The 72,089-nt window shown below is 42.2% G+C and overlaps 1 protein-coding gene across 1 annotated transcript; it reads left to right on the plus strand.

Moving 5' to 3' along the window:
* Positions 1-22,365: 22,365 nt before the first annotated feature.
* On the plus strand, positions 22,366-58,303 carry Xpnpep2 (X-prolyl aminopeptidase 2). The gene is made up of 21 exons (XM_055612148.1): positions 22,366-22,654; positions 25,592-25,665; positions 27,283-27,393; positions 28,953-29,016; positions 29,942-30,046; positions 30,295-30,381; positions 31,400-31,546; positions 34,668-34,769; positions 35,422-35,503; positions 35,818-36,013; positions 36,991-37,080; positions 37,733-37,842; positions 38,430-38,507; positions 49,237-49,308; positions 50,843-50,903; positions 52,143-52,212; positions 52,773-52,877; positions 53,239-53,298; positions 53,958-54,034; positions 56,276-56,365; positions 56,947-58,303. Exons 1-21 carry the CDS (start codon positions 22,606-22,608, stop codon positions 57,139-57,141), a joined length of 2,025 nt encoding a protein of 674 aa, XP_055468123.1. The 5' UTR covers positions 22,366-22,605; the 3' UTR covers positions 57,142-58,303.
* The last annotated feature ends 13,786 nt before the right edge of the window (positions 58,304-72,089 follow it).

Below are 72,089 nucleotides of genomic sequence, written 5' to 3' on the forward strand. Positions count from 1 at the left end.
TTTGATCATTCTTTGCTTTACCAATGGCTACAGAAATGAATCTTTTCCTCTTCCAGTTGCTGGAAGTTGCTCTTCCTCCCCTAGTTGCTGCAGATATCTTGGATTTTAAACTCAGATAAACTATACAGTTACCTGTAAGCAGGCAGCCAAAATTAGAAAAGGAAGGCCCCCTCCCCCTTAGTTCTTCATCCACAAGGTCTCACCCTAGCTTCTAACTGAGCCCTACCATTATTAAACCAAAATGTTTTTTTCTATCTCCTCCTCCACTTCTTTATTACCGAAAAGTTTTAATTTTATTACAATATATTCATTGTGCAAAACAATGATTTCTTTATGAAATTTTCATACAGGTATATTCTGTATTTCGAGGATATGTACTCCATTATCACTCTCTAAAAACTTTTGGATTTGGTTTTTCTTCCTTCCTTCATTTCTTTCTTTCTTTCTTTCTTTTTTTTTTTTTTTTTTTTTTTTTTGGTAAAGTAAATTCAAAAAATTTATTGCACCAAGTGTCACAGAAAAATTGATCAAAATAATACATGAATGTTGTTTTAAGAAAAAATTTCCACATGCTGACACCAGTATTTATTCAATTGATTTAAGAGAACAGTCCTATCAATTTCTCTTAATGAGAGATCAATAACACATCCCAGAATTTTTGTTTTGTTTTGTTTTTGAGACATGGTTTCTCTGTATAGCCCTAGCTGTCCTGAAACTCTCTGTAAACCAGACTTCCCTTCAACTCATAAAGATTCACCTGCCTCTGCCTCCCAAGTGCTGGGATTAAAGGCATGCACCACCATCATCAGGCTCTTAAAGAAAACATTTTAAATGTTTTTGGTTTTTTGTTGTTGTTTTTTACATCGAGGATGATAACAATGGGTTCTTTTATTTAGTTAGTTAGTTAATTTATTTATTTAAACGTTGTGTGTATGGAAGTATTTCACCTGCATCTATGCCTGTGTATGCAGTGCCTCTAGAAGCCAGAAGAGAGCACCATATCCCCCCCAGGACTGGCTCTATAGCTGCTTGTAAATCATGTCAGTGCTGGGGATTGAACCTGGTTTCTCTGGGAGAGTAGTCAGTTAAGAGGCTCTTAACGTTCTATAGGAGTACAGATTTATTCTATATTATATGGCTAATATCCACTTATGAATGAGTATATACCATGTGTGTCTTTCTGCTTCTGGGTTACCTCACTCAAGATCATCTTTTCTAGTTCCCACCATTTGCCTGCAAATTTCACAATTTCATTGTTTTTAATTGCTGAGTAGTATTCCATTGTGTAAATGTACCACAATTTCTGTATCCATTACTCTGTTGATGGACATCTACATTGTTTCCAGCTTCTGGCTATTACAAATAAAGTCCTACGAACATGGTTGAGCAAATGTCTTTGTTGTTTGGTTGAGCATACTTTGGATATATGCCTGGGAGTGGTATAGCTGCATCTTGAAGAAGCAGTATTCCTAATTGTCTGAGAAAGTGCCTTATTAATTTCCAAAGTGGTTGTACAAGTTTACATTCAAGGAAGACCCTAAGGAATATGCTCAATCCTCATTCAGAAGGACAAAAAACAATAGAAATTGGAAGCAGGAGAAGACAGGGAACAGGACAGGAGCCTACCACAGAGGGCCTCTGAAAGACTCTACTGATCGAGGTATTGAAGCAGAGGCTGAGACTCATAGCCAAACTTTGTCCAGAGGGCATGGAATTTTTTGAAAGAAGGGGGAGGTAAAAAGACCTGGAAGGGACAGAAATTCCACACGGAGACCAACAGAGCCAAAACAAACAAACAAACAAACAAATAAACTGAGCCCTGGAAGCCTTGCAGAGACTGATACCCCAACCAAAGACAATCCCAACTTAGATGTAGCCCATAGAATCAGTTTTTAAGTGGGGTCCCTAGTAAGGAGAGCAGGGGCTTTCTCTGGCATGAACTCAGTATCTAGCTCTCTGATAACCTCCCTCTTGGGGGAGCAGCCTTGCCAAGCAACAGAGGTATGCAGTGCAACCAGTCCTGATGAGACCTGATAAGCTATGGTCAAATAGAAGGGAGGACCTCTCCTACCAGTGGACTAGGGGAGGGGCATAGGTGGAGAAGAGGGAGGGAGGGAGGGAGGGTGGGATTGAGAGGAGATGAAGGGAGGGGCTACAGCCGGGATATAATTTGAGTAAACTGTAATAAATGTTAATAATTAAAAATGTTTAATAAAGAGGCTCTTAACCTCTGAACCATTGCTCCAACCCTAGTATACTCTTTTAATTTTTTTCTTAATTTTCATATGTGTACATATGTGAGTCTACATATGTAGGTATGTACACATGGGTGCAGGTACCCTTAGAGGCCAGAAGGGTTGGATTCCCCTGAAGCTGAAGTTACAGGCAATTGTGAATGCTTAACATGGGTGCTTAGAACCCAGGTCTAGTTCTCTGCAAAAGCAATATGCACTCTTAGCCACTGAGCCACCATTCCATCCTCTTAGTAGATTCTTTGTAAAAAGAGTCCTTGAGCAGCTAGAAAGATGACTTTGTAGTAAAGAGGACTTGTTGCTCCTCTAGAGGACCCATGTTCAGCTCAGAACACCCATTTTGTAAAATTAACTTTTATTCACCTCATGTAAGTGTCATCTTTGAAGCTTACTTCCTCTGTCCTCGAACCTAGGCAGGGCCCTGGAAATTTTTTGCTAACCTAGGCCTAACCCTGGAAGCTTCTAGCTTCTGTACAGTCTAATCTAGGCCTAGACTTTTTTCAGCCTCTGAGACTTACTGCTGAATAAGCTCATCCCTTCTAGCTCTTTTTGAACTCTGAATAGAAGGTTCACCTCAGCTATTTTGGCTCAAACTCCTCTCCAAGATGACTGATTCATACTTGCTTCTGACTGAATTGCTCTCCTTGGCCTCAAACTAATTCTAGAAATCTGTTCTAATCTTCTGGTTCCTTCTCATTCTCTGGCTCATCTGTTTTCACCTGTGTCTAACTTGCTCTCTCTTCAACCTGTCCTTGTAAAACTCTCCCAGTAAAACTGCCTCCTTTCTCATCTCTGCACTGCTCTCTCTTAAGTCACCTCTTTATTCTCTCTGTTTTCATAAAGTTGGGCATATCTCATTCTATCAAATCTTTCTCTTATTCATCACTTTGCTGCTCTATTAGACATCACTTTCAAACACGGGTGCTTCCTTCTACAAACTAGCTTTACCTGCATTGTTTGGGATTAAAAGTGTATACTAAGAGAGTTTCTGCATTTCAGCCAGATCACACAGACATGGAAGTCTGTGTAGCCTGTAGTCAGAATAGCCATGTTGCTGGATTAAATTTCCTCTACACATATGGTAGTTCACAGCCATCTAAAACTTCAATTCCAGGGGACTTAATACATTCTTTTGACCTATATAGGCATAAGCCACACACAGGGTGTACAGACATATGTGCAGGTGAAATACCCAAACACATAAAAGAAATGAATAATAAAGTAAAAAATTTTAAAGACAATCTCTGAAAAATCAAACTAAAAATATTTATTCATTTTAGGGGTATGTTTGAACGTATGTACACATGGATATTCTAATACATGTGCCCTATGTATGTATGGAGGCCAGAAGAGAAGTTGGACCTCTCAGGGCTGTAACTATAGGGGTTTGCAGGACACCTAGCTTGTTGCATGATACTGGGATACAAACTTGGGTCCTCATTATTGTGCAGCAAATGCTCTTAACCTCTGAGTCATCTCTCCATCCTCCTACTTTTCAATCATTCTCCTCTATACTGCTTCAACTGCTCTTCTGCCTCTTTCCAAATCCCAGAAATATATATTACATTTCACATATGAGAACTGTGATATTTGTCTTTTATATTCTAGATTAATTTTACTTAGCATGATGATCTCCAGTTCCATCATTTTTCTTATAAATGGCATGATTTATTAATTTGTTCTTTGTGGCTGAATAAAGGAAAATGTTTAGATATCACATTGTCACTAGCCCTTCATCTGTTGATAAGAACCTAGGTTGGTCCAAATTTTGGCTGTTGTGAATAGTTGAGCACTGCATTTGTGTCTCTGAGGACAGCCCACTAATCTGTTCTTTCTGTGGTACAGGAGCAATTCAAAAGAATTTTTTTGCCGACAAAGAGTGATGTGTCTGATGAAAGAAATCAATGAACTGTTACTAAATGCAGTCCAACATCATTTACTCAAACAAATTAGAGGTAGCCTTTCAAATTAGTGAAGCATCTGTATTGTAGGTTATTTATAAAGAAATGAAGCCAGGGGCCAGCAAGATGGCTCAGCAGGTAAAGGTGCTTGCTGCCAAGCCTGATGACCTGAGTTCAATACCCAGGACCCACAAGGTGAAAGAAAAGAAAGGACTCCTGTAAATTGACCTCTGAGCTCAACATGTGAGCAGTGGCACATGCATATCACTCCCCTCGAATAAATGAGTGTAATAGAAAAAGGAAATGAAGTTTTGCTGCTTCGAACAATTCACAGTAACTCTAAGAAGGCTAACAAATTGTGTCTTTTAGAAGTCCTAAGAGATTGCCTTAATGAAATGAAAAGAATCTCCAGTATCAATCACCTGAATGAAAATGGTCATGCCCAAGCAGTGACTTTTGTTTCCTAAAATTTTTGGGGCTCAAAGCTCAAGTTCATTTCTTCAATCCATTTATTTGCTGATAGTAGATAAAGTAAGGCCTGGTAGAACCCATGCTATCCCCAATCGGTTCGCACAGATTTTCTTTTAATGAGGTTTTACTGTAAAAGGCAATGAGTAGAGGGTGGCCTTAGAAGTAACAGGTGCAATCCAGCCAGTAATAGAATAAAAGATGGTTTTGGAATACTGTCATTTCCTTTTTTCCTGAGGAGATATGGGAGGAAAAAATATATACTAATACAAGTCATGTACCTCAGCGCTTTGTCAAAACCCGGAACAAACATTAAGCAGGAAAAAAAAAAAAAACAACTGAAGGTCGAGGAAAGGAAATAAACAAGAAACATAAGTAGAGCATGAATCATCCCCTACCACTCAATGGCTCCCCCCCCCGAAAAAAAATACAAATTAAAGCCATGGAAGAAAATAGAGTCCATGCCACAGTTTGGCATTTTGATAGAGGACCCAACATAGACTCTGTACCCTTTTATTTGACAGGAAGAACTGTCCCTTAGCTTCTGGTTTGTATTGCCTTTTCTTCAAGGCTTTATGCAGCCTTAGGTTGATGCCTGGGCATCCACCTCCTTTGCTGAGCACTAGAAATGGACACAAGAGAAGCATATTTAATTTGCCTAGTCTTAATAACCCTTATCTCATCTCTCTAAGATTTTTGAGGTGGTTTATAACAACTACAAAGTAGAAACAGATTCAGAACAAGAATAAATAGCAATACATTTAAAAAAAATCAGCTGTTAAATAGCTTAACGAGCATATAGAGTGTATCTTAGGTTAACAGAAAGAGGTAAAGCTAGTGTAATGGTCTACCCTGGGATAATGGCCTACCTCTTGAGAGAACATGTTTCCTAGGCCGGCCACTCTGGAAGTGTGACCTTATTCCAAATATCCAACTTTGCCAAGCCTATCTTGTTAAAATGTTAAAATGGTGGACTTAATAAAGATAGATACACTTCAGAAAGCATTATAGTGATTTGGGGATATGATGTCTTGGAATATGCTTGGTCACACTCTCTGGTAGAGAATACATGCCTCTGAAAATAGCAGCAGTAAAGATCAATGTGCAATAAAAAGTGTTTGCCTGGGAAAGCATTTCATCTGACCCTCACATCAGCAAGTGACTGGATGGAATGTCACAGAGAAGGGAGAGCCAAAGAGAGGAAAGTCCTGTAGGGGGTACTTCCCATGTCCAGGGAAGATTTGAGGGGCTGGAACTAAAGGTGAGAAGAAGCTGGCATGGTGACACATGCTGTCATCCCAGGATGCAAGAAGATGGCAAGCTCAAGGCCAGCCCAGGTTATATAGGAAGGAAGACCCTGTCAGATAGAAGATAGATAGATAGATAGATAGATAGATAGATAGATAGATAGATAGATAGACAGATAGAAGGAATGTCCTGGCAGCATATGGTGACAGTAAGTAGACCTCCTGTGCTGGAGCAGAGGGACACATAGGAAATAGGTATACAGTAAGGAGGACAGAATTAATTCATACAGTTGCTTGAATCTGGCCAGGTCAGGTGAAGGCATGTGGAACTCAGTTGATCGGAAGTGGGGAGTCAATGAAGGATCTTGAACAGGTTGATCAGGGAAAGATGTGACATGTTGAAAGGGATGTTTTCAAAGGCAGAGTCTGTGTGCTGCCATCTAAGTGCAGGCTGGAGTGTGGGTGGGGGATAGGAGGAGGAACTGGCAGACCAGCTGCAGCTACCAAAAGCAGAGGCCAATGATGAGAGCTCAAGCTAAGGCAATAGGCATGGAGATAATTAGAGATTCCAAGGTCTACCTGAGGAGTAGTCACTTAAGTGGAAAAATTTTCTCAGGGAATAGATCATCCATGCCTGGTTTAATTCTGTATCCCTAGAACCTAGAATCAAGTTTGGCACACAGCAGGCACTCGGTATTTTACGAATGACTGAATGAGTGAATGAATGCCTCTGTGAAGATTGACGACAAATCAGAACAACTGTTTAATCAACAAAAAGCAACAAAATAGTACAAAATAATTGGACAGACGATTATTCAATGACTCAGATTACATTAACCTTCTTTCACTGTCCCTGAACCTATGCTGACAGTGTGGTATAGGAAGGTAGCCCAGGAGAAGCAGGACTGGCTGGGAAAGAAGCCACCTAAAGCAAAACACATGTCAGCAGTAATTCTCTGCAGGAAGCATAGCAGTTGTACATCTAGTGGACAGTTCACACATGTAGGAACGTCACACAGCAGTGACGTTTTAGATAGGAGAAGAAAAACTATAGCATTTACCTCACAGAAGGACTAACTGAAAATATGCTTAATGTACCAAACCATCTTGTCTTCCTTTTTTACCTAGTTAGATACCAGAATTTGTTTTTGTTTTTTCTTTTTAAAATGTTTTAATTTATTACAATTTATTCACTTTGTATCCCAGCTGTAACCCCCTCCCTCATCTCCTCCCAATCCCACTTTTCTTCTCTCCTCTCCTCCCATGCCCCTCCCCCAGTCCACTGATAGGGGAGGTCCTCCTCCCCTTCAATCTGACCCTAGTCTATCAGGAGAGACCAGAATTTGAGTTCCTAAAATTGAATTCCCATCCAAGACAATGGAGAAGAATGGGAAAAAAATTTTTTTGAGTCTAGATTCCTAACCCTTGACTTAAACCTCAACATTGTTTTGTTCTTTTCAATTTTTAAAACATTTATTTATTTATGTGCGTGTGAGAGAGTGTGTGCCACAGGATGTATGTGGACATCAAAGGACAACATATCCTTCCACTATGTAGGTCCTAAGGCTCAAACTCACATTATCAGGTTTGCGCAGCAAGTGTCTTTAGCCATTGAGTCATTTCATTGGCCCACTTTCATCTTTAACAAATGGTAAAAATAAAAGTACACTGAATAATGTTTTAAAATAAATTTATATATGATTTTATCAGTAAATATTTGATTTGTAAAATCATTTTTAAGACACCGTCCCACTATGTTGAATTCTCTATGTCAATCAAGCCAGTCTTGAACTCACAGAAATCTACTTGCCCAAGCCTCTTTTTATATACCTATGTACTCAGCCACAGTATATCATACAATTTTCTGAGGTGGAAAAGGCTCATGACTGGAAAATCTGGTCTAGACAAGAAACAGAATGGGTGGTTAAGAGTTCAGCTCTAAGAGTCAGGCTGTTGATTTCCTGGCTACAACACTAACTGTGTGGCTTTGGTAAATGGCTTAGCATTTGGACTTTGTTTTCTTTATCTGTAAGATGTGCAAATCTACCATCTGATTGTGTCTCGAGTGGTTACTGTGAGGGTATGTCTTTAGTGACACCCGTTTCTCAGTTTGTTAATGTTTACTTAATCCTAAATATATGTTCTTAGGAGAGCCATTCCCACTCCCTCAGCTCCGGCTTCCTCCTTATTCTTCTGTAACCTACACCTTATAAATACAGTTCTCCCCTGTACTATACGGTCATCATCTACCTCACATGAAAGTATGTCTGCCTGTAGAGCCTCTCCTTTGGTAACTTTGCCCATTAAGACTTCTGGAAAATGAAAACACAAATGGACATGGGAGCAAGTTTCATGCATTTTAATTGTTATAGTTTATAAACACCTCAGTTCACTCTACATCCACTGTGAAATTCCCCTCCTTGATTCTAAGACACCCTGCTTCCTTTACTCATCATCATCCCAGATACTAAAGGAAAGTGAGCACAAGAGCACTGTTATACCTGGACAATTCTTGCCAAACTCCAATTTGGGATTAAGACTCTCCAAATTCTTCCTTTAGGTTTCTCATCCCAAGCTCTACTCCAAGTCAGTCATCTGCAGTCACAGCAAACTCTGCTGCCCTCTGCTGTGTGGCTCTAGATGTGCTGACTCCAGTTGGGCCAGTGAAAGCAGCTTCTGGGGAACAACTGTCAGATTCTTCCAGCTCTTGCTGCACTCATATCACTCAAACATTGTGAATGTCTTCTGCAATATACAGGATTAACACACATGCAATCTTTCCTATTTAGACCCGGCATAGCCCTGCCACAGCTGATGAGGTCCAGGAGACCATAGTTATCTTCAGCAAAGAAGACATTCATATTCTCATGTAAATCCCATGTTTAAACATTTTGCTATCATTTATTGAGCTTTTGCTGTGTGCCTAGTGCTGTACTACACACACACACACACACACACACACACACACACACACTTATATGTTACAAATATATTATCTTAATAAATGCTGGCACCAACTTTGCAAATAGGTAAGATTGTTGTCCCTATTTTACAGTTGAAGAAACTAAGACTTGGAAAATTAAATGTTATGCCTAAAGTCACAGTGAAGTGCAGATAGGAGACATAAATGCAGATCTATTTAGTTCCAAAGCTCTATACTCTTAGCTACTGACCATGAAGTAGAGGGTAGTTTGAAGAGAGTTAAAACCATTATGCGTGTTAAAGTCTATGTCAACAGTTAATGAAAACACAGAGAACGTGATGATCTTTAGATGCATTTAGGAAATGGACTTAAGACATGGTGTTTGGCTGAATGTGGAGACGGCAGAGAGAAAGAGATCTGAAATAGCCCTCAGGATTATGCTTGGCATCTGAGCAAACAGGGATATGTTGGTAGTGTGGAGGCAATGAAGGAATGCATTTTGGCTCTGCTGACTATGAGATATCTAGGTAATTTGTTTCCCCGGGCCCCTGTGTGTGTGTGTGCCTCTAGCTCAGCCTCACTTAGAGACTGGTTGCTGGCTCATTCCCGGATCATCGCCGCTGTCTCATTCCTTCCCGACTTTGTTTTTCCTCTTGCTCTTCCAAGTCCAGAGCTCATGAGAGAGGTCTGAGTTGGTGTTGATGTATGGATGAGTTAGATTATCTAGAAGCAGTGTGAGTTATAAGGAAAAAAGAACACTGAGTCTGGAACACTATCAGAAATAGAGAAAACAATGTAGAAAGAGGACGGAGAGGAAGCAACCATGAATGGAGTCTTTTTTGTTTTGTTTTGAGACAAGGTGTTACAATACAGCCCAAAAGCCTTGAACTTACATTCCTCCTGACTCCCTCTCCAGATTTCTGGGATTATGGGCTTTTTTCACCATGCTTGGCAAGAAGCACAAGGAGAAAACTAGGCATGACTGTCAAGGAAGTCAAACCAAAGGGGACTTTTTTTAGGAGGGAATAGTTCTCCTAAGTCAGCTGCCACAGAGAAATCAACACTCTAAAAGTGGTTCTTTAGCTATTGCTATGTAAGGAAAACATAATAGCATTACCCTGATATCTCTCAGAGTGTCCATATCTTAGGAGTCATCTAACTTGGTGTCTCTCATGTGATCCAGAAAGTGGCCAGAGTCAGAGCAGTAGGGGTGGAGGATAGCTAACACAGCTGGGTTCTGGCTGAGCATCTCTGTCTCTCCTCCTGTGGTCTCACCTTCTCTCCAAGCCACCTTTCTCACAGGTTCCTTTGAGCTCCCTAGCAGCTTAGAAGTCCCAGGGTAGTTGGAGTGCTTGTATGGACTCTGAGAATTCATTCAGTGTGCTAAGGACACACTGTTGTGTCCCTCAACAAAAGGCATATGTGGAGATGCTAGCCTCCAATGGGGTGGGATTTAGAGAAGGAACCTTTATGAAGGAATTAGTTAAATGGCATTATGAAGAAATGCCCATAAGATCCGTGCTTATATTAGTTACTTTCCTCAGTTCTGTGACAAAATATCGAACAAAAGAAACGTAAGGAAGGAAAAGTTTATTTTGACCCTCAGTTTCTCCAAACTGTCCATGATGGGGAGAGGTCTGGTGACAGGAATGGGGAGGCAGCTGTCACATCGAATATGCAGCTGGGAAGCAGAGCAGAATGTTGCAGCTCAGCTCAGTCTGCCTTCTCCTTTGTATGTAGCCAGTCAAGGACTGAATGGAATGGTGCTGTCCACATTTAGAGTGTGCTTTCCCACATCAATTAACACCCTCTAAAAGTCCCTCACAGGGCTGAGAAAAATGGAGGATCACTACACCATCTGCTCATTTTCAAAGTAGTCAGAAAAACCTATCTCATTTCACGCAGAGTCCCATTACCAATTAGAGAGCACCATGAAAGCCATTGGTACCTCTACTGGCCAGGACTAAAACCAAACAAGAGAGGGTGAGGATAGGAAACTTCACACAGAAAGTCATAAGCTAGAACAATAACAACAACAAAAACTAGAGATATTCCAAGATTTTTTAAAGCTCTTTTATAAGCATAGATATTCTTCTGAGATTAATCCAAACATCTAAAGCCATCTTTATTCCAATAATATTAGGGGATTTTATGGGACTTGATAAGCTGATTATGTACAGAATAAAATATGCAACTTGACAAAGAAATATTTGAAAAACAGAGAACAAGGTCTGTACTACCAGCTATCAAAATACAACAAAAATTGTAGTCAACAAATCTGCAGGATAGTGGCACAGGACACAAATCAATGGAACAAGCCAGAGTTTAGTGTAGTCCCATGGGGATGTTAAGTTATGTTATGTTAAATTATAATACATGCTGAGTAAGGCATTGCAAATCACAGAGCAAAAGACATACTAGTCAATAAATGGTTTGGGAACAATTTTCAAAATTGAGGAAATGCCCAAAATATTGTTGGATCTGTCCTTTTTATCAAATCTAAAGATAAACTCCACATGGATTAATTATCTGAGCACACACACACAAATCTAAAACTCTGTAAGAAAATTTAAGTTAGTATTTCCTTTTGAAGTAAGTCACAAACCATAGAAATTATAAATGAATAATTTTAGATGCCTATGTATATACACATAAGCACAAACACACACAAATTGATAAAATTTTAAAATACAGGTAAAATCTGGCACTGATGACTTTGTGGAAACAGCTATTTTCATACTCTGTTGGTCAGATGTGAACTGGCCCAGCTTTTCTTGGAGGCAATTTGGCAGAATCCATTAAAACGAAAAGGTTTTTTTTCTATTTCTAGATATGGATCCTAGATAAATATTTTTATATGTCCACAGATTTTCACTGTACCTGTTTATAACAATGCAAAGTCACGAGCAATCCAAATGGTCATTAGTCATGAAAGGAAAATGGACTAGAGCTGAGAAGATGGGGGTAAGTGTCAGGAATTGCTAATGAAGACCACAGGAAATGGAGCTGACCCAGTATTAAGTAAAAAGGTTGCCAAGCAGCATCAAGAGGCCCGCCAAGGTTGGGCACTGTGAATCTGAAGTGACCTCAATCTCAGAACTTCTCCCATGGAGAAGACAGATGGTTCAAATGCCTTGGGACTCACACACTCATTCAATTAATATTTATTATTTCTCTGCCTCCTAAGTGACAACACTATTCTAGGCCTTAGGATATAGGAGTGAACAAAGCCCAACAAATAATACATAATATAATGTCAAGTAAATGCTCTCTGCAGAGGTGATATGTGAACAGACATATTATGAAATGAAGGAGGAATTTTAAAAAAAGAGCATTTCTGGACAGGATATGGCTCATTTGGTAAGAGATCTGACATACAAACATGCGTTCCTGAGTTCAGATCACCAGCAGCCATATAAAAATCAGGCACAACAACACAGATCTATACCCTCATGATAGGGAGGGAGGTGGAGACAGACAATCCTGGACCTCATTGGCCAACCATTGTAGCCAAATGGATGAGCCTAAGCAGTCAATGGGAAACTTGATATCAAAAATTAAACTTGGGATTGGCAAGACGGCTCAGAGGTTTAAACACTTGGTGCATAAGCCTGCTGGCCTGAGTTTGGTCCCAAGACATATATGGTGGAAGGACAACACCAATTCCTGAAAGTTGTCTTCTGACCTCTGCATGTGAACCATGGAACACACATGGCTATACTCTCACACACATATCATACAATATAATAATAATAAAGAATGATCACAGAGGATACCTGATGTCTACCTCTATCCTCCATATACATGTACACACAGGCTTGCACCTGTGTGTACATGTGTATACATACACAAAGCATCTAACTTGTAGCAATGGCATGTGTAAAGTTCTTGGGGCAGGAACATTGACATGGACAAAGGAGCAGAAGACTTCTCTGTTGTGGGATTATATGAGTTGGAATGAGGGAAAATATAGTTTGGATCAATTAAGAAAGAAATTGAGACCAGGAAATGCTGATAAGTGGACAGGAAAAAACAAAACAAAACAGGGGAAGATTCGGCATGGTAGAATGAAAGTCAGGTCTGGGAGGAATAAGAGATAAAACTCTATTACCAAGGATGGGAAGATGTGCTCAGAGAAGAAGAGGCTGTAGTTCAGAAATTCAGAAGACAAAATTTCTAGGTAATTCCAAGGCCTCCAAATGCTGCTCTGGGTTAGGAACTAAGGATGTGTGACAAAGAAAAGGCTGCGAACTGGAAGAACTCAGAAGGACTATTGATAGAAGACTTATAATCATCCAGGTGGACACGTTCTAGTGCCATGCTCTTCCCTATGACTTGGGGAATATTGAGAGGCAGATGACAGGACTGTGGCAAAGACAGTTAGAGGAATAACAGGAAGAGCTGACCTAGCCTCCAGACCAAGCAACATTGAAAGAAAGACTAAGAGGACTTGACAAGACCAAGCCTGCATTAAAAAAAAAAAAAAAAAAAAAAAAAAAAAACCTGAGAAAAGCACAAAGGTGGGTATCTGGAGTGGATATGGTAGAAAGATGGCACAACATGGCTGAGAAGTAAAAGGATCTGTCTACCAAAGAGGACAGATGGTGTGGAATGTTCTAAAAGGCCACCAAATGGAGATTTGAGGGAAACCGACTATACCTTGCCAAGTCCCGGTGGTACAGCTGAGTATCCTTATGCAATGCAAGGTCCTTGAAATGGCAACACAGGTTTGTAACAGGTCTGGCTAAACACAGAACTCAGCTGGGCCTCAAGCTCTGAATATTTTGTGTGTATAGAATGAAATCAAATTTATAACTGGTGGACAGAGAACTGTTTCCTAACCCATAACCACTAATTTGGTGCAGGAGGAAGTAGAGAAGGAGAGAGAGAGAACAGATGGAGGAAGAAGAGGAGGAAAGAAGAGGAAGAAGGAAAAGCAGGGGAAGGGAAGGAGAAAGAACAGTAGAAGAGGAGGAGGAAGAGACAACAGCTTTGGCAGGCAGCTTAGAAGAGACATGAGCAGTTAGGAGCTACTAGAGAGAAGTTGTTCACCAAATCTACCAGTCACAGCAAAAGGACAGCCAGCACACTATCTGAAAGGATAAATGACTATCTCTACTGCCCTGGTGTCTAGGAGAGGAGATCATGGGTTACATAACTCTGAAGATAAAGTTCCATGAAGTGAACTCTGCCTCTCCACTTTGACCACACCCTACAAGTGCTCACCAGCACCAACATACACATTTATGAACAAGGAAGCATTTTCTGAGCTTGCTCTAAGGATGACTACTAAGGATGAAACTGGAAAGTTTCACTTGCTAGGCAAATGTCCTCCCACTGAGCTGTACCTTCACATACACAAACATACTCAAACACACACACACACACACACACACACACACACACACACACACATACACACACACAAACACATGATATGTATTATCTGCCAACAAAATGAACTAGTTCAAGCCAAATTAAAGTATAAAGGTGGGTTTATTGGGGGCAGCTCTCCAGTGGTTCACTAACCTCACAGGGGGGCAGAGAGAGAAAGCATGTGCATAGGAAGGAGAGAAAGGATCAAGGAAATACAGAGAGAGAAGAAGAAAGGGAGGGAGGGAGGGAAAGAGGGAGAAAGGGGGGGAGCCAAAATGTCTCGATTATATAGTGAAGAGCCTCTGGAGAGAGGAAGCCCAACCCCTGGGCTGGAAAGTTAAGGGTAAAGGGCCTGATATGCCAACCTTTCTCTATAAAAGGTAGGGACTGAGGGATGCTGGGAGAACTTTGAGGCCAGGTCTGCTTTGGTTAAATAGTCACCTCAGCTGCTTGTCCTGGGTCTGAATTCCAACATCCCAGACTTTTGTTGATAATAAATGAATAGGGGACGACATAATTTTTTATGACTACTTCCTGCTAACTTTGGGGCATTGCTATTAGGGGGTCCAAACCTAGAATGTTAGCCAGGTGCAATAAGAACAGGCAGCTGTCCAAGCTCTAGAGGGCCATTTGAGACTAGGGACATGCAGGCCCAGTTGAAGCAGTTTGTAAGGATAGCCATTCTAGAGATGTCCTGAATGCAGGTTTTGAGGAAACACCTGGACTTGGCAGGATGCTATAACATATATATGTTAGAGGCAGAAGGTAAACTTAAGGAGTTCAGGGAGAAATGTTTTTTCATGGGTGTACATTTGAACCATGGTCTTGGTAGTTGGAAGAAGGGTCTGTGTATCCCAGGACCAGGGAAAGGGAGTAGATCCCACACTCAGGAGATGACAGGTAAGGAGGAAAACAAGCTGTTGATTGACAGTACTCATCTGGGAGTCCATTTGACCTGAGAGAGGTAGATCAGGTAGATTCCCTGAAGCTTACAAGAAACATTTTAAGTTTACAAAAAGATAAATTTTAGACATGTTAGTATTACAACTGTTTGTAATCTGTACCAAAACCTACATAGTAGAGAAGGCAGTAGACTCACACCTGTCACAGTATAAGCTTGGGAAACATTCAAAATCTTGAATTTGTGACTATAATAGTGGATCTATATTGGAATGTTTTGCCTGGATTATAGTAATAATTTATCAGCACTCCATTAGTTAATATTAAAGCTCTGAACTTTAAAGTCTTGAACTTTACATGCAGCACTCTGCTGGTTATGGTGAAAATCTGAGGTTGCTAGATAACCTCCGAGCTTGATCTACAATGGCAGACTCCCTTTTTCAGCAGGGTGCCTTTCCTAGCTGAACCCTAAAACCTCTAAGGAGCATCATAAAGCCCTCAGGGAATATTACAAGCCTGACTCTTACCTGATAAGAAACATGTTCAGCAAGCATCTGAGGATTCCTGGAAAGAACTTACCCTATGCTTAGGAGATCTTACCTTTAAGCAATGACCTTCAATTGTACCGGGAGATTTTCCCCCACTCACAGTATAATTAAGTACTGTGTTCTCCTTCTTATGATAGAACCTACTGCATGTAAATGAGACACTGTACCACTTCATGTAAATCAAGTAGACCTAGCACCTCTAGCCCAGGCGAATCAAACACATTCACCCGCGAAACCCCTCCCACTGCCCAAGGTTTATAAATCTCTGATTTCACACACATGTAGCAACATGCTACATGATACCATCAGCTTTCTACCATGGCTGCCTGAGATTTGTCATTTATTCTGGGGAAAGGAGGGCTTCACTCCATCCAGGAAATTCACCACTGAACTACCAGGGCTTGGCTGCTGGCAATGTAGGCTAGAGCCTGCCTGACCACCATGAGGTGGCTGGCTGCCAGGGAAGCTCCCACTGGGCCTGGACCCAACTTAAAGCCTGCCAGGCCTGCGCCTTACAGGACCTCCCTTCTGGCCCACTGGGCCTGAGTCTCACCAAGCCTGTATTTTATCTGCAAGCTGACCATGCATGGGCTTTTGCCTACACCCCTGCTATTAATACACTAGCTTAACCAAATGGCTGTAACACTTTGGTATCATCTGATACTTGACAATCTAAAAGAGCTAGCTGTAACACCCTGTGGAAAACTCACTTCCACCTCCCTCAGTGAGCCTTGCCTAATGCATAGGCCTCTCCCTAAAGCGCTCTGGCCAATCCTGGGAGAAACAGGACCTCTGATCTTGGGGCTCCTCTGTTCTTTGTCTGGAAGCCTCGTCCTAGACTACTGCCAGACAAAGAATGACATTTATACTCTTTTCTCTCCCCAATTATTTACCACCGTGATACACAGGCGATTGGTTACTGGGAGCAGTCACAGTAAAGTGAGTTCCTTTAGATAAAGGAAATAGTAAAAAGTTACTTAGTTCATTAGTCTAGTCTTCAAACCTATAAGAGACCTGAGAAGAATAAATTACAACAGAAAGTATAATCCAAATGGCCTATGTAGCAGATAAAATGACAGAGACTTAACCATTACCTAGACAGCCACCCCACTAGGCTCCTGCAGTATCAATGGCTTCATTGGGGGCAGAGGTCCCATGTCAGCATCAGTCTTTGGCTGCCAGGCCCAGCAAATCTGAGAGGCCTTTCTGTGGAGGAGGAACATGGGGCACTGACCTTGTTTTGTCTAGGCAAAGTGGGCCACTCAACTCTCCAGTGTCCTGCTTGTACACAGTTTGGGTAAGGGCCTAGCAGCGGGCAAGGCACTGGACAGTCTTACCCAATGGTTAGTGTTTGGTTTCAGACATCCTTTGGTCCCTACCTGCTGCAAGGCATGGCTGGCATACCCTGCCCTCTACCCTGAATTCCCCAGCCCAGGGGCAGGGCTTTCCCTCTCCCAGAGACCCTTCACTATATAATCCGAACATTTTTGTTCTTCTGCCCTTTTCTTTTCTTCCCTTGTTCCTCTTATCTCCTCTCTCTTTCTGTAGCTCTCCTCCTCTCCTCCTCTCCCTCCTCTCTCTGCATGCACATTTCTCTCTCTCTCTCTCCCTTTCCCTCTCCCTGCATGGCAACCAAGAGCTGTTTGCAATAAACCTGCATTTATTTATGTAACATTGCCTTGTCATTAGCTCATTCCTTTGTTTTTTGTTTGTTTGTTTGTTTGTTTTAATCAGTTAATATTACCACAATACATGCAGAGGCATCAGTGCACCATCTATCTTCTTTGGAGACCTTTAGGTCACTGCTAGGAGCTGGAGTTTCTGCCATAGTAAGCATTTTTAATTAAACATTTAAATGCCATATTCAACAGATCTCTGAAGTACCTGAGGGCCATCTATATATCTAAGGTATATTTCACTAGACAAACATTGCTGATCCTACTATATTGCATCATTATAGGCCATTGTAGTTTTCTGTATGGCTTACTTTATCCAAACAGCTAAAGCTTAAAAGACAGAGAAGTTAGATAAACATTATAAAAAATATATAGTTTGATATCAATTGACATATTGGCAGTGTTAGTATCTAGGCAGCCTGCTTCTGGGTTGCCTAGCAATCTATGATGTCATCATCATGTGTTGCCTGACAGGTAGCCACACCTGGCAGGCATGGTTCAGTTGCTCCATAAAAGAATCACCCTGCCATTTTTTTGCTCTCTTGCCTTCTTGCTCTCCCCCTCTCTCTGTTGGGGTGCCTCTCCCCCCACCATGTCTTTCTCTCCCTCTCCTCTCTCTCTCCTACCCTGACCCAAGATGGTCTCTGTTACCCCCTCCACCTTCCTTTAATAAAAACCTCCCACATGGAACCAGTCAGGTGGCATGATTTATGAACCTACTGTATAATTCTGCTACACAGTCCTATCAGGCAGCCCTTAGTTAAGATGGTGGTGAAGCTGTATCTCTTTCCCATAATAGAGGTGGCTGCCAGCTCTGTGCCTGTCCTTAATCAAGACAGCAGTGAAGCTATGACTCTACCTTTGTTTTCCCATAGTTAACAATCAGCTACTTGTTTTTTATATCCTATAACAGAATCATGCCACAAGGTTTAAGATTATCCAAGCACAGACTTTCAATTAGTAACCCTAAATAATGAGGTCTAAGGTAATCTTTTGTTATAAGTTTAATCAGAAATTTGGTCTGAGCAGCCAGTGCAGTGGGAACAGATATGTTGTGGCAAAGGAAGAAAATTGGCAAGAGCGCGTGGTTCCCAAAGAACCTGGACTCAGGGAGTTCAGACAGCAATTGTCCGTGCAAGGTCTGAGACAAATCCAATTTGGATAAATGTCGAAACACACACCCTATGGTGTCTAGCAATTGAGGATTCGACCCGGAGGTGACCATTTTCCCAGCCTTCACCTGTAACTACAAAGACTCGGCAGGTAGCATTCTGCCAGTAAGCCTGGGGTTCATACATGGGGGGGGGGGAGAAGTAGCTCCAGGTCAGTCATCTCTGAATCCTAAGGCTACCCAAGAACAAATTCCTTCTTTGTTCTGGAAGGGACAGGCTTGTCACAACTACTGGCTTGGCAGGGAATCCAAGGAGTCTTGAGACCCAGAGGAAGCACCCAGTGCTCCAAGGGTCCTGGGAGATGGCTATTCACTGAGTCTAAAACTGTTCATGTGAGGCAAAGAGAAAGACAGGGAAATCGAGTGGCCTCATGTGGCTGAGGGCTCAACTCCTATGAGTCTTGACACCAGATGATAGGTATTCTCCACCAGTGAAATGAGACAGTTCTAGCTAAAGTAAAATATAAAGGCAGGTTTATTGGGGGCAGCTCTTTGGTGGTTCACCGATGAGAGAGAAGCAAAATATCTGGATTATATAGTGAAGAGACTCTGGTTGGGCGTGTGGTGTGTGTGTGGGGGTACTGGAAAGTTCAGGCTAGAGGGCTGGATATGTCAGCCATGCTCTGTAACAGGTAGGGATTGAAGGATGCTGGGAGAACCTGGAGGCCAGATCTACTCTGGTTAGATAGGCACCTCAGCTGCTTGCCCCAGGTTTGAATCCCAAAAACAACACACACACACACACACACACACACACACCTTTTTCTTTTTTCTTTTTACAATTTTTACACAGTCTCACATATGGCCTGAACTTCACAATTCCTGTGCCTCAGCTCCCAGACCCCCTAAATTTAGGTCTTTAATTTTAAAGACTTGAACCAGCAAGTTCAATGCAAGGTAACTTTTTGTTCATGTGGGACAAGTATGATGAAAGGAACATACAATAGCATCCCCAAAACCTTCTGGAGCTAGAAAAACCTGCCTCATTCAGGACATTCATTTGGGGAGAGGAATAGGGAGGCTGGTCCCTGCATTGTGGTGGTTTAGTGTCAACAAACTCATATTAATTCTATTCTGCTAGACTCTATCCTGAATGCCTTGAAGCCAAAATTCTGTAACAGCAAGCTTCTGCCATCAGGGATAGGTGATATGGAAAGGAAAAACTAAGAAGGTAAAAGGTTAAGGCAAAAATTTTTTAACACCAAATAAACTGCTTTGTTTATTTGTTTGTTTGTTTGTTTGAGTACTTTTTTATCATTTGTTTGTTCTGAGACAGAAAGGATGGATCCAGATCAGAAGTTGAGATGGTAAGGAAGAAAGCAAAGGAGGCATGTTAAACAGAGACTTTGAAAAGCAACTTCTCCAATTTCAAGACGTGGCCTTTATCGAGCTCTTAGGTCCAAAGATGCAACAGCAGAAGCGATCTGTCTGTGTAGGCCACAAGAGGATTGTGACTCACGGGTTTCCAAACAACTTTCAAAGGACCCTTGGCCATTCACCCTGCCTATCTTGAATCATTGCTTTCCACTTTAGGACTGTTGCCAACATTTGAGGTCAAGTCCCTAAATGAAGAGAGCAAAGACAGTAGTTTCTTGATAAGGAGATAAGGAAGGAGGAGAGGGTACAGGCAGGTGAGGTCGTTGTCACCACCAAAGCCAAGGCAACGTCCCAAGGGTTGGAAGTGGAGGGCTAAGTACTGAGTGGAGACATCCCAGGACAGAGTTCAGAAGATGAAGGAGAGATGCCTGCCTGGATTGCTGGATTGCTTTTGAAACCTAGGTCTCACTGAGTTTTGCTGTTGTAACAATAACTGACATTTCAGCAATGCTGGTGCCAAGGACAGAGAGGGAAAGCATAATTGAGATCTGTTTTGCTAGGGCTGGAGAGATAGCTCAGAGGTTAAGAGATCCATTTTGCTGCTCGTCATGCATGTCCATGAACAAGCAAAAAGCATTTAGACTTTGCTCTGCCAGGCAGCAGCTTCATAAGAACTAACAGCCCCACTCTCATGCTCTGCTTCTCATTGCACCAGAAGACTCTCAAATTTTGGTAACAGCATGTCACAGGTAAAGAAACCGAGGGCTCAGAGATATAAAGCCACTTCTGGAGGCCACAAAGATGACCAGTGACAGTGTCCTTGATGTCTATCTCCTTGCATGAAGCCGTGTTTGCCCTATGTTGTGGCTACTACAACACAAACAGGAGGTATGTGCCTTTAAAAAGGCATTTCTTCCATCCTCTGGTTTCTGGGAATTACTTCTTCACCAGTCAAGGAAAGGGCCAAAAAGAGGGGACAGGGCAGTGGTAGAGGAGGAGACAAGAGCTTTGGCAATCAGAATGACAGAGTTTTCCCAGTTCTTGAGGCTGGAGATCTCTGCCCTTCGCTTGTTTTCCTGAAGATAGAGGTCACAGAGTGTTCTCACTTATTTTAACTATGCCTTGTCAGGGAGTCCCAGGAAGAACCCCCTTCCCTCAACACAAGGGTCTACTTCATCATTATTTTTTTTTATTGATGATTTCATACATGCATATAATGTGTTTTGATCAAATCCACTCCCAGTATCTCCCCTCCCAACTGACCGCAAATTGTTTACATCCTGAGTCCAGATAGTGGGTGTGGGACCATCTACTGGAGCGTGGATAGCCTCTCAGGGGCTACATGTCTGAAAGAAAAAGAAAAAAAAAAACACAGACTCTTCCTCTCTTAACAGCAAGCAGTTACCAATGACTCCTCAGATAAGGGTGGGACTTCATGCGCTCCCCACCTCATCCATGCTAGGAACACTTCCTCATTCTTAAACGGATTGTTGAAAGCCATCTCAAATTTATTGTGGTTACAAACAAGAGGCCGATGCATTAAAAATAAAGTCAAAGCTGGACATGATGGTCAATGCCTTTAATACTAGTATTCAAGAGGTTGAGGCAGGAGGATCATAAATTCAAGGCTACACTGGACTGGCCTTTTGATACAAAACCCCATATCAACTCTAATAATCAATTGTCACTTGAAATAATTTTTTCTAGGCTCTCAGGACCCCAAAGTGCCTAGAGAGCTTTCCCTTGGAGCTGTGTTAGCATTGGTGTGGCGTGAAGCTCCCTGATAGGGCAGAGGACAAGGAAGTGAGTATGTGCTTGTCTGCCAGCACACATGCAGAAGATTTCTGCTTCTGGCTTTCTTTTTCCCTCCCAGTGAGTTCTGTTGTGTAGGAATGAGCCCCGCTGCAGGGTGACCAAATCTCTTTTCTAGAAGCTGTGTCAAAGGCATTTCCAGTTTGCTGTCTTCTCAGAGCTCTCAGACTTTTCCTTCTGGGTCTTTTTCTCACTTTAGACATCACTTGGCCCCTCCAGATCCTTTGGCCTTCAAAGGTATTCTAGATATCAAGGTCCCTAAGCAGCTTAGACTTTGCAAACCACAGAACATGCAGCTGAACGGAACTGTGAGATCCTAAGGGAAGGTCGGCCTGCATATTTTAGGATGGACTATTGGGAAAATTCATGCCAGTTGTAAGAAAGTAACCCCTCCCCCAGTTGCGATCAACCTCCCTGGGGTGGCAGCACCTAGGAGGGGGAAGAGAACAATCATTCACTGGCCTTTCTTTCTTTCTTTCTTTCTTTCTTTCTTTCTTTCTTTCTTTCTTTCTTTCTTATTTTTTGACACAGGAGGGCTTAGAGGAGGAGCAGAAGTAAGAGCAAATATCCATTGCAAAGCAAAAGCAGGGCTGTACCCAGCGCCTGACGTGAAGGAGATAATGAGAAACAGCTTGGTGGAGGGTGGAGAACAGAATTCAGGAACTGCTGGGATAGGGCTGCTGAAGAGGGGGCTGGAAGAGGCTGGCTGATTGATACCAGCTGTTGTTGCTCAATCCCAGAGATCTTTGGACTCTGCCCTGGGGCAGGCTCACACCCTATTCCAAACCACAAGAAACCAGCACAGGCAGGTTGCTTTGGCAGCCTGAAACTCCTTTGTCCACTCACTGTGGCTTCTCAGACTCTGAAATAAAAGATTAGAGAAGGCTCGTCATCTAGCAGCAAGACACAACCGTCAAACTTATCTGTTCCTGCCCAGGAAAGGCCTGGAGGAAGAGGCCACCAAACAACTCAGTCTTCTCCCCAGTGCATTGACTGCCAGCATCTGGAGACCCAATGGCCCAAACCTACTGGCACCGCTGCCCCTGGCTTGTTCTCCTCTGCGGTATGTGCACCCCAGCCTCTCCTGGCAGACAGCTTTGATCTTTCTCTCCAGGCTCAGAAAAGTTTAGAGTAAGGGCTAGGACCCAGGTTCTCTCTTTTGTCTTTGTCACCCTGTCTTTTAGAAAGGGCCCCTGCAGGGGCCTTCGTGACTTGGATCAAATCTAGTTTGGCCCCTTTCCATCCCATGACAAAACTGTTGCATCACTTGTCAGTTTGCAGGCTCTCTTTAAGATGACTGCAGGAAGGGCTTTGCAGAAGGGAGCCAGGTGGGGCACATGCACAACACAGCCTGCTAGAGATGTACAGTCAGTGAGGACTGGAGGACTTGCTCCCCAGAAATTTACTAAGAGGACTCCTTGAGGGTTCAAAGGTGGAGAATTATGGCTAAACTAATTTAACAGGATTCTTGCTGAAGGCAAGCCAGGGTAATAAGGTATCAGGGGAGGGGGATAAGAAATCTGATCTACTCTTGGAGGTGATCAGATACTGAAGGCTGGAGGTTTTCTCTAAAAAACTTAGGAACTTCGCAGAGACTCATACTCCAACCAAGGACTATTCATAGAGATAACCTAGAACCCCTGCACAGATGTAGTTCATGGCAGTTCAGTGTCCAAGTGGGTTCCATAGTAATGGGAAGAGGGACTGCCTCTGACACAATCTGATTGGCCTGTTCTTTGATCACCTCCCCTGAGGGGGGAGCAGCCTTACCAGGCCACAGAAGATGACAATGTAGCCACTTTTGATGAGAGCTGATAGACTAAGATCAGAAAGAAGGAGAGGAAGACCTCCCCTATTAGTGGACTTGGGGAGGGGCATGCATGCAGAAAGGGGAGGAAAGGTGGGATCGAGAGGGGCTTATGGGGGGATACAAAATGAATAAAGTGTAATTAATAATAATAATAATAATAAATTAAAAAAAACTTAGGAAAATTTTTGCTAGGACAATAAAGACCTGGCAGACAGGGCAGGTATAAAAGGTCAATGTTGATGTCTTGTCAAGAAAAGAGATAAAGGGAAAAAATGTTATATCACCTCTATGGTGCCCTGTTTGCTTTCTACGAGGTACCCAGTTCAGCCTCCCACCCCCTATCCCTGGTCCTTGTTCTCTGACAGCAGGACCTGCTCATTAATTCAGCATCCAGTTACCTCCTTGGAACCACCTCTGTGCCAGAGAACACTCAGAGAGTGATAGATGCTGGTGTACAAAGGGACATGGATTAGCTAGGTCACACTTCCTATGTTGGCATCTTAGTACTGCCATTTTGCTAGACAGCTGCTCCTATAGAACTGGAGGTTTATTTTCTTGCATTAACAGTATGGATATCATCGCTCCTTTGAATTTATGAGGCCAAATCATTTAAGGGAGGCATTCCTGATCTTACAGCCCAGCTATTTTTCTTCTGTTTCTCAAGCCACTTATAAGGTAGAAGTATGGCAACTCCCTGTACTCAGTCCTCCACAACCCCTAGGGAAATATGCACCCTAAGTTTAAAGAGGTGGAGAGAGGGACTAACTGTAAGAGATTACTGGACTTTCAGGTCAGGAAGGATTTCTAATCTGAGTATCTTTTTACACAGGCCCAGAGTTAAGGGGACATAGCCTAGTGCCTGGCACACAGTAGGAACTTAAAAAACTGTTCAGTGAATATTGGGTTGCTTTCTTAGGATCATACAAAATTAAGTACAAAGCCCAAACTGGAAACTAGACCTCTGTATACTGTGTAACTTTTGTAACCCCTTCCTATTTTCTGGACTACTTCCTATGCTTAGCCTAGTGAAAAGATGGAAAGAAAATCCTTGTTCCTTTGGTGGGGATTTTTACATCTTTTAAAAGCATACAAATGCTTTACCACTGAGCCATGCCACCGACGCCACCCTCCTTAGATGGCCTGGGTTCAGGCCTCGATCTCCATCGAACCACTGACTCCTTGTGGCAAAACCTGGGCAAATTATCAAACCTACATGGACCTTGGCTTCTTCCATTATAGGAAGTGAATAATCATACATTTCTCACAGGGTTGTCACAAATATCAGAGGAGATACAGTTGTAGCCAATTGACAGTGGGCTGCATTCTGGGAAATAATGGTAATTAGGCAAGTTTTTCGTTGCACAACAACATAGAATGTACTTACAAAAACCTAATGTGGCTATAATATTATTAGACTATATAATAATATGGGGTCATTGTTATATATCAGCTCTTAGTTGACCTCAATAGTGTCATGCGGCACATGACTATACAGCAGTTATATTACTGAGCTCATTTTTATTTTGTTCTGTATTATCTTTTTGAGATGAGGTAATATGTAGATCGGGCTGGCTCCAAACTTGCAACACAGCCAAAGAAAATCTTACATTACTGCCTCTTCCCACCACTGATAATATAGGTGTACAGTACTATGATCAGCTGTAAATTACTGACTTCCATATCTGAAACCTTTCCCCACCAGGTAATGATGTTGAACTACAATTGCTGTTTTATGTTTAATTAAAGCCTAGAATAGTAAGCAGAGACTTGGACTGTAAGAAAAGGTAGGAGGGACCTTTGAATTTAAATACATCTCTCTCTCTCTCTCTCTCTCTCTCTCTCTCTCACACACACACACACACACACACCTTTGATTTGAAATTTTAATTTATACCGTTTTTTTTCCACTAGTCCCTAAAAAGACAGGATTAGATTATAAGGGGAAAAATAATGTGATGAACACTAAAACCCAACCAGAAGTAGAAATCACTTGTCAATGACTGTGACCCAAGGTGTCATCCAGTTCATCCTGATTTCCCATGAAATGTGATCGATTTCAGTCTTAAATAGAGTTGGCCAGCATGGTATGTTTAAAGGATACAGGTCCTACAGGCTGAGGGAAGATGTCCATTCACTCCGTGAGGGCTCTTTGGTCCCCAAATAACCCTAAGTTTGTCTCCCATTTCCTAGCATGTGCCTGGAGTTACCCAAAGCCTATGTACCTTGGAAGAGAAGATGTGAGAAACTGTTCAACCAACCCCCCGGTGAGGCTTTGACCCCACCCCACATGACTCTCTTACCCATCAGTCTCTCCATTCCCTACTAGCCCAGCTACTAGCCTTTTCTCCTACTGGCTTTCTTCTGATTTCTCCCCTCTGTCGCCCTTGTTTCTTTTTAAAGTGCAACAGTAGCAGCTCAGGTAACTAACATACCCACTATGGGTGCTCCATTCCTCAGCCCCACTCATTTCCACAACTTGCTGGGGCTGGGAAGCTTCCAGGGGTAGAAAGACAGAGAAGGTGTGTGATGAAAGAGACTGCTAATTGAGGCTAATTGAGGCTAATTGAGGCTAGGCAGGGGTAAAGAATGAAATGGAAGAAATGAAAACAGAAATTCTAAACTCTAGGGCGGTACTTCTCAACCTGTTGGCTGCAAACATTGGAAAACACGTGTTTCTGATGGTCTTAGGAACTGAGACACTGCTCAGTAGCAAAATCACAGTTATGAAATAGCAACAAAACAAATTAGGGGGTTCCTGTGACCATTGGAAATACATTTTTTTCTGATGATCACACCCAACAGATTGAGAAGCACTGTTCTAGAGGAAAACTGCAAAGAGGAAAGTGCAAAGGGATAAAGGGAGTCAGCCAGTGAGTGAGCTGGAAGGTCTAGGTGAAAGGTAAAAGGAGGTCAGAGGTTGGCAAATGGGAGACAAAGGAAAGAAGGTGGCTAGCTTCACAGCTAGAATCTAGAATGATTGTTCCCACAACTACAAAGAGTAAATATCTCTGAGTAGGGGTGGGTCCCAACATGTGAAGAGGTAGACAAGCTCAAGTCATAGTCTGAGCCACAGGATAAACAGAATATCTATATGCAATGCCAACTTTATAGGACCACTAAGGCCAGCAAATGGATGAGCAAGCCCACAACATCTCCATATTCAAACAAATCTGGATTTCTTACCGAAGAGAATGCAATGCAACCAAACTAACAAACAGGGAAAAAAAAAAAACAAAACACGTTTTTCAGTTGAAAGATAAAAGATCCTCTAAAGAGATATTTGGCTTGAAGAGGATCTTTCTGGGAGATGTTGTAAATGCAGGGGTACACTCTCCAGCACCATTTGGGGTTAGTGGGTGACTTCTGGAAAAGTAGCATGGCTGGACATGAAAAACAGTATACTTGATTACATTTAAATTTCAGGTGATAATATTTTGGTATTAAAGTATGCCCCCCAAATAGTACATGGGACATATTTATATTAAAGTATGACCCCATGCTTAATGGAAAGTAAAATCTAACTAGACAGGTGGCCCATATTTGTTTATTAAATCAGGCAACTATATTCTCAAGATATCCCCCAGAGGGTCTGCCCATAGCCTGGCCTGAGAACAGGGATGAAACCCCTGTAGTTTTCATCTACACATCCACTGGACATTCAGGTCCAAAGTCTTTCTTCAAATTCTGTAATACCTCCAACTCTAGTTATCTTAGGCTTTTAAATTTAGACTAACAAATACTATTAGCAGCTACCACATTACTCTTAAATACAGCCTAAATTCACCCTCAGGGAAATCTGGGGGCTTCTGTGGAAGCAAAGTCCCTTATATCGTTTTCTTTCAGCAATGCTTATGTTTGGGTGTCTTCCTGTTATTTGTCAGCACCTGCCAGTTACTGCAGTCAATACAACAATACGGCTAGCAGCCCTCCGCCAGCAAATGAAGGCCTGGAATCTCTCTGCCTACATCATCCCAGACACAGATGCACACATGGTAAGGACCAGCTCTGTTTTCTCTCATCCTCTCCCTTATTTACGGTTGTTGGTCTCTAAACACAAGCCACAAATAAGAGCCTGGTAACACTTGGAAACTGAAGACAGAGAAAGCATTTCATAGTGAAAAGGATGAAAATGGAAAGCTCACATACACTATCCTAAGGTCAACTGAATGAACATACCTCTTTACATTAGAGGAAAAACATGGCCAAGTTTTCTTGACCTCTAGAAAAAACATTATAACAACTTTACTACTAGGGAGATGGCCCAGTGGGTAATGGCATTTGCCACCAAGCCTGATAACCTGAGTTCAATCCTTAGAAAACCATGAAGAAGAAGGAGAGAGCCAACTACAACATGTTTTTCTCTAACCTACACACACACACACACACAAAAAAAAAATGTAAAATATTAAAACAACTTCAGAAGACATTTTGACCAATCCCTTGATGACAACTCCAGAAAGAATGTTTAGGGTATCACTGGAAATGACCCTGGAAAAATTCTAAGCTCCTTCCTTATCCAGTTCATCTCAGACCCTGATTGGTTAGAGCAGTGAGATGATCCAAAGTGCTAGACTATAAAAGCATGGGAAGCAGACTTAGGGGAGAGAACAGATAGAAAACAAGGTGACCATCTTATGTAAGAACTGCTTTCCCCCAAATAGTAGTCTGGCCTACCCAGCCTATCTTTTTCCAAAAACTTTACCTCATCCAGCAACTCACAGCAACCCAGCTAGAAGAAAAGGCATTTTCAAAATTAGTGTATCTGATTCAATTAATCACTAACCTGCTGGAGATGCTTAAGAACTTTGACTAAGTATCAAGCTCCTTTCAGCAAAGATAACAATTATAAGTATTCAAGAGTTATGAGAACCAACAAAGTCATCTTTTGGTATTTACAATTCAAAAGAATGATGTTTCAACTGCCTTATATAAAATGACATAATGTTTACACATAATCAATACATATTTTTCTATGTGCTTTAAATCATCTCTAGAAAGTTTATAATACCTAGCATAATATAAGTGCTTTGTAAATGTTACCACACTCTTCTGCTTAGGGAATAATGACAATAAAATATCTGTATATACTAAATACAATACCATTTTCTAATATTTTTGACCAAGGCCAAGGTTAATAGAAGTTACAGATACATGGATATGAATGTCTAACTGGGCAGTAGTGTATAAAGCCTTGTGCAGAAGTTATTTATGAAGTATCCAATACAGTGTGATAGATTGGTAAAGAAGACATAATATTTAAGGGGAATACCAAAAGGCATGGCCTAAGACCATACTGAATTTGCATTATGACCATGGTAGTAAATTTTGCAGAACAATCTGGTGTAACCAAGTCCAGTGCCAGACTGGCTTTATACACCAAGAAACACAGTTTTTCAAAGGTAAAAAGATAGCATGCTAAAGGAGTTACAGAGACTTCTAGGAAGAAATAGCTGATGCGGCAAGACAAGAAAAATCCAAGATGTACCTGGGGTCTTCCACTTGGCCTCTGATTCAATGAAGAAGATTAATGATGATATTATTGATTTCCTAGAGTGAGTATATTGGCAAACATGATGAGAGGCGTGCATGGATTTCAGGCTTCACGGGAACTGCAGGTAAGAACTGCAGGTAGACCTGAACTGGTTATAGAGGACATGAGTTGGCCAGTTTCTCAGCAGACAAGATCACAGGCTGATATTCATTCTCCTTCTCCCCACACCAATAAACCCAGCATGTTTCCCAGGTCAAATATCTCATACCCCACTGGCCACTCTTCTGCACAGCTTCCTTCCATGCTTTGCTGCTTCTGCCACAGCCAGCCCCAGCAGAGCACTCCTTGTACCTGGTTTCTAAGCAATTGCTACTTCCACCTCTATTGACAAAACAGATCTTTTTGCTCTTCATTTTACGTAATAGCTCATTTAGGGATAAAGTTTTACTTTGTAGGATCTTTTTATAGACAACATCACTCTACATGGCCAAGTAAGACATAAACATGGCTATTAATGATGTCTTGTGTTGTTTCTAAATGGCCCTTACCTTGATCTTGTTCCCTTAAATGAAAGACAGCTTCCTTTGTTGATTCTCACACAATTCTTCCTGAGTCTCCAGGAGATCTGCCTCCCCCATTGTGACTCTCTCTTCCACAGTTGATGTATCTGTCTATCCTATCAACCCTCAGGTAGGTACCTAGTTGGATATTTTATCAGCCCTCATCTTTCCTGACAACAATCACATGCAGCATTACCTCCTTTGGACTGGCAGGAGCCAACCACATTCTTTTCCTATTAAATGTTCTAAAGGCCCTTCTTTAATAGGTACCTACAGTTCAAAGCAGAGATGGTTTGCCCAATGAGCGCTCTTTGTAGTTTCCCCTAAGAATGACTTTAACATCTCCTACCTCTCTTCCTTCCAATGGAGTAGAGAAACTCATTCTAGAGGCCCTTGTGACAGAACCAATATGTCATGGCACATCCAACAAAGTCGTATTCCTCACTTTCATCTTTATCTGCATCTCTAGACTTCTCTGTTCTGCTATAGGTACTGCTGTGGTGACCATGGGGAAAGCAGCTGTCTGGACTGATAGTCGTTACTGGACTCAGGCTGAGAGGCAGATGGACTGCAACTGGGAACTCCATAAGGAAGGTAGAAGGCCCACATGGATCCCCCCCCAAAGCCCTAAATCCTAGACTAGGTTTGGGGAAATACAGGTGAGTGTGTGTCTATAAGGCCAAGCTTGGCCTCTATGGGATGTTCAGGAAATCTGAGGGCATCTCTGTTCTTTGAGGCAGATAGAAAGAACACATGTGGCAGGATTATCACAGACAAAAGTCTGGCTGTGGGGTCTGACGCTGGTCTGGGAAGTGACTTTTGTGTTCCCTCCCATCTTTCAGTTGGTGTTAGTTTGATTGTCAGCTGGATCCTTGCTGAAGTGCCTGATGGAGGGCATGTGGGCTTCGACCCCTTCCTCTTCTCTGTTGGTATGTTCTTCTCTCAGTCCCTGGATTTATGTGAACTGCCAAGGAGGGTGGCTCAGCCTCTTGGGAAGCACATAAATGTATTTATTTAGGAAGAGGGGCAGTGTGATCACAGGGTATCTTGAAGCTATGGCTGTAAAAATAGTTTATAACAAAGAGATCTTCACAAGTTATGCAAATAAAATTCTTTTAAACTAATACAACCTTTAAGAAAAAAAAAAACAATGAATGTAAAAAAAACCAACCTAGATGACTTGGAATAATTAAGACCTAGCGGATAAATAGGTCTGGGATGTCCTTGACCTCAGAACCATCCTCTGGGTCCTGGGAGTCTACCAATTATGGTACTTGGGATCTCTTAAAAAACATTTCTTTTTTCTGAAAGGTAGTGTAAAAGGATCAAAACTGTAAAGAGGACCTTTGAGCAAAACATGGTCCTGGAGCATAGAGCTCCCCAAGTTCTGACAGCTGGATAACCCATGCCATCAAAGATAGACTTCATGAATATGCATTGAAAGACTCCTTCCAAACTAACCTTTTTGTTGGCCCATCCAATGCCAAGAACATCACCATTCCTCTGAATGGTGATATTATATCCTAAGAAAAAATGATTTCTACCTCAGAAGGACCTTCCCCAATCACTGAACTTTAAAAAGAGCAGATCATAGTCAGCGGTATAATACAGTGGCAGAGTGCTTGCCTGACATCCACAAAGTCCTAAGTTCAATTGCTAGTACTGAGGCAGAGAGTGTGGCCTAGAGGAACAAGATTAGCTAGTTGACAGCGGACAGCATTGGGGTGGGATAGGATGATGAAGTTTGGAAAGCAGAGAAAGACAGATAGAAGATGTGCTGTGAAGGAGAGTTGTACATTTCAGAGGGCCGGAGCCTCGGGCAGGCTTTGGGCAGCTGAAGCCACAGGAACCAACAAAGGCAAGACTACAAGGACTAACTTTGCCTAGATTAGTTTTCCCTAATTTGTAAATGGACAAAGGGCAAGCGACTCCTTCCTTTCTCTGCAGATTCCTGGGAAGAGTATTCTCTGAAATTCCAAGGCTCCAACAGGCACCTGAAATCTATTACAACCAATCTTGTCGACCTGGTATGGGGATCAGAGAGGCCTCCAGTGCCAAACTCACCCATTTATGTCCTGCCAAAAGAATTTACAGGTGATTCCATTAACCTATTTTCATTTTCACTTTGTACAAACAATGGTCCTTACCAGTTGATGCTGTTCTTGACCTGAAAATGTCATTAACCAAGGCAACAAAGTAATGTTTGACAAACCACCTGAGGGTGGTTAAAATGTAGATCTCTCTCTCTCTCCCTCTCTCCCTCCTCACAGAGAAGTCCAAAGTTGCTCAGACTATATTTAGAAATTGCAGAAATAAGCAGTATTAAGATTTGAAGAGTTAGCAGAAAGGGAGGGAACAAGAGAGAAAGTTGGAACAACAACAACAACAAAACCCTTTCTTTAAAAAAATGTTTTCCATTGTACTTTTTTATATGTATGGATGTTTGTCCTACATGATGTCTTCGCATCAGGTGCATACAGTGCTTGAGGAGTCCAGAAAAGAGAATCTTATTTTCCTCGGACTGGAGTAATAGACAGTTGTGAGTTGCCATGTGGGTGCTGGGAATCAAACCTGCATTCTTTGGAAGAGAAACCCCATGCTCTTAACTGCTGAGACATCGCTTTAGCCATTATCCCACTCTGTCCCCTCCCCCCAAAAAAACTTTCTTAAGAGAGAAAGCTTAGTTGTTTATCTAGTATTGAAAACTGAGTCATTAGGCCCTTTTCTTCTGGTTCTACTCTAATGAGGAATTTAGATTTAGGACAGAGCTGACTTGGGCAGAAGTAAATGACTAAGTTTGGTTCAGTCTGTGGCACAGAAGAGGGTTTGGCTAGACCACAGAAGAAGGTTAACTGGACCCCAAAAATTCTAACATCTGTAACCAAGACCTCACTGGCATCATCTTAGTCTGATAAAATATGTTTGCATTATGGTTCTTGTAAGCAAGAACTGAATCAGGGTCTTAGTTACTAACCTCTCTTACCTCCCTGGGAATTCTGAATGGGCCAATGGAGTTGCAGTTCTTTGAGAAACTGTCACATTGAGCAATCTGAGCACCCCTTTCCACATACAAATCCACATATTATTTCTGATTTAGAAAGGGGTCAAGAAAGCAGGAGGGAAATTTCAAAATTTTGGCTATGATGAAACAAGTAGAAGTAGTATACAATTTCTTTATCTGTTCCAATGAAACTTGAAGAGTCATTCTTTGTGTACCTTGACTTAGTTTTTAAGGAAACTGGCTATCTACAAGGATTTGATCATGAATACCACTCATGTTACTCAGATATCAAAGGTCACCACTGTGCTGAGGAAAAATGAGGTTAAAAATGGGAAAAGTGATTACCAAGGTTTGGGACAGGATTCACATGGATTTTGTTACTTTTCATAAGCTAAGAGATGCTAAGGTATCATTAGTCTTCAAAGAAAATCCATCTGGAATTGAAGCTCAGCCCAGAAGCCAAAGAACAGAAGTTCAGCTTTAAGATGCCTAGACAAGTAGAGGTTTTGAAGGTGGAGTGGAGGGGCAAAGGCAAAGGGTGGTATATGAGAGAAGCCAGCCACTCACACGTCAGACTATGTGTGATTTTGTTTTCTCAAAATGGATCACATTCACACATCTTTCTTTTATGAGTTATAAGTTGTTGGGGATTTTTGTTTTGTTTTTGAGATAAGAGCTTATTCTGTAAGCTCAGGCTGACATAAACTTATTATATTGCCCAAACTGGCTTCAAACCCCCACTAATCCTCTTGTTTCAGCCTCCCAAATCTTAGGATTAGAGGCATGAGCCATCATACAAAGTAATATTCATGAATCTTAATCATAAATTTGAGTGAAAGGACCCACAATTTATATGATTCCATTTATATGAAACACCCAGCATTGGCAAATCCATCGAGAAAATATATTAGTGATTTCCTGGAGCTGGAAGGAGGGGAAATGGGGAGTGACTCCTTAATGGGTCCAAGGTTTCCTTTGGGAATGTTGAAAATGCTTTAGAATTAGATACTGGCAGTGGTTGCACAACACTATGAATGTACTGAAAGCCAGCTGAGTTGTGTACTTTATGAAGACTTAATAAAATTTATCTTATGTCTGTTTCATCAGAATAAAATAAACTTAAAAAGTATATCATACCCAAAGCTTTTGGTTCTAGTTGAATAGTTTTACCAATTTGCATAAAGTTTTAAAAAGCGTTATCATTTCTGTATCTGGGCCCAAGTAGTAGTCTTAATGCTTATGACAGTCTGCCATTTATTTTCCTAGTGCTGTCTAGAGAAAGACTTTATATGCCTTGCAGGAGGCAGGAATAAGAGATGAAATTTTAACTCCTGGAACCCAGGTACATGCATGCTAGGTAGGAAAGTACTGGACAAGGTTTGAATAACACTTACATGCTTGAAAATGTTAACAAGAAATCTCAGTATTAGTACAGATTAGGACTGTGGGCCAGTCCGATCATATAGATATGGGTTCAAATCCCAGCTCCACCCCTTCAGTTATGAAACTCTGAGAAACTCAATTTACCTTTCTGAAGCCTAACTTTCCTTATCTGTAAAATGGCTCACGCAAGAATCAAAATAAAGCACAAGAAGTGCTTAGTCCAATATCTATGGCTTACTGAGTGCTAGAGTTACTGCAGAGGAGAGTAAACACAGTCCTGGTCCTCTCTCTCTCTCTTGCCCATCTAGAGTAGCTCTTCTGTTCTTTTTGCATGTTTATTATCAGGTCAGAAAAAGCAATGTGAGACTTAGCAAGTGCCTTTTTCTATGGCTTTACAAATGTCAGTCCATTTGATCTTTGTAATAAACCTATTGAGGTAGATGCTACTGTTACAATCCACCCTCATCTAACAGATGTACAAAATAGGACATAGAGATGTCAAGTAATTTGACCAATATCACACACAGTTACTAATGGGAGGACTATGGTTGGAGCCCCATCTGGGTCCATGGCCAAAGACATTAATAATACAAGTCATATATTGTTTGAAGATAGAGATAGAATTCTACTGCATTTGGAAACATAGAGGACTGGAGTAGTTCACACGTAGAGCACTTGCCCAATGGTCAAGGCCATTGGTTTCATCTACTTAACTAAAAATGAAGGAAAACTACTACCTGTGGAGAGTTTTCAAGGAGCCCTGGTCCAAAGACAAGGTGTGCCACTCGTGTTTTTGTTTGTTTGTTTATTTTTGGTTCCTTTGCTTCTTAGGGAGCACTTGGGAGGAAAAAGTATCCACCATCCGAAACCATATGCAGAAACACACCATGGCTCCAACTGGTCTCCTTCTATCAGCACTTGATGAGACAGCCTGTGAGTAGGGATTTGTGAACAGACATGGGTCTAGTAGTCCCAGGCCTCCTGCTCCTTGCAGCATACAGCTCTTCTGAAAATAACAACATGTTCACCAGCTCCTATAAGCTCCACAGCCACGGCCTGTGGGAACCCAGAGGGGGAAGAGAGCAGCTGCTCAAGGCTACAGAATAAGGAAGCCAGGGAGCTCCAAGCAAATGGGCAAGCCCACAGACCACCTGAGAAATGTGCTGGCCAGAGCACAGAGAAATTATGTCTTATTAGGGGAAAGAAGGGCGACAAAGCCACCAGCAGCCTTGGCTGTCATCCAAGCCACTCAAAGTCCCAGCTTTAACATCCAGAGTAACTGTATTCTGTCCTCACATGGCTGAGGACTTTCTGCCCACTTCCCATGGCTGGACTTCAGACATTTGGAGGATCTACCAATACTGTGTGCTGAATGTCACCTATCTACATTTTATGGGGGAGAAATCCATAGCTTTCTTCAGCAGCTCAATGATCTCTGTGAAGATTGAGAACCACTCAGGGACAGATACCAGAAGCTGCTGTCAGTAATAACCTTGAAGCCCAAACTAATAGTGAAGCATAGGTGTCAAAAATGCCTTCCCCTATGCAAGATGGCCTCAAAAAGTCCCATCAATTCTTTTTCCAGGGCTCTTCAACCTTCGCAGCAGCGATATCCCTTATAACCCCTTCTTCTACTCCTACACACTGCTCACGAACTCTTCTATCAGGTAAAGCTTCTCCTTGGCTCACTGTTGTGAATTTCTTCTAACCTCCACTCTATCCTGTACCATTAACATCACAATCTTTAGGGTGCTCATGAGTTTGGGTGCCTACCACAGCAGACTTCTCTAGGAGACCCCCCACTCTCTGTGCCTAATCCATTGACTTCTGGTCCCAGTGAACCCCTGTGTAATACCCTGGCTTTCTATGCTGACTTCTTATGAGACTTTGGAATCAAAAGACTGGTATATGCCTCAGGTTCCATGTGTTATCCTTAGTAGGTAGGCACATGAGACACCCCCAGTCTTCCTTCTCCACTTAGGTTGTTTGTCAACAAGAGTCGCTTTAGCCTTGAAACCCTGCAGTACCTGAATACAAACTGTACATCACCCATGTGTGTGCAACTTGAGGACTACAGTCAAATTCGTGACAGTGTGGAGGCCTATGCCTCAAACAACGTGACAATCTTGATTGGGGTCAGCTATACCACCTATGGTCTCTATGAAGTGATACCCAAGGTAGGTTTGCCAGTCACTGGCCTTCCTCTGCTCCAGCATGACAACTGTCAACTTAAAATGTAGCCACTCAGTCATTGGGCCAGCTAGTCAGACAGCAAATGAGCACTGTATACCTTTGTAGGCCTCACTAATGGAATACAGAGGAGGATAAGGAGGTAGAGGAGGTGGTGGTGGCTGTGGTAGGTGCATCTGTCCACAAAGCCTCTAAAGCTTTTTAAGGCGACTAGAAAGAATACAGCCTGGTCTAGAAGAAGATTTAGTCATCTGAACATGATACTGACCTGAGCTCTTTTCATAAATGGCCACGCAGTGAGCTTGAACAAGTAGTTCAGTCATTCTAGATCTCTGTTTCTTTAAAATGGTAACAAAGTTGAACACTTACAGGAGTTGTGTGAGTTCAAGGAGATAGTACTTGTGAAGTCCATTGTCTGATATAGTACATGCTTGGGGCTGGTAACGACTCTGATCCATACAAGAAACATACAGTGTTAGAACGGCCTGTGGACTCCAGCATGTTGCTGGTATCAGGCCTGACTGCTACTACCAGGACAATGTTCATCAAAGAAATATACGGCGGGGGGGGGGGGGGGAGGCTGGAGAGATGGCTCATAGGTTAAGAGCACTGGCTGCTCTTACAGAGGCCCTAAATTCAATTACAGGCAACAACATGGTGGCTCACCACCATCAATAATGAGATCTGGTGCCCTCTTCTGGTTTGCAGGTGTACATGCAGGCAGAACATTGTAAACATACTAGTACATAAATAAATACGTACATACATAAGTCTTAAAAAAAAAGAAAAAAAGAAACCTACACACAGAAGACTAGGAAAGAACTGCCTATCCAGAAAGGAGCCAAAGGAGAGGGCATGGCCATGAAGGAGAAAGAGATCAGCAAGTCTCACAATCTGTCATTTGTAAACACTGTTTGCCTTTAACATTGCTCCTAGTCCATAATTTTGTCCATGCTCCCAACAGGAGAAACTCGTGACAGAGACCTACTCCCCAGTGATGCTAATCAAGGCTGTGAAGAACAGCAAGGACCAGGCCCTCTTGAAGGCCAGCCATGTAAGTACATATGGCAAGGCCTATTGGGAGGTCTGTCTGATGGGTTAGCCTTCCAGAGAGAAGCCCAAAGAAGACTCTCAGTGAAAGCAAGGAACAACAAATATTTATATTTATGTTTATAGCTATATAGATATGTAGATATTACATGTGATGATGTACATTGCTTTGAACACTGCCTTGTTAAATGAGTGTTAGTTATAATGATTTCCTTCATATCTGGCAAGAGGATGGCTCACTTTTTAGAATATTCTTAATATTGGGATAAAAGACCTCATTTTGAAAGAAAATTTCTTAAGAAAAAAATTAAAATACACTACAGTAGAGAAAATAGCCTAAGATTCCCTATGTCCCCATTACCCAGCTTCAATCATCATCAAATCATGCCTTACACTGTTTCATCTGGAACCACCCTCCTCCAAGCATGCCCCTCCCCTTTCACCCCTTGCTGCTGGCTTATTTTAAAGTAAATCCTATCTTTTTAGCACTTGTAAAAACACGAGCACACTCTGATTACATATAAACATTAATGAGAATCCTTTGCTATCCAGTACTCAGCAAAACTGTCATGTTTTTAAAGCATTCAATCTCAGGGCAGCTATCTGATTTTCTGTGAGTGGCACTCTGGCCCACCTCCTTCTGCTTCCTGCTTTAGGTACGGGATGCTGTGGCTGTGATCCAGTACTTGGTCTGGTTGGAGAAGAACGTGCCCGAAGGCACGGTGGATGAGTTTTCTGGGGCAGAACACATTGATGAGTTACGACGGTACTGGACTTATTATTCTTTGGTGCGGGGGTGGGGGAGTGAGGAGTAATTAGTCCCCTTAGGAAGATCTTGCTTGTATTTGTGTATTTGGAAGTGAGATTGACAGGTTCCTGGGTGGTCCTACTGAAAGCGCGGACAACCCAATAGCACCCCCTAGCGACTGCCTCAGTCACAGTTCGCTCTTCCTGGGAAAGGATGGCTTAGACCAAAATACACCCACTCCCCCACCCCACCTCCCACCCCGGTGTCCCCCAAACCTGCAACACTTGGGAGCTTCCAATAGGCAGAAGTCTTCCTGAAGCAGCTTGTACTACCATCTAGTTCAAGGCTCAAGACATGGCACACTTTTATTCTCTCTTATAAGTAAAATGGAGGCAAAAAAAAAACAAAAAAAAAAAACAAGAATATGGACACCATCCATCCTTCTCTGTACTTGAGTGCTTTCTATAAGTGACAGAACAAAGCTGTGGGAGGTGGGGCTGTGAGAGGCAGATGGAGCCATGTGTGAAAGCAGTGGACCTTCATTTGAAGAGAGTATCGCAGGCCCTGGACCATTCTCTGACCATTATTTACATTGATTGGCCTAGGAAAGAAAACTTTTCCTCAGGACCCAGTTTTGAAACCATCTCTGCTAGTGGCTTGAATGCTGCCCTGGCACATTACAGGTACTTCAGAACAACAACAACAACAACAAAAAATCTACAGTGCATGTGAGCAGGGATCATGGTGTAAGTACGGAGGGCTTGGGGTGAGGAGAAAATGTTCTGCACTGAGGCAAAACATTGAGGATTTGGAGCCTTCAGGACTGTGGGTGGTCAAAGGACTAACTCCTTTGCCGTTTAGAATCTCCTTGAAATTAAATTGCTCCAATGTGGCTTTTTTTTTCCCCCAAAAGGCTGGGATTTAGGAAGTGCTTGGGTGCTTCTGAGGTCTTCAATGCTCAAGGAAACTATAGATGTTAGAAGCTTGCTCTCTTTCTTTTTTGTTTTTTCTTTTTTTTCTTTCTGAATTATTTGTTATCTGTTTGTCTGAAATAGTTTTATTGTTTTTGTTTGTTTTATTTTTATTTTATTAATTTTAATTTTATTTTATTTTTACAATTTATTCATTATATATCCCAATTGAAGCCCCCTACCTGAACTCATCCCAGTCCCACCTTTCCTCCCTCCTCCCCTCTATCCTTCTCCTCTGACCTCCTGAAAGGGGGAGTTCTCCTCTGCAATCTGCCTATAGCTTATCAAGTCTCACCAGGACTGCCTGGATCCTCTTCCTCTGTGGCAAGGCAAGGCTGTATCACCAGAGGCAAGTGATCAATGAGCAGGCAACCAAGTTCATGGCAGAGGCAGCCCCTGCTCCCCATATTTGGAGACTCTCATGGAGCCTGAGCTGCCAATCGGCTATATCTGAGCAGAGGGTCTAGGTCCTCTCCATGCATAGTCCTTGATTGGTGCATCAGTCTCCACAAGACCACCTAGGCTCAGATTTTTAGCTTTGTTGGTCTCCTTGTGGGGCTCCTGTCCCCGCCGTGTCCTTCTATCCGCCACCCCTGTCTTCTTCCATAAGACTCTCTGTGCTCTGTGGAAAGTTTGGCTGTGAGTCTCAGCATCTGCTTTGATCCCCTGTTGGGTGGAGCCTTTCAGTGGACCCTCTAGAGTAGGCGCCCATCCTGTTTCCTCTCTTCCACCACTTCTGGTGTCAATCCTGGTTTCCATTCAGAATTATATTTAAGCATCCTCCCTAGGTCCTCCTTAGTGTTTAACTTCTTTATGTCTGTAGATTTTAGTATGGCTATCCTATATTGTATGGCTAATATCTGCTTATACATGAGTGTAGACCATGCCTGTCTTTATATTTCTGGGTTACCTGACTCAGGATGATCTTTTTCTAGTTCTATCCATTTGCCTGAAATTTTCATGATTTCCTTGTTTTTAATAGCTGAGTAGTATTCCATTGTGTAAATGTGGCACAATTTCTGTATCCATTCCTCCACTGAAGAACATCTGGGTTGTTTCCAGATTCTGGCGGTTACAAATAAAGCTGCTATGAACAGAGTTGAGCAAACATCCTAGTTGAATGGTGGAGTACGTTTTGGGTATATGCCCAGGAGTGATATAGCTAGATCTTGAGGTAACATTATTCCCAGTTTTTGAGAAAGCACCAGATTGATTTTCAAATTGGTTGTACAAGTTTGCACTCCTACCAGCAATGGAGGAGGGTTCCCCTTTCTACACATCCTCTCCAGCATGTGTTGTCACTGGAGTTTTAATCTTAGCCATTCTGATCAGTGTAAGATGGAATTTCAGAGTTGTTTTGATTTCCATTTCCCTGGTGACTAAGGATGTTGAGCACTTCTTTAAGTGTTTCACTACAATTCAGTATTCCTTGGCTGAGAAGTCTCTGCTTAGCACTGTATCCCATTTTTAATTGCATTATGTGATTTGTTGGAATCTAATTTCTTGAGTTCTTTATATATTCTGGATATTAGCCCTCCATTGGATGTAGGGATGGTGAAGATCTTTTCACATTCTGTAGGCTGCCATTTTGTTCTGATAACAGTGTCCTTTGCTTTGTAGAAACTCTTCAGTTTCATGAGGTCCCGTTTATTGACTGTTGCTCTTAGAGCCTGTGCTGATGGTGTTCTGTTCAGGAAGTTGTCTCCTGTGCCAATGAGTTCGAGGCTTTTCCCCACTTTTTCTTCTAACAGATTTAGTGTGTCTGGTTTATGTTGAAGTCTTTGATCCACTTGGACTTTAGTTTTATGAAGGGTGGATAAGTATGGATCTATTTCCATTTTTCTACATGTAGGCATCCAGTTAGACCAGCACTCTTTGTTGAAGATGCTATTTTTCTTCCATTCTATGGTTTTGGAATATTTGTCAAAAATCAGGTGTCCGTAGGTGTGTGGCTTTATTTCTGGATCTTTGATTTTATTCCATTGATCCACCAGTCTGTTTCTATGCCAATAACATGTAGGGTTTTTTTTTAATACTGTTGCTCCATAATACTGCTTGAGATCAGGGTTGAAGATAGCTCCAGAAGATTTTTTTTTAATTTTTAAATATTAATTATAGTTTATTCACTTCGTATCCCCCTGTAGCCCCCTCCCTCATTCTTTCCCAATACCATGCTCCATTCCTTATCTCCTCCCATGCCCTCTCCAAGTCCACTGATAGGATAGATCTTCCTCCCCTTCCATCTGATACTAGTCTATCAAGTTTCATCAGGACTGGATGCATTGTCTTCCTCTATGGCCTGTTCCCCCTTAGGGAAAGGTGCTCAAAGAGCCAACCACTGAGTTCATGTCAGAGACAGTTCCTGTTTCCCTTACTAGGGTACCCAGTTGGATAATGAGCTGCCATGGGCTACCTCTGTGCAAGGGTTCTAGGTTATCTCCATGCATGGTCCTTGGTTGGAGTATCAGTCTCAGAAAAGACCCCTGGGCCCAGATTTCTTGGTGCTGTTCCTCTCCTTGTGAAGTTCCTGTCCCCTCTATGTCTTTCTATCTCCCCCTTTCATAAGATTCCCTGCACTCTGCCCAAAGTTAGGCTATGAGTCTCAGCATCTGTTTTAATACCCTGCTGGGTAGAGTCTTTCAGAGGCCCTCTGTGGTAGGATCCTGTCCAGTTGCCTGTTTTCTCCTACTTCCAATATCCGTCCCATTTGCCTTTCTGAGTGAGGATTGATCATCTTACCCTGGGTCCTCCTTCTTGCTTAGCTTCTTTAGGTGTACAGATTTTAGTATGTTTATCCTATCTCATATCTCCATTATCCACTTATAAGTATATACCATGTGTGTCTTTCTGCTTCTGGGATACCGCACTCAGGATGATCTTTTCTACTTCCCACGATTTGCTTGCAAATCTCATGATTTTCTTCTTTTTAATTGCTGAGTAGTATTCCATTGTCTAAATGTACCACAACTTCTGTATCCATTCCTCAACTGAGGGATATCTGGGTTGTTTCCAGCTTCTGGCTATTGGGAATAAAGCTGCTATGAACATGGTTGTGCAAATGTCCTTGTTGTGTACTTGAGCATCTTTTGGATAAAGGCCTAGAAGTGGTACAGCTGGATCTGGAGGTAACACTATTCCTAATTGTCTGAGAAAACACCAGGTTGATTTCCAAAGTGATTGTACAAGTTTACATTCCCACCAGCAGTGGAGGAGGGTTCCGCTTTCTCCACATCCTGTCCAGCATGTATTGACACTTGATTTTTTTTTTTTTATCTTAGCCATTCTGATGGGTATCAGGTGAAATCTCAGGGTCATTTTGATTTCCATTTCCCTGATGACTAAGGATCTTGAACATTTTAAGTGTGTCTCTGCCATTCGATATTCCTCTATAGAGAATTCTCTGTTTAGCTCTGTACCCCATTTTTTAATTGGATTACTTGATTTGTTGCTTTTTAACTTCTTGAGTTCCTTGTATATACTAGATATTAGCCCTGTGTCAAATATAGGGTTGGTGAAGATCCTTTCCCAGTCTGTAGGCTGTCGTTTTGTTCTGACAACAGTGTCCTTTGCTTCACAGAAGCTTTTCAGTTTCATGAGGTCCCATTTATTGATTGTGGATCTTAGATCCTGTGCCAAGCAAATTAAAACCTGTCTGAAAAAACTTCAAGTCTCTGAAGAAAGAAACTGAAGAAGATATCAGAAGATGGAATGATTTCCCCTTCTCATGGATCGGTAGGATTAACAGTGAAAATGGCCATCCTTCGAAAAGCAATCTACAGATTTAATGCAATTCCCATCAAAATATCAACACAATTCTTTAAAGACCTTGAAAGAACAATTTTCAACTTCATATGGAAAAACAAAAAACCCCAGAATTGCCAAAACGATCCTGTACAACAACAGATCTTCTGGAGTTATCTCCATCCCTTATCCCAATCTGTACTACAGAGCAATAGTAATAAAGAATTGCATGGTACTGGCATAGAAACAGAATGGTGGATCAACAGAATCAAATAAAAGACCCTGAAATAAACCCACACACCAATAGATACTCGATTTTTTTTTTTTTTAGAAAGAAGCCAAAACCACACAATAGAAAAAAAAAGAAATCATCTTCAACAAATGGGGCTAGTCCTACTGGATGTCTACATGTAGAAAAATACAAATAGATCATTATTTATCACCCTGCACAAAACGGAAGTCCATGTGGATCAAAGACCTCAACATAAAACCAAACGCACTAAATCTGTTAGAAGAAAAAGTGGGGAAGAGACTTGAACTCATTGGCACAGGCGACAATTTCCTGAACAGATCTTTTATTGTAGACAATTGTTTTAGCTGCTCTGGGTTTTTTGTTTTTCCATATGAAATTGAGACTTTTTCTTTTGATTTATGGAAAGAATTATGTTGGTATTCTGATGGGAGTTGCATTCAATCTGTAGATAGGTTTATGGTCAGATGGCCATCTTTACTATATTAATCCTACCTAGCTATAAGCATGGGAGATTTTTCCATCTTCTGATATCTTCTTCAGTTTCTTTCTTCAGAGGCATGAAGTTTATTTCAAACAGATCTTTCAGTTGCTTGGTTTGAGTTACACCAAGGAAATTTATGTTATTTATGGCTATTGTGAAGAGTGTTGTGTCCCTAATTTCCTTCTCAGCACAACTGTCTTTTGTATATAGGACTACTGATCTTGTTTAGTTAATTTTTTCTCCAGCTACATTGCTGAAGGTGTTTATCAGCCAAAGGAGTTCCCTAGTAGAATTTTTGGGGTCACTCTTATATTCTATCATATCATCTGCAAATAGTGATTCTTTGAATTCTTTTTTTCCAATTTGAATCCCCTTGATCTCCTTTAATTGTCTTATTGCCCTAGCAAGGACTTCAAATACTATGTTGAAGAGATATGGAGAGAGTGGGAAGCCTTTTCTTGTCCCTGATTTCAGTGGGATTGATTGGAGTTTCTCTCCACTTAGTTTGATATTGGCTATAGGCTTGCTAAATATTACCTTTACTATGTTTAGGTAAGTGCCTTCTATCCTTGATATCTCTAGGACGTTAAACATGAACAGGTGTTAGATTTTATCAAATATTTTTCAGCATCTAAGTATATGATCATGTTTTTTTTCTTTCAGTTTGTTTATATGATGTATCACATTCATAGATTTCTATATATTGAACCACCCCTGCATGCCTTGGATAAAGCCTACTTGATCATAGTGGCTGATAGCTTTAATGTCTTCTTAGATTCGGTTTACAAGTATTTTTGCATCAATGTTCATAAGGGAAATTGGTCTGAAGTTGTCTTTCTTTTTTGTCTTTGTGAGGTTTAACTATCAAGGTGATTGTGGCTTCCTAGAATATGTTTTGTGATGATCCTTCTGTTTTTATTTTGTGGAATAGTTTGAAGAGCATTTGTGTTAGTTCTTCTTTGAATGTCTGGTAGAATTCTGCACTGAAATCATCTGGTCCTTGGCTTCTTTTCGAAGGGATAATTTTGATTACTGCTTCTATTTCCTTAGGGGATATAGGACTATTTAATTTATGTACCTGATCTTGATTCAGTTTTGGTAAGTGAAATCAATCAAGAAAATTGTACATTTCATTTAGTTTTGCAAATTTTGTGTAATATAGGCTTTTGAAGTAAGACCTAATGATTGTTTTTTATTTCCTCAGTGTATGTTATGTCCCCTTTTCCTTTCTGATTTTGTTCATTTGGATGGTGTCTCTCTGCCATTTATTTAGTTTTGCTAAGTGTTTTTCTATCTTGTTGATTTTCTCAAATAACCAGCTCTTGGTTTCTTTGATTCTTTGACTTGTTCTCTTTGTTTCTAGCTTATTATTTTCACTCCTGTGCTTTATTATTTCCAGCCATCTACTCCTCTGGGATGTATCTGTTTCTTTTTTCCTAAGGCTTTCAGGTGACACATTAAGTTGCTTGTATGAAATCTTTCGGATTTTTTTATGAAGGCACTTAGTGCTATGAACTTTCCTCTTAGCACTGCTTTCATTGTGTTCCATTAGCTTGGGTATGTTGTGCCTTCATTTCCATTGAATTCTAAGAAGTCTTTGATTTCTTCCCTGACCCAGATGTCTTTGAGTAGAGAGTTGTTCAGTTTCCATGTGTGTGTAGGATTATGCTATTTCTGTTGTTGTTGAAGTCCAGCTTTATTCTATGGTGGTTAGACAGGATACAAGGGATTATTTCAGTCTTCTTGTATCTGTTGAGGCTTGCTTTGTGACCAACTATATGGTCTATTTTGGAGAAGGTCCCATGAGGTGCTAAGAAGAAGGTAAATTCTTTTGTGTTTGGCTGAAAAGATCTGTAGATGTCTGTTAGGTCTATTTGATTCATGACATATGTTAGTGTCATTGTTTCTTTATTTAGTTTCTGTTTTGTTGATCTGTCCTTTAATGTGAGTGTGTTGTTGAAGTCTCCCACTATTAACGTTTGGGGAATCTATGTGTGGTTTCAGTTTTATTAATATTTCCTTTACAAATGGGGGTACCCATGTATTTGGGCATAGATGTTCAGGATTGTGATGTCTTCTTGGTGGAATTTTTCTGTGATGAGTATGAAGTGATCTTCCCCATCTCTTTTTATTAATTTTGATTGAAAGTCTATTTTATTAGATATTATAATGGCTAGTCCTGCTTGCTTTTGGGGTTGGTTTGCTTGGAAAACCATGGTCCAGCCCTTTACTCTGAGATAATGTCTGTGTGACTGAGGTGTGTTTCTTTTATGCAATAGAATATTGTGTCTTATCTATGCATCCATTCTGTTAGTCTGTGTCTTTTTATTGGAGAGTTGAGTCCATTAATGTTGAGAGAAATTAATGTCCAGTGATCCTTTTATTTTTATGTTGGTTGTAATAGTATGTTTATGTGCTTGGCTACTTTTAGTTTGCTTTAGTCAGGTTATTTATTTACTGTGTTTTCCTGGGTGTAGTTAGCTTTCTTGGGTTGTATTTTTCCTTCTAGTTTCATTTTAAGGCTGGATTTATGGGTAGGTACTGTTTAAATTTGTTTTTGTCATTGAATTTCTTGTTTTCCCCATCTATGATGATTGAGAATTTTGCTGGGTATAGTAGTCTAGGCTGACATCTGTATTCTTTAAAGGTCTGTATGATATCTGTCCAGGCCCTTCTGGCTTTCATAGTCTCTGTTGAGAAGTCAGGTGTGATTCTGATGGGTTTGCCATTATATGATACTTGGCCTTTTACCCTTGCAGCTTTTAGTATTATTTCTTTTTCTGTGTATTTAATGTTTTGATCATTATGTGTCAGCAGGATTTTCATTTCAGGTCTAATATATTAGGTGTTCTTGTAGGTCTCTTGTATGATTACAGGCCTCTCCTTTAAATTGGGAAAATTTTCTTCTATGATTTGTTGAAAATATTTTCTGGGCCTTGGAGATGGGAATCTTTTTTCCTCTATTCCTATTATTCTTAGGTTTTGTCTTTTCATGTTGTCCTTGATTTCTTGGATGGTTTTTTGTCAGGAATTTTTTAGATTTAACATTTTCTTCGATGGATAAGTTGATTTCTTCCATTGTGTCTTCCACACCTGAGATCTTTCTTCCATCTCTTATAGTCTGTGGAATATGCTTACTTCTATAATTCCTGTTTTCTTCCCTAAGTTCTCCCTCTCCATGATTTCCTCAATTTGTTTTTTTTTTAATTTTTCTGTTTCTATATTGAGATCTTGAACATTTTGTTGATTTCCTTTACCTGTATGTATTTTCCTGCTTTTCCTTCAATTCCTTCACCTGCTTATTTGAACTTTCCTCTTTTTCTTTTATTTCTTTCAATGACTTAATTATTTCCTCTTTAAAGGGTACAAACTGGCTGTATCTTCCTGTATTTCTTTATGGATGGCTATGATCTGTTTGACTTTATCTTCCTATATATGAATTTTATTTGTTTCCTCTATTATGATCCTCATGAGCATAGATTTAATATCATTTTCTTGAATTTCACTTATGTTAGGGTATCCCGGGCTACTTGCCCCTGGATAACTGGGTTCTGGAGATGCCATATTGTCTTGGCCCTTGTTGATTGTATCTTTATGCTGGCTTCTACCCATCTGGCTGTCTTAGGTGTTATGTTGGCTGTTAGTTTCTGGTGCCTACTGGAGTCCTTGTGAAGAGAGAGTGGGGGAGGAAATCCCCTTGGCAGAAAGATGGTTGTTCCTGAAGAAGGCCTCCTCAGTTTTTTGGGTATGGTCACTGAATGGCTGGTGCTTCTCAAGGGAATTGTCACAGCTCTCCTCAGGTGTATGGTCCTGTGGGATAACTGAGCTTGTTGGGAGCCCAGGGGCTTTCTTCTCACCAGGAAAAGTCCCAGAGACAGCTACCCTGCCACTGGGTTTCTTTCTCTGAATTTATTGAGCTGCTGCTCCTGCTCATACACTGTGTTTGCTGGGCACAGCCCTCTTAAAGGACCAGGGCACCCTGAGGTTTGGTCGGTTTAGCTAGGGAGACAGGTTGAGCTTTGGAGTAACATCTGGGTATAGTCCCATGGATCCCAGGTGTCTGTAGGTCTGAGGTTGGAGCTCTGTGCCCCAGCACCCAAGAAGTAAACAATGGGAGGTAAGCAAAGCACACAGGCATGTGGCTGGAGGCTAGAGCCCCAAGCCTGCAGGAATACAGGAATTTTTCTAGGAATTATCTGGATGCCCTGAGGTCAAACCTGATGTTTCCCTCATCGTTTGGTTTCCTCCAGATGAGGATATCCAGTCTATGGTGTTTGACTGTCCACAATTTAGTCTAGGATGGTGAGTAGAGCGTGTAAGTGTGTGGCTCTGGGCTGGCGACTCAGTGCCTACAGGAACCCGGGAACTATTCAGGGGAGTAGGGGAGTTGGCTGGTGACCCCTGAGGTCAGACCCGATTGCTTCCTTCACTGTGGGATTTCCTTTCAACTGGGAAACACAGTTTCTGGTGGTGTGGGGCCCGCAGTTCAGTCTGAGCCAGTGATCAGATCATGCAGGTATGTTGCCCTGGGCTAGTGACAGAGTGTCAGGGAACATCGTGACAGGTGACAGGGAGCCCAGGAACTCTTCTGGAGTTTAGCTGGGTGACATGAGATCAGACCTGATTGCTGCCCACATCTTGGGGTTTCCTCTCACCTGGGAAACACAGTCGCTGGTGTTTTGGAGGCCACACTTTGGTCTATTGGTCACTGTGCACTCACTGCTGCCCTGCTTATCAGACAGAGTGTCCTCTCTGTGCCACCATCTTGCCACCTCCTGTTTGTTTTTCAAGGCAGGGTTTCTCTGTGTAGCCTTGGCCATCCTGGATTCACTTTGTAGACAAGGCTGGCCTTAAAGTCACAGATATTTGCTTGCCTCTGCTTCCCTGAGTGCTGGGATTAAAGGTCTGTCTTTAATCAACCATGCCTGGATTGTCATTTTATTTTATTTTATTTTATTTTATTTTATCTTATCTTATCTTATCTTATTTTATTTTATTTTTGAGACAAGGTCTCCTATATATAGCCTGGGCTATCCTCAAACTCATTATGCAGTCAAGATTGGTTCTAACCCTGAGCTTCATAACTCTGCCTCTGAAGTACTGGAATTAGAGTTGTGTACCACCATACCTAATTTGAGACAGGGCTTTGCTTTGTAGCTCAGGCTGGCCAGGAATATGTGATCTTCCTGTGTGACCATGGTGATTTCAGACATGAATACCACAGGAAAAAAAAAAAAAACACAGAGAAAGGCTGTTTACTCAGCCTCCATCAACCATAGTGAGTCCAAAATAAAAGTTAGTTAGTTACTTAGTCCCACAGAAAACAAACCATGGTAGAGGCAAGCTGACTAAATGTGTCAGGACATAACAGAATAAGAGTCAGATGCCCTCCAGAAAAAGACCTGGCATGTCCAAGAACTCCCTTCCCTGATGCCTCCCAAGCCTTGCCCACTGAAGCTAGAAAGTGGCAGAAGTGATATACCTCAGTCCTCTAAAATAGTGTTCTCCAGTCCTAAAGCCTCCTCTCTTCCTGTGCCCTAGTGCATTGGGACCCTCTTGGATGCATCAAGAACTTAGAGAGAAAGAAAGCCTAAGCCCAGTGCCTCTCTGCTGTGCTGTTGACCTCTTGCAAGCTTCTTACCTCTGGGCTTTTTCTTATGCAAGTAGAGATAGCTGAACCAAGCAGCCTCTGAAACTATTAGTTTCTCTTCCTGGGACTAAAGTCTTGCTTGCTTAGTTGTATTCAGGATAAACAGAAGTGTTCTGAGGACAGCAACTGTAGTTAGAGCCAAGTGCTTTCCCAGTATTTTTTTTTGGGGGGGGGATAGTTATTTTCCTGGAGCAGAAATCCTGGAAAGTTAGCCCGTAAGTAGTGGGGGGGGGGAGTTCTGTTTCTCCTCAGCCCCTATCCTTATGTCCACCCTGTTTACCCCGTTTACCCTCTCAGTGTTCATTCTCATTCCCAGCCCAACCAAAGAGCTGCACCGCAAGCTGTCCACAGATGAGATGTACCTGGTGGATTCTGGGGGGCAATACTGGTATGTACATTTTATCATGCCTTGGCCTACTTCTCAGCTCAGACATCTGGAGCTTTCAGAGGCCAGCTGAAGTTGGTTTTCTTAGGTCATAAGTCTTCATTTGATTAAAGCAAGGGGCTGCATTGAAAAAGCCCTGAGCAGCTTTCTCATGTTCCAATTGTGGGTATTTGCACAGTAGAAAATACACAGAAATTAGAATAACAGGGGCACTCATGCAGGACCTGTATGAGAATTAGGAAAAACCTCTATTTGCTTAAGTAATTTTTTAAGTCTGTATATTATTTACACAGATTTGCCTGGCTGCACAAACATAAACACCCATATTCTCACCTACTCATGCAAGCCCTAGACATAGCCTACATCTGAGTCATCAAACCCAACTCATTCTCCATGACAAGATAAGTGACCATGTGATATTGGAGAGGGAGGAAGATGAAAGAAATCGCCCTTTAGATGGGATTCTCTTGTTACAATGTCAACCTAAACAGTCTGATGTGACAATCATGCCTAATAAGCTAACTGTATTCTTTTGAAATATATGACCAGTCCTTCACAATTTCATCAGGTTTCCCAACTTTTGTCCTCTTGGAGAGCCAGCTTGCCATGTGCTCAATGTAGCAACCTGTACTTATCACTAGTTTGATGCTGTGTGAACTTGAGATGGCTGTAAAAAGGAAGTAAATCTGTGGGGACATGTTGGGTTTGGGGCATGCTCAGAAGAAGGTGAGGTAGGGAAATAATCACCTCACTTCCTCTTCTCTCCTGAGGAAGAAGTTCTCCATGCCCCATGACCTACTTTCAAGAAGCCCCGGAGTCCTGGGACCCTTTGTTTATGCCTCCCACCCTGGGATGGTTATGCTTAGTGCCTGCCTGGGGGAGCCACAATAGCCAGTGATAGTGAGTTGGACCTGCTGCTTATGGCTTCACATTCATGGAATTCCAAGCCATGGTCAAAACAAAGAGCATTTTATGACAAGTCAGCATTTTCTCCAGCCTGGTTTTACCAAATTTGGGGGAGGGAGATGGCTAAAGGCTTCAGTGGTCCCATCTTTAATAAGGAGGCCTGCTCTGTTGTCCTCTGTGGTGAGCTGCCGAAGTATCCTATAGACGGTAAATGGCTGTGATTATGGGAATGTTAAAATAACATCACCTTTATGAACTTCAGTCTCCCCATCTGTAATTTATAAAGAGAAAGAGAGAGAGAGAGAGAGGTAATGCCCTGAATATAGCGACTTTTACCTGAAGAACTCAACTAAGTCTCTTTGGTGCATGGATGCTGAGGTATGATTCTGATGGTGGTACCTATCCTCCCTCTCCACCTCTCATCCATACATATTTCTTTCTTTCTGACATGCATGCGCCACCATGCCTGGTTCTCTAGCTTCATTTTTACTTGCCCCCATGTCCTAGTCTAGCCCAGTCACTCAAACCCCGGAATAAATAAACAATAGGAAATACACAAGAAGCACATGGTCCTGGACCCTCCTCCCAAGTACTCAGCAGAGTTGGATGTATTGATTCACTTCCTCCACAGGGATGGGACCACAGATATCACCAGAACAGTACATTGGGGCACCCCTACTGCCTTCCAAAAAGTAAGTACTGGAACACAGTTTTTCCCTTAAGTTTCCCCAAACCCCAAGTCATCAAAAGCCCTTTGAAACTGAAAGAGTAAAACTAAGGCCCAGAGATGTTATGTAGTTTGCCCAAGGTCACACAACAAGTACCAGGAAAACCAGAGCAAAGTCACACTACCACCAAGACCCCAGGCCACATGTATCCTCTTGCCATGTCAAGTCCATAAATGTACAGACACTAGCTATCTGTATATCCAGCCTGTGCTCTTCAAAAGGGAGCGAAAGCTATCTCTAGTGGAGAAAATAGCACAGGGCATCTCAGAGAGCTGAAGGAGCTAGAACTGGTGGAATAGAACATGGAGCACTGGCTAGAGTAAATGGGCCAGGGAGCTGCTTACATGCAGCCATGCAGCCAGCAGGCTGGGAGCAGAGAGGAGGAATCCCTGTTGTGTGGGTCTTTTAGGAGCTCATAGTTTAGCATGTTGATGAATCTGCTTCCTCAGAGCTCCAGATGGCAAGCCAGTGGAGGAGTGGAGGGAGGGGGAGGAAGTGACCACATGGCCACTAGCAGTGACCAGAACAGGTCTCCATTGTCCACCACTTTCTCACAATAGGAAACCTGCCCTGCCACATGATCAGGCCCAACTTCAGGCCTTAAGAAAAACTAAAGGGAGTTGCTAAGGCATGGTAGACCACACTGGGGAGGTAAAGACAGAAAGATTGACTGTGAAAAGTAAACCTTGGCTACATATTAAATTGAAAGCATATCTGTGAGGAATATAGGAGTAACCAGGCTCACTTTACTTGAGCATTTGCTCATTGCCTTACACTCATTGTCAGTCTACTTCATCCTACTATTTTAGGAACCAGGTACCATTAGAATCCTATTAAGTATGAGGAAACCATGGTATAAAGAGATGAGAGAGCCTGTGAGTGGCCAAGCCAGGATCCTAGACTTGAGATGAAAAAGGCCTGCTTGCCACCCACTCAGTCACTACCCTCTACAAGCATTTTTCCAGCACATGACAATTATGCCTGTACATCAGCCTAAGAGAAGCACATGGAGTTGGCCCCAGCTTTGGGAACACCTTTCTTCCTTTGGTCATCTTCCAAAACCTGAAAGACTACACATGAGACTGTCTCCTAATCCCTGGTCCTGGGCCTCTATTCCTATCTGCTCCAAAATCAAACAGCTGGAAGTTCCCTGGCTCCTCCTCGTACCCTCTATATCATCTCTTCCTCCTCTCTCCTTACCAGGAGGCCTATACACGTGTACTAATGGGAAGCATCGATCTGTTCAGACTTGTATTTCCTGCTGCTACATCAGGTAGATTTCAGAAAACAGACTGTACCCACGCACCTCAGGCTCTCATTGTATGGGACTCCAATTGCTATCCTGGGAGGCTAGTGGGATATCCCATCCCTGTCATATAAATGAGAAAGTGTAGCCAAGAGAGAGGACTTGCTCAAGGTCCAACTTAGGGTTAGTGGGAGTACCAGGCCTTGAATAGAGGTCCCCTACCTTTTAATCCAGTGCTGTCACTCAGAGGCAGGGAAGGTCAGTGTGAGCTTCAGAAGTCATATACAATTCTTGGAGGAAGTCACTATCAAAGTGCTAAGGCCTATCTCATGAGGAAATATTTCAATAATTTCATCAGTTCAGGTAACAAGTCTAATGTATGAAGTGCTAGAGAGAGTGGGGGTTGGGATGAGTTGATCAGAGAGATACTTACTAGTTTCATCTATCAGCCCCTCTCCATCTCACCCCAGTGTCCTCTCAATAGCCCTTATCCTCGGGTACCACCCTAGACATTAAATAGGAAAGGCCATGAAGGACAGTTTAGGGTCCAGCCAAATGGACCAAGAGCAATCTCTTTTCCTTTTCAGGGAGAATGGTAGAAGCCTTTGCTCGAAGAGCCTTGTGGGAAGTTGGGCTCAATTATGGTCATGGGACAGGCCATGGCATTGGCAACTTCCTCTGTGTGCATGAGTGTAAGTATCTTCTCAGCTATCCTTATTTGATCCTCTCCTGTGAGAAAGAGCCTTCCAAAGGCATGCACAGAGATGCATGACCTAGCCAAGGTCACCAAATGGAGAATGATGCTCCAAGGGCTAAATGGAAAAAACTGGCAGTTGGGTGTTTCATAGAGAGAACCAAGGACTGATGACTAAGTGGCATATACCCAAATAAATAAAAGGCAAGTCCATCTGGTCTATGCCAGTTCCAGATATGATAAGTGCTTATATAGACACCTATGTACCCTTTTCCAGTTACCCATTCTCCTTCAGAACCTGCTCACTTCCAAGCTGGTGACACATAGAACTGAAACCATGCTTATATCTTCCTTCCCAGGGCCAGTGGGATTCCAGTATAACAACATTGCCATGGCCAAGGGCATGTTCACTTCAATTGGTATGGTTCTTGAGTCCCTTTACCCCACCACCCAATCCCAGAGTGGAACTATCTGGGGAGTGCAGTCATATGCAACCATCTTTAGAAAACATGCTGATCTTAGGCTTAGCCCAAGTTCTACCATTGCTTTCTTTCCCAAATGGTTATCACATCCTTACTCCAAGCTCCCTCTGCCCATACCTGCATTTTGCTGTTTTGTGTTAGACCATCTTATGTAGCTGTTCTTGAACTATATAAACCTTGTAGCTTTATATAGCTAAAGCTGCCCGTAAGTTCCTGATCTCCACTTCCACCTCTTCAGTACTGGGATTACAAACATGTGCCAGCACTCCTGGATTTCCATAACTCTTTTTTTTCCTTTGGGAAATTGTTTCCAGGTGTACACCCAGACTATGGAATTATCTATCCAATGCTAGGGTAACAGGAAAAGGACACACACAGAGATTGGCACCCCAAGTGGGCTCCAGTCTTACTTACTAGACTACAAGGAAGGGAAAGTGAGACCAAGTTATATCTAAGAGGATCTGAGCCAACTCCACAGGCTTCCCAAGCTGCTAGGCCCTGCATTTACTTGTGGATTGGTGTAGGCATCCTGGGGATGAATCTCTCTTACCCATTGTTTAATGTCATTATAATCTCTCTATATATATATATCTCAGAACCTGGATACTACCAGGATGGAGAATTTGGAATTCGTCTTGAAGATGTGGCCCTTGTGGTGGAAGCAAAGACTAAGGTAATATGCCATGGTCTAGACACATATAGAAAGCACGGCTCTGACTTTGGGATGAATGGGAGTAAAAAAGGCCAAAGGAGAAGGACATTTGATGTAGAAGCATGAATTTACTTGAAGTCTTACTTGGGTCCTCATGAATTCTATAAATCCATTTCTCAAGCTGCACTCTAGAATCATCCAGAAAGCTGTTTGTTTCTTCTTTTTCTTTTAAAATATCAGCACCAGTCTCTACTCCAGAACAAGTGAATCACTGTCCCTGCCCTAAATCACTAGTTCTCAGTGCACATAATATTTCCCAGGGGAACTTGTTAGAAATAAAGAGTTGATATTAGAGCAACCAACAAAATGAAATATCTGGATATAAACTTTAAAAGGCTTACACAGAGAAACTCTGCTAGGAGACATAAAAAAGATGTAAGTAAACGGTGCTCTCTGGGAAGAAATGTTGATACTGTGAGCATGCCATTGTCCCTAAATTAATCTATACATTCAAGACAACCTCAATTTCGATGTTAAGTAGATAATTTTGTGATTTCACCAATGACAGTAAAGTTTATTTGTGAAAATAAACATGCAAAATATCTAGGTAGGTAGGGGGAGAAATGAAAGCTTGAGGAGCAATTAAGGAAAACTAGCTCTATCCAATCCTCCTATAAACTATCCCAACAAAAAAAACCAAGGTGGCAGTGGAGATGAAATAGGCAGCTGGAATAATGAAACAGAACAGCCAGTCCACAAATAACCCTCTAATTCACATAAGCATTGGGGGGAGGGTTAGCTAGTATTTCACTGAAAGAGGGAAGGAAATCACTCCACAAATGGGCAAGAGAATGAATGATTAATCATTGTGGGGAGTAAACAAAATGACATTGCTATGATAACAAATAATTCCAAGATGGACCAAAGAGGGTTTATTATCACAAAGAGAGTTTAATATCATATTTGTTGTCACATATTTATTGCATCAAATCAGGGCTATCATGTACCTTGATCATATCCACATACCCCTTACCCGCTATTAGCTCACTATTCCTGCTGCCAGATGAACCGATGTTTCATTGTAAACAATAGAACCACAAAGGCCTATAAGAAAACCTATTGAATTCATTTATAATCCCAAGTGGAAAAGCACCTTTCTATAAAACACCCAGAAGTGATGAGGGAAAGGTTCATACCTAAATTAAACAGAAAATATCTGTATGAAAATCATGACATAATGAAAAGCAAACGCTCTATTTCAAATTACAGATAAATATCTTTAATTTTACTGTGAACTCCTACAAGATCAAAATGTGGGGGGAGGAGTGGGCAAACAACAGGAAGAGACAGTTCATTAAAATGAACAAGAATTCAGTGCATGTGAAAAGATGCTCAACTGCATCCTTAAATGTGTATAAATCAAACAGCAATAGAAGAGTGTATCATTCCCCTGGGTTTAATACTATGTAAAAATATTAAGGGACGTATAGAGAAGTGCGTGTGGTAGGATCCATTTCGTCTGACTTTTTTCTTTATTAATTACACTTTATTCACTTTGTTTCCCCCCCATAAGCCCCTCCCTCCTCCCCTCCTGATCCCACCCTCCCTCCCTCTTCTTCACGCATGCCCCTCCCCAAGTCCACTGATGGGGGGAGTCCTCCTCTCCTTCCTTCTGATCTTAGTCTATCAGATCACAACAAGAGTGGCTACATTGTCCTCTACCATGGCCTGGTAAGGCTGCTCCCCCCTCAGGGGGAGGTGATCAAAGAGCAGACCAATCAGACTATGTCAGAGGAAGTCCCTCTTCCCATTACTATGTAACCTACTTGGACACTGAACTGCCATGGGCTACATCTGTGCAGGGGTTCTAGGTTATCTCCACGAATAGTCCTTGGTTGGAGTATGAGTCTCTGGGAAGACCCCTGTGTTCAAATTTTCTGGTTCTGTCTGCGCTGTATGTGTGTGTGTGTGTGTGTGTGTGTGTGTGTGTGTGTGTGTGTGTGTGTCACTGTAGCAGGCTATGTGGCTCTGCTATCCCAGGGCCCAGGGTTGGAAGTGCATGATGAGTCATGTACATCTGGAAGAAGGTAGATAAGAAGACTGGCGAATAGAAGAGACTCTGGAAAGCTCAAGTCTAACTGCAGTTTCCAGCGCTGGCAAGGATCAGTTCCTCACACTCCTGATTCCTTCCCTTGCTGCTTTCAGCCAGTTTCTCAACCTCCCTTGCTTTCTTGCTTTCTAACCTTCCTTATGGAATTTCAGTACCCAGGGACCTACCTGACTTTTGAAGTGGTGTCCTTTGTGCCATATGACCGAAACCTCATCGATGTCAGCCTGCTCTCTCCAGAGCAGGTAAGTGTCCTTAGGAATACCTACCATTCAGCCTATGAATAGCCAATTTCCAGCCTCCCTAGGCATTTCTTGCCCCTCTTCCTCCTACTCCAAGGACTTCTGCCCTTACTAGGAAGATCCACACTGTGGCACTGTAGCTAATCATTGGGTGCATATCCTCCCAGCCTGTCAGAGATCCCACAGCTTCTAGGACTTTCTAGTCAGACCAGCATGCCCCTAACTCACTGAGTGAATCCCTAGGGAATATGAAACTGGCCTTCTGGGCTCTGCTGCCAAAAGGCATAGAATGATGCAGTTCATTCCCCACTTTGAGCCTCAGTCTCCTCTTTTGTAAAATGGGGTTAACTACTCTGCTTGCTTTTTATTTCTGTGCCAGACAGCAACCTCCTCTCCATGAGCATCACTATAATATTAAGCAACCACCAAGGAGCACAGTCTCCAGCAAGCCCCAGAAAACAACAGAGGTCTGGAAGTGGCTGGGTCCCTAGTCCACGGTGAAGCTAGAGTACCATAGAAGGGGACTAGATGGTACCAAGACCTCATCTTTTGGCATCTTCCCTCATATCCACTTTCCTTTGCAGCTCCAGTACCTGAATCACTACTACCAGATCATTCGTGAGAAGGTTGGCCCAGAACTTCAGCGTCGTCAGCTGCTGGAGGAGTTTGCGTGGCTGGAGAAGCACACAGAGCCCCTGTCAGCCAGGGCCCCTCATACCACCTCCTTGACCTCTATGTGGGTAGCCTTCACTCTTGCCATCCTCAGCTGGAGTAGCTAGAGGCTTCGGATTCTCCTGCTGATTGTTCACTTAGCTTTAGGATTCATTTGCTACTGCTCAGCTACTCTCCATCTGTGCCATATATGTACCAAGAGCCCCTGCTGACCCATCGCCTTGAAGTCACTATCCTAAGCTTCCTCCAGAGTCAGAGCCAGGCAGCATACTCTACCTTCTTCCAGATGTCCATAACTCATCATGCACTTCCAACTATGGGCCGGCCCTAGGATAGTGGAGCCACATAGCCTGCCTGCTACAGTGAGTCCCTCTTTCCCAAAATAAAGGACCCTATGGGGGTATTACTCCATGGGCCCAGAGGAGCCCATCCTATCTCCACCCACTAGAAAGGGCCAGGGCTGTTAGCATCCACACTCACTCCAGACTTTTTAAGGCTATCACTGGTCACCCTTACTTACCCCCAGGGCCTTCCTTGACCTCCTGGCCATAGACTATGGAGCTGAAGGAATATGACTGACTCATACCTGTGTGCTGTATCTGGAGAAGGAGGCAACTGGGTGTTCTGGTTGCTGACTACTACTCTAGTGTTAGGAAGAACAGAGAAGTGGAAGTCAATTGTGGCCTGGAACTGGAGACATCAGTAGGCAACACGTATCAGTCCCCTCCCCACATGTAAACCCACAGCTCCTAAACCACCAATGTGCTCCTTGACAAGTGATCACATAGGGAGCTAAGGTGTAGGACTTTCACCATGAAGTAAAAGAGGGAATGGTGAAGTTTTCTGGAATGTGGGCAGCCACCCTCTCCCAGACTCCTCTGACACTCAGGTAGCATCTTAATCTTCTAAGGTGGAGCCACCATGACAATGTCTCTCATATCTTTGAAAAACTCTGAAATTTATGTGGGCAGACTCTGATTTCCTGGAAATTTTTAGATAGGAAAACTGACTTTCAGACAGGAGGTGTGGCCTGCCTGGGGAGACTCAGCACTTGGTGAGGAGATGGGGCTAGGAGATGGTGGAGGCAGATGGGTTGGTGCTCTAGTTCCTTTGCCCACCAGCATTGTGCCAAGTCTCTTAGCCTATATCTTAGCCACCGCCTCATTTACTGAACCCACTGCCATCAGCATTTCCTTCGGTCTGGCCCTAACGAGCTGTTAGCCACCTGGGCTCACATCCTGCTAGATGCTTAAAACAACTTTGCAAAGATGCCTGCCTCTGGTTTTGCATTGTGTCTGCTGTTGCTGTGTTGGAGGAGGCTACTCGTACCTGTGGCTTTTGTGGTGTGGGAGGAAGAAAAGAATCTGAGGTGGGGGCAGGGATGTGAGGCTCCCAGAATCGCAGTAGGTAAACACGTGGGCTTGAGAATGTGCTCGTGAGCATGCGTGTTAGTGTGTGTGCATGCTTGTGCTCATGTGCATGTGCTCCATGCCTGGCCAGCTACCTCCAGCCTGTATGAAGGTTGTTGCAAAATTACAAAGGAGATAGACATGGGTTCGTCAATCTTAGAAACTTGTGAAGTGTGGCCCAGAAAAGTTGGAGCCAGCTCTTTTGTCTCAAGGGAGCACATTGAAGGTGAGAACCAAGGTTCTAGGGGCCCAGTGTTGGACAAAAGCAACAGGCTGAGAGTTTGCCTGAGCTGGGTCAGTGCAGCCTAATTTTCCAAGTGTGAAAATTATGTATAGAAACTGGGGAGTTGTCTCAGTGGTTAGAATACTTGCTACACAAGTGTGAGGACCAGAGCTCCTATTTCCAGAAACTCATATAAATACTGAGTGGAAACAGGGCATTCCTGGAGCAAGCTGGCTAACAAGACTAGCCATATTGGCGTGCTTTTGGTTTGACTGAGAAATCCTACCTTGATATGTAATATGGAGGGTCCATAAAGGATGATTTCCAATATCAGCATTTGCCTTCAACATGAGCGTCCATACATACATTCACACACACACACACACACACACACACACACACACACACACACACTACACCCACATGAAAGAAAATCATCTATCACCACACAAATTTGCTTGCAAGGCCTCAGATCTGCCCTGACCTCACCAGGAAGCCTGTCACGGGTCAGACTGTTTGAGGCATCACTTGTCTGAGAGCTGCTCCTCCTAGAAACTCAAGTCACCCTCATTACCATCACTGTGTTCTCTTCCATTGTTTGGGAAGCTTCCTGTGCACTCACTTTCTTTATCCTTCAGAACCGTCAGAAGTCATGGGTACCGTTCTCGTTTTCGAAGTGGGGGAAGCCAGCGAGGCCTTTAGAGATTGGAGAGAAACAAACTCGCCCAAGGTGGCTTTTATAACAGGTTGGTGAATGAAACAGAATTCAAACCAATCAGATGGCTCAAAGACCTGCTCTCTGCTTCTCAAACGAGAAAACAGGCTCCGCTGGGCTCAGACAGCTGAGGAGAAGCAAATCCCTATACCTGCTTTCTAGGGCCTGCCTGCCCAAGCTTGCCCTGTGTGTTCTGACATGTGGTCCCAACTTTCTCCCAGTCACAGGCACTAACCAAGCCTCATTTGCAAGTCATTCAAGGAAAAACCCTAGAACCCCACCTGATTTCTTCCTTGTGATTTAGCTCCTCTGTACCCCCATCTATGGCCTGAAGATTAAGTCCTGTCTCAGTTAAACAGCTGTAGAAGGGACTCTAGACAGCCCAGCTCCTCCGTTCTTTGGGATCTGGAGGGCTGGCCCCACTTGTTCCTCTCTAAGAGCTTCACTGTACATTAGTCAGGGAGGCACTGAAGTGTGTATACAGTTAAGACTGGCACCTGAAGGAGTTCCTGTGATGTCATTAAGAATTGAAGATAGATAACTCCCCCCTTGGGCTAAAAAAAGTCCTGTGTTTTCACACCAGAGGGTAGAGTTAGCACATTTCTCTTGACTATTGAGGCTGTGGAGCAGCCCATCCATGTGGAAAGACCCCTACTTGTTCCCAGGAGTTAGGTTTCTAGGCTTCTAGCCTCAGTTGTAGCAGCTGTGTGGCCTTGGGCAAGCCACATCACTTTTCTAGTCTTTGATTATCAATTCTGTAAATTACCAACTCAGGCTTCCTGATGAGCTTGTAGAGAACTGGACCGTAAGACCCGGATGTGGTATTATTCTGTAAATCAGGAAGCTACACAGACAAAAGATAAAAATGCTGTTTTTCACCTAGCACAAGCTACCTTCAGAGGTAGATGGGAAAACAATTTATTTTGGGTCAAAATTACCTTTTTCCCTCTCCCTCTTTCTCTTCTACCTCCTCTTTCTTTCCCACTCTCTTCCTCTTCCTCTCCATCCTCCACCCCTCTTTTTCTCCTTCCTCTCTCTCTCTGAAAAGGCTTTTGGGGCTAGCTTCTAATTTGGCTTTTTATAACTATGCTCCCTAGAGCCCAAGTTTCCTTAAAAATGCTGCAGGGCTTGTCACAGAAAGCAGAGCTCCAGGAGCCAGCAACCATTCTGGGCTTTCCATACAACTGTGTTTGAAGTAGTTGAAGGGTCAGCTTTGTGGGTGGGGGACCTGGACATTTCTTCAGGGACATGTGCTCAGAGGGGCCTCAAGCTGGGTTTTATGGTCTTTTCCCAGCTGCCTGTCTTGCAATTCTTTTCTTTCTTCCTTCCTTTTTTTTGTTTTTGTTTATCTGTTCAGTCATTTTTGGTTTTTGAGACAGAGCCTCTTGTAATCCATAATGGCGTCAAGGTCACCATGGAGAGAAAGTTGCCCTTGCTTGTTTCTCCACCTTATTTCATAATTCTTAATACTTTTCAAAAAGAGCCCCACATTTCCATTTTACACCCAAACCTGAAACTTCCATATTCATTCCTGAATAGGTGCTTCACAACTAGAAAGGAAAAAAGGGGGGGGGGGAGGGGACATATCCAAGGTCATAGAGTCTGCCAGAACCAGAGCAAGGACAAAATCCCAGGCATTCTGCTTTAGCTCTGTGGTGACTCCTTTCCCAATTTCTTTCTTTCTTTTGCTTTTTATAAAGGAAAGCATTTAATTGAGGGCTTGCTTACTGTTTCAAAGGCTTAGTCCATTATTGTCATAGCAGGGAGCAGGCAGATGCTGGAGAAGTAAGAGCTACATCCTGATCTGCAAGTAGAGGAGGGGGAGGAAAGGAGAGAGAGAATGAGTCTGGGCCTCCATGGGTGCTTGGTTTTTATCCTCTCCCACTTTTAATGTGTGTTTCTGTCACTCTCAAATAGCCTCTAGTTGACAAACTGAAGCCCAAGGAGACCTGTTTAAGGTCATGTGAGTCTGATGAACGCAGTAAGGTGTCGAGATATTTTTCTGAAAATGAGGTTTCCTATGTAACCCAGGCTGGCCTCAGACACTCTGCCTATCTCTCCCAAGTGCTGTGGGAAGAGACCACCACCAAGCTCTGCTCTCAGCCACAGTTTTTTTTTTTTGTTTGTTTGTTTGTTTTTTCTGCTGAGACAGGGTCTTCCTATGTAATACAAATGACCTGCAAATCACTATGTACCTCAGGTTGACATTGAATGCAAGGCAATCCTTCTACCTCTGTCTTCAAGTACTGATACTACTTAAATTTCTTTGTGCTTTAAATCTTCTTTAGAAAAGGATATGTGAAAAAAGGCATATACACAATTTAAAGAGTTCATCACAGTTTAAATAGTTCATAGTTTCATCTATAAGGGTTAACAAAGTCTGTTCTCACTCCTTTTTGCAAGTCAACTGGCTCCAGCTGGTCATGAGTTGGGACCTTAGAAGGGGCTGGGCTTTCCATTCTTTATTCGTTAACTCACATTTTACCAACTCATTGGGCACTTCCTCAAATCAATAGTTGGGCATTCTTGGGCTCAGGAAAAATAAGAATATGAAGACTTAGTAGCCACTGTTTTCTCTCTCTCTCTCTCTCTCTCTCTCTCCATCCCTCCCCCTCTCCACCATGCCTCATTGCAGTGGGGTGTGGGAGGTACTCTTCAAACCCTCATCCAGCCAGACCTTGTTGTGAGGCTGGCTCATCTCTTAACTTCTGTGTTTCTCTATGAAACAGGAACTTAGCAAGCAGCTTAGGTCGGGTAGGATGGATGGTTGAGAAAACCCCAGTAGGCTGTGGCAAGGCCCTGAAGCTGAAAAACTGGTTTCCCTCCTAGCCAGTCCCAAGAAGCTTTCGGCTTTTTTTTTTAACTTGTCACACTACCTGTGTTCTAGTTTGGGCAGAGGGATCTTGATGTGACAAGGTGGAAAAACATAAGCTATAAAGACATACTAGATTTGGATCCATGGTGTCATGGGCCAGAGGGGGCACAAGAAACTAGGAGGTGCCAAGGGATGTGGGGAGGAGGCAGTAGCTCCAAAATGGCTATCACCAAGGTTGCCTTGGTTTGGGGAACTGATGTAGGGTCATCCACCAGGGATCAAGCATGTTCCATTAATACTCCCTCTGTGTAGGTGATCTGTAATAAGCCTAGTCCCTCTGTCTGTCTGACTCTATCTCTGTTTTTGTTTCTCTTTTTTTCCCTCTCCCTCTCTCCCTCTCTCTCCCTCTCTCTCTCTCTCTCTCTCTCTCTCTCTCTCTCACACACACACACGCACACATATACACACAAACACATGAGACCACGTTATCGGTTAGTCTTCACTATAAAGCTCATCACAAATGATGTTACTTGCCCAAAGACCTGTTTCCAATAATGAACATTTTGAATTTAGTTCAACCTGTCTCCTTTACTGGGAAGTGTTCTCCTCCTCATCCCTGGAGGCCTAAAAATTGTCCCCATGGCCTCTGAAACTCACAGCTCATAGACTTTTTTCCGGGTACCCTCAAAGACTGAGTCCTAGGCAGAGCAACCCAGCCACACCTAGTCGTCCATAATTAGGCCCTCCAATGAGTCATAAGCATGTTTTGTTCTGAGTACCAAAGCCCCGCCTCCTCTTCAGAGGGTAACTGCCACAGCTTGCCTGCAGGTGTTTTTTGTTTTTAAACCAAGAACTTATCATGAGTTCAGAACTCCAGATATGATTGTCTTTCTGGCAGGAGCTCCCCAGTGTTCCTGAGCTGAAAGCCCCATGTGCATATTGCACGTGCTAATGTGGTAGGCACAGATGCAAGAGCTCCCTGCCCCTTGTCTCTTGGCCGCCTCTGCCCTTGCTTGCAGTTACCATTCCTGCATTCACTCTAAGATATTCACACAATATGATTACAGGCCAGACTGCTAAGGTGGTGGGCTTCACCCATAAACCCCAGGTATTTTCAAGGGACTACATAATCCTTGCTTGGATATTTTTAGAGACAAGACCACTACTTAATCAAGACTAAATTAGTATCAGTAAAATTTCTTCCTTCAAATGAATCTGAATCATTCATTTTCCTATTCCTCATCATTCCTAGCCACATATATGTCTTCTTCTATATGACATATTTTAGGAAGCAACTTGTCCCAAATCCCTCCCACAACTCTCTAGGCAAAATTTGTTTACTTCTTGACATGTTGACAAGGACTTCCCTATGCGTCATTCGCATTTAGCCAGCCCTAGTTACTGCAGCCGTAGTGCAAATGATGTGACTTCAAATGCCTTCTTCATCCTGTCCAAGCCCCTCTGGGCCTGCTTCGAAGTGGTCCTGTGGCATCTAGTCTTTTACCCAGTCCCTCATAGTGCCAGCATAGAGGGGGAAAAAGCTATGACAAAAATGCTCCACAATGCGTTATCTCCTCTTTTAAAAATTCTGTATTAGAGACACCTTAACCAAATGTTTAAAAGTGTGGCCCCCGACCAAGACCTGACCGGTATTTAGACCTCAGCTCCCACCAATTACTACGCAGTCTTAAGTAAGTCACTTAATCCCACTGTACCTTGACTTCCTGGAAAATGGGGGCTTGGAAGGTTGTAAAGCCAACAGGTTACCTGTATAGCATAAGTTTCAGCTGGAGTGTATGGGCAGTTTGATGGTAGGAAGTGAGATAAGAAACTTTAGGGACATTCTTCCAGATGTAGGCATTCCTTCAGTATCCAAACTGTTAGTATCAAAAAAGCAGGGGTGCACCCATTCAAGGGCACAAAGAAAACAACTCCTTATGACTAGGTCCCACGTGCCTTATATAGCCCACCCATGATCATCTAATTACCAAAGGAGAATCTCCACTGTGTGTGCTGGTAGGGGCCTGCCATGTGTGAACAGTCTTCAAAAGCCTGGTGTCTTTGGTACTCTTACATCCTCCACTTGAGGGTTCAGACTCATCTTGATATTAGCAAGATAACTCCAAACACCACACACACACACACACACACACACACACACACACACACACACAAACACACACACTTCAATTGTGTGCTAAATCAAGATTTTCTTATTTGATATTTATACTTCCTTCTAGGCCCCACCTTTGCAATAATGTATCCCAGCCTGAACTACCCCACTTGTATCTCTGGAGGACTGTAGTGGGATTGAAGAATATTTGTGCAGTATCTAATGCAGTAGTTGGCAAAGAACAAACAAGGGGCAAATGAGAGGCTGCCATTCCACCTAGGAGGTCAGCTCTCAGGAACAAGGGACTTTGACATTTGTTTATCATGTGCCTCCACCAAGCACCTAACAAGGCTGTGGCCACAGCAAGCTCCTGGATCCAGCCTGTCAGCCCACTATCTAGTTTAAGGTGGCCTTACTCATTGAACTATTCTGCCCCAGGTCATTATTTTAGCTAAGCACTCTGTGTACCTGGAATGGAAACTATAAAATACAAACGTGGTGCAGAAGCCTATTAAACAAGTATTTAGGACCCATTAGCTTCCTGGAGCTTAGCCCACTGGGACTCTAGCCAGGGTCATCGGCTGAAAGAAAGGCTGGAGGAAGACAAATGCTTGAGGGAGATCTGGACGCCTGCAACACAGGCTGTGGACTGGGTCTTATGCAAATCTAAAAGAAGAGAAGGGGAGGGGATGAGAACACTTGCCCCGCCTGTGTGTGGGGTGTCCTGTCACCTCTATGTATTCTGTCCTAAATGCCCTCTCCTCCCACTTTACCCCCAACCCTTTCACATGCCACAGCAGCCCAACACCCAACCGGGTTTACTGGCAGCATTTGTAGGTTCTGCGGTTAGTGTGTGAGCTCTGCTCACTGGGGCTGGGCAAACAGGAAGTGGGCACATCCTGAGCACCAGCCAGGGACTGCGCATGTGCAAAAGTTTCGGCCCGCTGCTTCCACCTTTGAGGCTCCTGGCTTCATAAGCTTCGAGAGGCTAGACAAACCAGCACTCTCTATCTCAGTCTTTGGAGAGAATGACCTTCAGCCTGGGATCACACTGAACCCCCAAAGCTGGATGAATCCATCCCCTTCCTATCTTTCAGCTTCCTGCACACAGTGCAAAGTCTTAGCCAGTTAACATGTTGGTGGTCCTAGGCAGTCAGGGAAAGACTTTAAGACTAAAACACTCAAGCCAATAAGGAAGAGATGTAGAACACAGAACATTTTCATGAGTCAGCCTGGCAGTTTGTCTGGACTAGGGCCACAGGAAATACGGTTTTATCTTGAGAAAGATGGACTTTGTCCTTTCCTTAGCTCACAAACAGATGATCTGAAGGCCTTAGGGTCCAGAGAGGAAGTCACCAGAAAATCTTGGGAGCTGAGACAGGCCTGCTTGGGATTTCACAAGTGCCACAGAATTGAAAGCCTTCCAAAGGTGAATCATCAGAGTTCTTTATTAGGAAATAAAAGTTGCAGACAGGGCACGGACTATGTAAGAAATACTCCTCATTGAAGATGAATACTCAATTTCATTTCACTTTGAGGGTTTATTTCTTACTTGTTCTTTTTTACATTTTTTGAAGAATTATTTTATTGTAAGAAAAAAGCAAAGATGGTAGTGACCAGCGTGTACCTTATCTGAGGGGCACAGGAGCCAAACAGAGTGGGGGGAGGGGAGCGCAGCTGAAGCCAGAACAACAATATTTAGGATTCCTGGGCGAGAGGGGACAGCCCGTGGGCTGGGACAGTTTGGATCCAGGTCACCTGTGGACATCTCCAGGGACTGAGAGTAGCGAATATTCACCCCCCCCTGCATTTCCTCTTGCCCCAAGCACAGGGCTCCCTGCTTGGCAGAGGCAGCAGTGGTTGCCCCAAGCACAAACCTCCCTGCTTGGTGACAGAGACAGTGGAGGCAGCTGCCCCAAGTACAGGTCTCCCTGCCCAGCGGACAAAAAGTGGACACCACTGAGCTGATGGATCTCCTAAACTTTGATTTGCCACTGTAGAAACAAATCTGAGAGTAGAGAACAGAGGGAACCCTGTGCTTTCCAATTAGGCCTGCAACCGAGTGAGTGTGCCTTCACTCGGGAGTGCATGCAGAGCCCAGATCCAGGATCCCTCTACTTTAGCAGCCAGACATCAGATCCCACACCTACTGTGGGCATCATAGGGATCCTTGGGACAGCATTCTCAACACTGAAGCCCCAGTGGAGTCCAAACAAACAATTCCTGGAGCCCAGATGGTGCAGCCTAGACAGATCTGAATACCTGGAAGACAGTACAAGAGGCCTGTGAGCCACTGAGGAATTCAGAGCACCTGCGCATGAGCATTGCACCATCAAATGGCACCATCAAACCCAACCTGTGCTTATGCTCCCCTTCCGGGCAGCGACACACTCTAGCACCATGTCCTTCAAGGTACACTTCCAAGCACACTCCCATGCTTGCACACATGCACCTGCAACCTTCTTCCCTTACCTATAGCTTAAAGAGCAACATCCACTCTTGAACCAGTGGTCCTCTCTCATCTTCCTGAAGAATACTCCAGACACCAGAGACAGACGGACCCAGTCTGAAGTACAGACTCCAGGAACAAAGGGCAAAAGTTATGGATGAGCAGATAGCTAGAGGTTGGCATAAGGATACATCCAATGAAAATCAGGCATGGCTTTACCAGCAACCCCAAAAATCAATGGCTATTTTAATTCATTGGAAACACAGAAAAATCTCAGATCTATGCTTATCCAGTTAGTAGAGGCACATAAAGAGGAAATGAACAAAGCTCTCAAAGAAATACAGGCAAATACAGTGAAACAATCACAAGTAGTAGCATATAGGGAGGAAATGAACAAGAAAAGTATGGAAAGACAGAAATCTACGTTCAAACAGATGAAGGAAATGGTGCAAGACATGAAAACAGAATAAGAATCAATAAAGAAAACACAGAGAAAAGCCAAGAGCTGGAGAACTTGGAGAAAAGATCAGGAACCACAAAGTTAAGCATCACCAACAGAATACAAGAGATGAAAGAGAGAATCTCAGGCACTGAAGATACAATTGCAGAAATTGATACATATCTCAAAGAAAAAGTAAAATCGGAGAAGTCCCAAACACAAAACATCCAAAAAAATCAAGGATGCCATGAAAAGATGAAATCTAAGAATAATAAGAGTAGATGAAAAAGAGGATTATAGGCTCCAAGGTCCAGGAAATGTTTTCAAAAAAAATCAAAGAAAATTTTCCCAGCTTAAAGAAAGAGATGTCCATAAACATACAAGAGGCCTACAGACACCAAATAGACTAGACCAGAAAAGAAACACCTCACATCACATAATAGTCAAAACACTAATTCTACAGAAAAAAAGAGAAAATACTAAAAGCAGCAAGGGAAAAGGCCAAGTAACATATAATGGTAGACTTGTCAGAATCACACCAGATTTCTCAATAGAAATTATGAAAGCCAGAAGGGCCTGGGCAGATGTCATGCAGATTCTAAGAGACCACAGATGCCAACACAGACTACTATACCCAACAAAGTTTTCCATCAACATGGACAGAGAAAAAAAATATTCCAAGGCAAAACTAAACTTAAACAATATCTACACAGCAAACTAGCCCTACAGAAGATAATAGAAGGAAAACTCCAGTCTAACAAAATCAAATACACCCAAGAAAATACAGGATGTAAATAACTTCACAACAAAAAATTAAAAGAAAACAAGCATAGAAACACAGTAACACCACCAACTCCACAATAAAAGGAACTAAAATTCATTGTTCACTATTATCTATCAACATCAAATGGACTCAACTTTCCGAAAAAGACACAGACTAACAAAATGGTTAAGGAAACAGGATCCAACATTATGCTGCATCCAAGAAACATACCTCTACAACAAAGATAAACACTACCTCAGAGTAAAGAGTGGGAAAAATGTTTTTCAAGCAAACAGACCCAGAAAACAAGCTGAAGTATTTATCCTAATATACAATAAAATAGACTGTCAACCAAAATTAATCAAAAAAGATGAGGAGGGGGACTTCATTCTCATTAAAAGAAAAATCCACCAGGAGGATATCACAAACCTGAACATCTATTGCCCAAATACAAGAGCACCTACATTTGTAAATGAAACATTATTAAAACTTAAATCACACATCGATCCCAACACCTTAATAGTGAGAAAGTTCAATACTCCACTCTCACCAAGAGACAGATCATCTAGACAGGAGCTAAATAGGAAAATAATGAAACGTACAGGTCCTAAATCGAATGAACCTAATAGATGTCTACAGAACTTTTCACCCAAACTCAAAAGAATATACCTTCTTTTCAGCAACTCATGGAACCATCTCAAAAACTGACCATATTTTTGGGCACAAAACAAGCTTCAACAGATAAAGAAGATCGAAATAATCCCTTGTATCCTATCAGACCACAAAGGCCTAAAACTAGACCTCAACAACAACAGAAATAAAAAGAAGCTTACATACACATTGAAACTAAACAACTCTCTACTCAGTGACAGCTGGGTCAGGGTAGAATGAAAAAAGAAATTAGATATTTCCTAAAATTCAATGAAAATGAAGGCACAACTTACCCAGACTTATGGGACACAATGAAAGCAGTGCTAAGAGGAAAGTTCATAGGACTAAGTGCTTCCAGAAAGAAGTTGGAGACAGTTCATACAAGCAACTTGTAATGGCACACCTAAAAGCCCTAGAAATAAAAAGAAGCAAACACATCAAAAAGAAATAGACAATTGGAAATAATCAAACTCAGAGCTGAAATCAATGGAGTAGAAACAAACAAACAAACAATTCAAAGAATCTATGAGACTAAGAGCTGGATTTTTGAGAAAATCAACAAGATAGACCAACCCTTAGTCAAACTAACTAAAAGGCAGAGAGAAACTATCCAAATCAGCAAAATCAGAAACGAAATGGGAGACATAACCACAGACATTGAGAAAATCCAAACAATCATTAGGTCTTACTACAAAAACCTATATGCCACAAAATTTGAAAAACTAGGTGAAATGGGCAATTTTCTTGATAGATTCCATTTACCAAAATTAACTCAAGATCAGGTAAATAGATTAAATAATCCCATATCCCTCAAGGAAATAGAAGCATTCATCAAAAGTCTCCCTTCCAAGAAAAGCCCAGCGCCATATTGTTTCAGCACAGAATTCTACCAGACCTTCAAAGAAGACCTAACTCTAATGGTCTTCAAACCATTCCACAAAATAGAAACAGAAGGAACATTACAAAACTAATTCTATAAAGCCACAGTCACTGTGATACCTAAACCTCACAGAGACCCAACAATAAAAAGAGAACTTCCGACCACTCTCTCTTATGAACATTGATGGAAAAATACTCAGTAAAACACTTGCAAACCTAATCCAAGAACACATAAAAGATATCATCCACTATGACCAAGTAGGCTTCATTCCAGGCATGCAGGGGTGGTTCAATATACAGAAATCCATCAATGTGATCCACCATATTAACAAACTGAAGGAGAAAAACCCCATGATCATCTCCTTAGATCTCGAAAATGCATTTGACAAAATCCAACATGTGTTTATCTTTAAAGTCCTAGAGAGAGACCAGGGATACAAGCACACACATAAACATAATAAAAGTAATATACAGTAATCTTATAGCCAACATCACACTAAACGAAGAGAGACTTAAATCAATCCCCTGAAATCAGGGACAAGGCAACGCTGCCCGGTATCTCCATATCTCTTCAATATAGTACTTGAAATCCTAGCTAGAGCAACAAGACAACTAAAGGAGATCAAGGGGATACAAATCAGAAAGAAAGAAGTCAAAGTATCACTATTCACAGATTACATGTTAGTACATGTTAGTAACCCCAAAAACTATGCCAGATAACTACTTCAGGTGATAAATACGTTCAGAAAAGTGCCTGGATACGAAATTAACTCAAAAATAAAAAATCAGTAGTCCTCCTATATACGAAAGACAAAAGAGCAGAGAAAGAGATTAGGGAAACTACACCCTTCACAATAGCCACTTACTAACATAAGGTACCTTGGTGTGACTCTAACTGAGCAAGTGAAAGCCTGCTTGGAAAAAAAAAAAAAACCTTCAATTCTCTAAAGAAAGAAATTGAAGAAGATATCAGAAGATCGAAAGATCTCCCATGTTCATGGATCAGTAGGATTAGAATAGTGAAAATGGCCATCCTGCCAAAAGCAATCTACAGATTCAATGCAATTCCCATCAAATACCAACATAATTCTTTAAAGAACTTGAAAGAACAATTCTCAATTTCAGATGGAAAAACAAAAAACCCAGAATTATTAAAACAATCCTGTACAACAAGAGATCTTCTGGGAGTATCAACATCCCTGATCTCAAGGTGCACTACAGAGCAATAATAATAAAATCTATATGGTATTGGCATTGAAACAGAATGGTAGATCAATGGAATTGAATAGAAGATGCTGAAATAAACACCCACACCTACAGATACTTAATTTTTGAGAAAGAAGCCAAAACCATACAATAGAAAAAAGACAGAATCTTCAACAATTAGGGCTCATCTAAGTGGATGTCTAAATGAAGAAAAATGCAAATAGATCCATATTTATCACCCTACACAAAACTAAAGTCCAAGTGGATCAAAGAACTCAACATAAAAAAATACACACTAAATCTTTTAGAAGAAAAAGTGGGGAAGAGCCTTGAACTCATTGGCACAAGAGACAACTTCCTGAACAGAACACCAACAGCACAGGCTCTAAGATCAACAATCAACAAATGGGACCTCATGAAACTAAAAAGCTTCTGTAAAGCAATGGGCACTGCCATCAGAACAAAACAACAGCCTCTAGACTGGGAAAGGATCTTCACCAATCCTATATCTGACAGAGGACTAATGTCCAGATTATATAAAGAACTCAAGAAGTTAAAAAGCAACAAATCAAATAATGCAATTTAAAAAAATGGGGTACAGAGCTAAACAAATAATTCTCTATAGAGGAATATCAAATGGCAGAGAAACAAAGAAATGCTCAATGTCCCTAGTCATCAAGGAAATGCAAATCAATATGACCTTGAGATTTCACCTTACACCCATTAGAATGGCTAAGATCAAAAACTCAAGTGACAACACATGATGGAGAGGATATGTAGAAAGGGGAATCCTCTTCCATTGATGATGTGAATGTAAATTTTTATAACCACTTTGGAAATCAATACTTTCTCAGACTATTAGGAACTGTGCTACCTCAAGATCCAGCTATACCACTCCTAAGCATATATCCAAAATATACTCAACTATACAGCAAGGACATTTGCTCAATCATGTTCTTAGCAGCTCTATTCATAAGAGCCAGAACTTGGAAACAACCCAAGTGTCCCTCAACTAAAGAATGGATACAGAAATTGTTGTACATTTACACAATGGAATACTACTCAGCAATTAAAAACAAGGAAATCATGAAATTTGCAGGCAAATAGTAGGATCTAGAAAAGATCATCCCCAGTGAAATTTCCCAGGAGCGTATATACTCACTTATAAGTGGATATTAGACATATAATATAGGATAAACATACTAAAATCTCTACACCTAAAAAAGCTAAGCAAGAAGGAGGACCCTGGGTAAGATTATCAAGCCTCACTCAGAAAGGCAAATGGGATGGACATCGTAAGAGGGAGAAAACAGGCAACAAGTCAGGAGCCTACCACAGAGAGCCTCTGAAAGACTCTACCCAGCAGGGTATTAAAGCAGATGCTAAGACTCAT

This window comes from Psammomys obesus, unplaced genomic scaffold, assembly GCF_907164565.1.
Source record: "Psammomys obesus unplaced genomic scaffold, mPsaObe1.curated_primary_1811, whole genome shotgun sequence".
NCBI lineage: Eukaryota > Metazoa > Chordata > Mammalia > Rodentia > Muridae > Psammomys > Psammomys obesus.

Excerpts from the sequence above, each read along its gene's own strand:
- Xpnpep2 (XM_055612148.1), top strand. The coding sequence starts at position 22,606 with ATGGCCCAAACCTACTGGCACCGCTGCCCCTGGCTTGTTCTCCTCTGC. Across the intron at positions 25,666-27,282 it reads ACTGTTCAACCAACCCCCCG|CACCTGCCAGTTACTGCAGT; the intron begins GTGAGGCTTTGA and ends GTTATTTGTCAG. Across the intron at positions 29,017-29,941 it reads AGGCTTCACGGGAACTGCAG|GTACTGCTGTGGTGACCATG; the intron begins GTAAGAACTGCA and ends GTTCTGCTATAG.